The sequence below is a fragment of a genome, unplaced genomic scaffold, assembly GCF_019419815.1.
Source record: "Pyrus x bretschneideri cultivar Hongxiangsu unplaced genomic scaffold, Pyrus_bretschneideri_v1 Contig22, whole genome shotgun sequence".
Taxonomy (NCBI): domain Eukaryota; kingdom Viridiplantae; phylum Streptophyta; class Magnoliopsida; order Rosales; family Rosaceae; genus Pyrus; species Pyrus x bretschneideri.
The window spans coordinates 5,713,336-5,776,613 of record NW_025999524.1 but is presented as its reverse complement, the minus strand read 5'-3'; the positions used below and the strand labels follow the sequence as shown (position 1 = coordinate 5,776,613).

Below are 63,278 nucleotides of genomic sequence, written 5' to 3'. Positions count from 1 at the left end.
ATCTTAGCAAAGTACGCCCGTGAGGCCAAGATCACCACCATAAATGTCGCTATACTTGTTACCCCGATGAAATATGCGAGCTTCTCAACCCATAAACTAGGACTTTGAGCTATGAATGTAACCCAGCCATTGAACCTGCACTGTACAATGGTCGTATCACTATTCATTTCTTTCCCTGACCACGATGAGCCTCAAGACCTTCACGTCCTTCTTATTTCAAAGCCTTATATTGTTTTTCAACCTCAAATGAGATTTGGGGGTGATATAATGCAGAAAGCATCTCAAGGAGTTTTTCCCCTAGATTTTCCGGCAAATGATGCAGCCACTTTCAAGCCTTTTTGGGGCCAACGCCGACCACGACTGGGGTATAGTTTTGTTCCCTACATTCCTAGCTTTTATTTGGTTCTTAAATCACTGATTTGGCTGAGAAATGAGCTCAAACGGAGCTTTGAAATTTGGATGCAAATCTGCAAAATTGCAGGAACTCACGAGGAAGGCCAGTACAGTAGTACTTGCAAGCGCGTCGGCGCTCGTGGACGCATATGGGTGGTCGGCTCGTGGAAAAACCCGAGGTCCCTCCTTAGGTTTCTTAACGTGCCAAACCCAAATCCACTGTCTGTTTTTCAAAATTCGACTTTTTAAAAATATTTTCTTTATTAGCTGTACTTTGTACGAATACGCGAATTTATGTTAGTATGTTATATATTTACGTAAATGGTTTCTTTTATAGGTGAACTGCATCGCAATAATCTTCGTAGCCCGCGAGGCGGGTTCGACCCAACGACATGATTTGCGAGTGGAGCTTTGCTTTTAAAATATTATATATTTATTTAGTTTCCATTTATATATTTGATAAAGAATTTTCCACATTACGTTTAGATTAAAATAACGTTTATAAGAATTAGCATATTAACATAATTTATGGAATTATGTTACGTTATATGGGATGCACATGTATGCGTATTATTATTGATGCCTTAATTGGATTTACGGTCATGAATAGTATTGCATTGACTAGAATTTTCGAATTATCGATTTACCATTATATGATTATAATTATGTTATCTGCTCATCGTGTGTTACACTGGTGTTTGTACTTGTCTGGGCGAGGGCCAGGCTTCACGTGTATGTTCACATCACATCGTACCCTCACTTTGGATCCATTGTAGGTGCCAGTCATCTCTTAGACTGCTATGGGCAATTAAGACTCGTATGTGACACGCATAACGCTAGTCTTCACATGATTGTAGTACTAAATTGTAAATCATTATTACACCCAGTCTTATTCATGCCAGAGTACCTCTACATGAACTCGTGTGTCAACTGTATATGTCAATGAACACTCGATATTATATGTTCATTCATTCAAGTTATGGTGATTATGCGTTTTATATGCTGAATATCGTGAATTGTTGCATTATGGTGATATCCATGTTTATGATAAACGTTTTCATAGTATATGTAGTATATATATTTGGAAACTATATTTGTTTTATGGTAAGGGGTTATTACATTTTCAAAAAGGTTTTACAAGCTTTATTTTTATGCCCACTTACCTTTATTTTTCGCCCCTCCAGGTTCTGGTGGCTGAGCTTTCGTGTCGACGAGGATTCTTGACAGATCTTGGTTTAGGAGTTTACCTTTGATGGTAGAATTCTCATTCTAGTTTACTATACTTTACTTATGTTATGACATCACGTGTGAAATGGGTTCATTCCCGCTCATATGCGCACTCTTGCATTTAGGCACTTTTAGGTTTAAATTTATTTATATTTTCCATATCACAACATTATATGACTTCGTCACCTTTCTGGTGTTAGCTAGCACAATTCAATTCAGAGCCCAGGTGGACATTCCAGGTTAGGGTGTGTCACCTAAAACATTGTTAAAATTGGGTTCCACCCTCAAGAATATCAATGGAATGTCTAACCTTAATTTTCCAAACTTCACGATGAGGTGAAGGTGAAAATGAATAGATTGGACGACGATTTATGTATGAATTTGCAAAACAGACTAAAAACGTGAATGCGAACCCACATTTTCTGTCAAAAATGCAAATTTTTTATTTTCGCAAAACATTTTCCATGAGCATAATGAAAAACTTTGTAAGGTATGTGGAAATGAATTTACTATGTATTGAGCAACAAATGTATATTTAGTAGAATAGTTAAGCTGAAAACTAAAAAAATAAGTGAAAAATATAGTAGTGAGATCCAAAAATCGGGTTCTACCCTCAAGAATCTTAACGGAAAGTATTACCTTAATCTTCAAAACTTCACGGTGAGGCAAAGGTGAAAATAAATAGATTGAACGATGATTTAAATACGACTGGGCGAGGATCGGTAGCGTGGTACCGATCTTTCCCAATTCCATTTTTTTAATTTATTTTCTGCTTTTTTGTTTATTCCTTTGAGTTTTTTTCTTCGTACATTACTTTATCTGAATAACTACTATCAAATTCAAATATCTTTAAATTTAGGTTTTAAATCGTTGATTACAATTGTTTAAATATGTACAATAATAGATTTTGCATGAAAAAAATATATTTTGAAGAATATGAGTTTGATAGTTTGTTGTTATGGTAAGAAAACTAAAACAAACATACGCAAAAAACAAAAACTAAAAAACTAAGAAGAAAAATTGAAAAGATGGGTTCGGTACGAAGCTAGCGATTTTTCTCTAGAAATGTTGCTAACACGCTAGCGACATTTCCTTTTGAAAATCGGTAGAAAAGTACTGATCGTATCCTTTTCTATTTCATTTATTTATTTGGAAGTAAGTTTACAATTTATTGAGCAACAAATGTACATTTAGTAGACTATTTAAGTCAAAAACTAAAAAAATAAGTGAAAAATATAATAGGGAGGCCCAAAACATTGTTAAAATGGCGTTCCACCCTCAAGAATATAACAAAAAGTATTACTATAATCTTCAAACTTCATGGTGAGGTGAAGGTGAAAAATTAACAACGATGTATGTACGAAGTTGTAGAAATTGACTAAAAACCGTTTTTTGTCAAAATTGCAATATTTTTATTTTCATGAAATATTTTCAATGACCATTAAGGAAAATTTTATAAGGCATTTGGAAGCGGATTTACGATTTATTGAACAACATATATATATTTAGTAGAGTATTTATGTCGAAAACTAAAAAAATAAGTGAAAATTATAGTAGTGATGCCGAAAACATTGTTAAAATACGGTTCCACCCTCAAGAATATTAACGGAAAGTATTAATTTAATTTTCAAATTTCACGGTAAGGTGATGGTGAAAATAAATAGTTTGAACGACGATTTATATACGAATTTGTAAAAACCGACTTAAAAACTGTCAGTGTTAACCCTCGTTTTTTGTCAAAAATGCAAATTTTTTATTTTAGCAAAATGTTTTTTGCGAGCATTAAGCAAAATTTATAAGGCATTTGTGTGACAGCCTGTCCCAAATTATTTGTACCGTAGGTGTGAAAAGACGATTTTGCCCCTAGACGTTAATTGACGTTGTAAAGTGTTGTTTGTTTTGTTTTGGTTGGTGGGCTGCCATTTGGACCACACACTCACACACACCCATCTCCTTCTTTCCCGTGACTCTCTCTCTCTCGGATTTCTTCCTTTCATTTGCAAATGTACGGACAAACTTCGAAGCCAACTTTCCACGCACGGATCGAAGGTTTGAAGGTTGGTTTTGGACTCATAGCAAGCCCAAGAACTCATCCATAAGGTTGCATCGAGTTTTGAGGTCGTATGGAGCTTTAAAACTTTATCACGAAGCTCGGGGAACAAGTTTGAAGGATTTTGGATGTCGGGATAACGAGTTCTAAGGTTGGCCGGATTTTGTGGAATTTCTCCGGCAAGTTTCCGTTGGTTTTAGGTCCCCAAAGTGTTTCCGGCGACACAGACGGCGGTTGGCGGCGGCTCCGGCAAGGATCACCGGAGAAGACAAAGAATATTCTGTTAACTCTGATGGAATATTCCTAACGGCAGTTAACGGTGTCAGGTTAATTTTAACGGTATATTCCATTCTTGGACGGAATATTACCTAACGCCGTTAGGGTCTCCGTCAGTGTGCCTGGCACGTGCCCGCGCATGGCCGGCGCGTGGGAGGTCGAAAAATTATTTTAAAAGTATGAGGATGTTCATGAGGTTGAGTAGATCATTTTGGTATATTCAAACACCCTAATTGAGCAATGTATGAGAAGTTATTACCTAAGGTTGGTTATGAACGTTAAATTGATGGTTTTATAGTTGTTTCGCATATAGGTGAGGACTATCCGGAGGACAAGCGCAACCACGCGAGGCTCGGGGCTTACGACCCTTCTACGTATCATTTTTGGATAGCAAGGATGTGGGTGGCAAACGAGGCATCGAGGCAGTTCTGACAGGGCACCCTCCATGTAGGATTTTCTAGTTATCACTTGTGTAGTGTTTGTTTATTCTGGACTGCACCTAGGATACTTGAACTTCTACTTTGCCTTTTTCCTTCCATGTTTGTCATTATCACTCACTGATCTTTTTATTGTAATTATTTTGTTGACTTTATTTCCTCGTATTTTCACTCTTTTACTTCCGCATTACACACTTGGCTATGTCACCCTCACGCGACGGCCAGCACGCCCCAAATTTTTGGAACGGGGTGTGTCAATTTGGAAGTAGATTTACGATTTATTGAGCAACAAATGTATATTTGGTAGATTATTTAAATCGAAAAAAAAAATATAGTAGTGAGGCCCAAAACATTGTTAAAATTGCGTTCCATCCACAAGAACATAACGTAAAGTATTACTATAATTTTCAAACTTCACGGTGAGGTGAAGGTAAAAATAAATAGTTTGTACGACTATTTATGTACGAATTTGTAAAAACTGACTAATACCAATCAGTGTTTACCCACGTTTTTTGTTAAAAATGCAAATTTTTTATTTTCTCTAAATATTTTCTATGAGCATTAAGGAAATTTTTATAAGGTATTTGGAAGCAGATTTACAATTTATTGAGCAACAAATGTATATTTAGTAGAGTATTTAAGTCAAAAACTTAAAAAATAAGTGAAAAATATAGTTGTGAGGCTCAAAATATTGTTAAAATAAAATTCTACCTTCAAGAATGTTAACGGAAAGTATTACTTTAATTTTCCTTTTAATGTAACTACTGCAGCATTTACAATTTGCTGCCATGCCAAGTTTTTTATTTATTGTCAACGCGTTTGTCCATGCATTTAGGACTTTCGGAATAAGCATAAACCGCCACGGCAACATTGTGTGTTCATAATTATTGTCACGTATTAATTTATCTGTACATAAAATTATATAATTACCATAAAACAGCACATAGACATCTAACCACTGTGAAAGTTGCCATTGTGCGAACCCATCATTAGTGTTAATTGACATAGAAACAGTGGTGGAGCTGATATGGGGTATTGCTGCCCACGGCAACAAGTATACTCTTACTCTATAACTATTAGATTATGTTTTACTATTAGACTAGCATTAGCTAGTATTTTTTCTCCCTGCGGTTTGATTTCTTCCTTTTTTTTTTCTGTTTGTTTTTAGTTGTAGTCTCTCTCTAGTTTTGTCAAGAAGACCGTTCAGTTTTCAGTTGTAGTCGCTCTCTTGCTCTGTGAAAAAAAACCTTCAATTTGTGGTTGTGGTAACTCTCTCAATTTGTCAAGGAGAGCTTTCGTGGTTTTGGCCATGGTATTGGCTTTTCAAATCTTGAAATCTAAACCAGCGCTTATTTGTCAACGTCGCAAAATTATAAGAGATTGGTGCGGTCTTTTTCTCGTGGGCCTCTACCATAGTTCTCGGACTTGCAATTCTATAGTCCTCATAACTAGAGTTTAGGATTAAGGGTCCTCCACGATTAAAGAATCATATTGTATTTTTGATGTGTTTGTAATTTTAGGGCTTTGATATTCTTTTAACATGTCTAATCTTTTAAGTTGTTCTAAAAAACACCTTTAACATGTTTATCGTATATACATTTTTGACCATTTATAATGCTCGCTAAAAAAATTTATGTTTTACTCTTAGAGAACAAATACAGACAAATGTATTGAGTGAAGAATGACTGAAGAAAATATGGTTGCCCACCATCTTGACTTTTCACTCTATATATAAAGTAAAGGTATGGAATTGCTAAAGTATAAAGTTTAAATGATAGCGTTCTCAGACTTAATCATTTTGTATTTTTCTTAAAATATCATTATACCGGGAAAATGATTATACACTATGTTACGATATTAGATCCTTCAACATTTTATGTCAACAGAGAATTTTAGACAAGTGCAATCATGGTTGTTCTGAACTAACACTCAAAGAAATATTTTGGACAATATATCGAAACGTGTTATATATAAATATAGTTTTAAACCAATTTTGGGTGTGAACGAAATATATCGAAAGAAACCATGGTCTAACTTGTTTTACGTTTACCTATGTTTTCTTTCTTTCTTTCTTTCCAAACGCTAAGTTCGTGCTTGTTAAGCATGGAAGTCAAAGATAGCCGCAATCAAAAGTCATACATATATACCGACCATGAAATACGATAAAGAATAGACTACCGGCCGGTATCCATGGCATGGAAGGGAATGGAACTGAAAGTTCAAGTAAGTTGAAATCATCTGATTAAATTTGTATACTAATAATATTTAATCATAAAATATCTGGGCGTGTCATTCTTCTGGGGAATATGTGATGATGAGATAAATTAGTTGGACCCACATCGGTGACCATAACAAAGGCAAAGTCGTGGAGATCATGGGTTGCAATTCCTTCCTTCTGGTCATCCATGCAAGCTAGGTTTCAGCTGGTGGCAACTACGGAGGTCAATGTATTAGGTTATAACTTTGACAATTTCTTACCCCGAAAAAGCAGAAGAGTATTTTCCTTTGATTGGGGGGATAATTTGCTAACTTTAAGATCACTAAAGTTGCTTCAATCTCACTGTCAAATGTATTGACTATTAATCAACACCAAACCATGTAATTTTTCTAAAAGAAAAAGATGGCTAACTATATAATAGTTCAACATTAATACATATATCTATATATGTTAACCTACATATAAACTACAAATAATTTCAAACCTCTCGAAAGAGACATTAGAATCAAGGCATGTACATCATCTCTGAGCATCTTTCTAGCCTTTATCTGTTCCACCTACTTCTGGTCCAGGGTATTCTTTGATTGATTAAGCATGTCTTATATGAAATTAGTCCAAATCAAAATGGCTAATTGTTTACCAAACACTAGGAACTTTTAAATTAATTGTTATATTTTTTTTATCAAGCGTTTGTCATTTTGCACAGTGTGATTACTAGTACAATTTCAGGCCAACATTTGTGAGAGAGATATCTGGATATATATACAGTAGCTGATTGGCTCATTCAGGATTTGAACTTTGGCAGGTTCCAGTGTTAAAACACAAAACAGAGCACGAATCGGACAAAAAATTTTCAATTTATTCACTAAGGTATTTTATCGAATTCTTGGTGGGCTTGTTGTTATTAATCAAACCATGTTACTCACACGTAAACATATATTGATATATACCGAAGCAATCTGATGAGTGATATCGAGAAATTTGTGGAGTACGGTTGACAACCTGGTACCCAGCAGGTATTACACCAAAGTATCAAACACTTGATAGACACAAAAAAAACCCATAACAAACATTTAGAGAGTTCTAGTACGACATTCACATATATATTTATCGTGGTCCTAGGACCACCTTGGTCACAATATGCATTAGCCCCTGTTTATATATATATATATATATGTTCTCTACTACGTTCTAGCTATCAAATCAAATGATGATGCACGGACAGCAAATAAGAGACAAAACAAAGTTTGAAAACAATTTCCAAATCTCATAAACTTTGATAAATTAATGTGAGGTGCATTTTTAGCGTAATTTATGTAAGGTATATTTTTACACTAAAAATGCATGCACAAGTAAAATATAAAAGGGGTTTTTTGAAATAGGTTCAAAGTAACTAAAAATTGGACCTATTTCAAAAGTTAAAAGTCACTAAAAATTAGACTTATTTCAAAAGGTAGTCTATAAAATTAGACCTATTTCAAATTTTCCCAATATTTATAAAAAGCCTGCCGTCATTATCCTATTTCACTTTATCATCTTCGTGTGAAGAATTAAGGGAATGAACGAGGAATGAAAATATTATCTTTCTTTGGGTCAATGATTAATATTATTACTATTGTGTTGTAGATATTGATTATTAATTTTTTATTCTTCCGATCTGGACTGGAAAATGAAGAATGATTGAAGAGAAGGGGTTCCCATCCGATCCCCACCATATTTTGACTTTGCAAGCTCAACTGCTCAAGGCATCGAATTAGGTGAAAAGTTTGAATTATTGTGCTGTTTTAATTTTGATTGATAAACTTTTACTTTGTGTGTGTACCCTTTTGGCTATATGGCTAGTGGTCCAGTCGACCAGATCTCCAGACGTTACGAATGATTTCTGAATATCAAAAGACAGTAGAACCAAAGCTTCTAGATTATTTGTTTTGTGTTACGGTTTTTGGCCTCATATATTTCACGAACAGAGTCGCATTGTAATAAAACGCAACGTAAAGATGGAACCTCACAAGGTCTCAATTTTTATTACCGAAACCAATTCGTGTAACTATAAAAAATGATGAAAATTTTATCATGTGTCAAGCAATCGGTATTTCATTAGTTCATAAAAGTGCAAAACATCAAAAGATGTTGAGAAAAAGAAAACATGTTGATACAAATTTTGATGAAGTCATTACAAAACATCAAAAGATGTCTGGAAATAGAGAGAAACAAAATTATGATTTGTTTGTTCCTAAAAATATTTCATCGCCTAGACGTCTAGAGAATGATGAATTTTAATTTGTTTAAATTCTACGAATAGACATAAAAATTTTTTGTTTTGAGTTTTGACATAAGATATTTTTGAAAAGTTATAGATGGAGAGATTTTTTAATGTGTTCGAAATATGGAACGGTATGTCATATGTTATTATACAAGTATAAAAAAGTTTTTTATCCAAGTATCTCTCCACTTGTACAATGAAATATGACGTATATGTCTGTGTTCCGGACACACTGATACATCTTTCTTCCTTGTGGACTTTTGAATTGGTTGACATTTGCATGGCTGCATGCCCGAGACTATTATTATTCCCTTCGATGTTACTTACTACATTATATTTTCTTTGTTAAAAGGGGAGTTTGAAATTTGTGGTACATTTGTGGGTGTCTCAGTTCTCTGTACATACCTTCTTTGTGGATTTTTGTAGGTTACCTCTTCAAATTGAGTACCTGCAATAACATAGTCGTATATGTATTCGTAAGTTGGCACCGGCCCATCTGTACGTTGTGAACATAAGGAAGACAGAGAAACCCTTGATTTAATTAGGTTCACCCGTTCAGAGAAATGAGATTGGAGCAATGTGAGGTTATTTGCTGCTATCATTTTTCATTCTACGTCATATAATAAGTGAAAAAATCGAACGACAACCTTGATCCTAGATGAAACAAAATACAAAAATTACAAAATAAATGAATAGATAGAGCCTACGGCACAACATGCAGAACAGTCTACAAGCAAATTAGCTTCCGAGGTCGAGCAATCGCAATTTCACTATAGGAATTTGAAAATGAATGGTGGACTAGGCCACTTGATCATTTAGGTTGTTTGTTCAGCATTGATGAGATCTATAGCATCGATATGTTAAGTTGTGTAAAACTCTTTCTAGAACGGGAGAAGAACGACACGAACCAAACAAGCAAACCATCTTAAGTAAGAAAAGGGGCCGAATCTCTTATGCCGTATGGACCATGAACTCAAATTAGACACCTAAACTGAAACTTACAATGACACACTTATCAAATTGTTCTTTGATCCATTCCAACATCTACTCTACATCATAGATCCATATGTGAGTCAAAATTCAAATATAGCAGCTACACATATCGTAGTATATGAATGCATGTGCGTACAAACAGCTAGATCGATGAGAAGACTAAACTGTCTTGCCAACAACTTTTGGAATAAGATCTCCATTCCTTTATATCATAATTTTGCTTTGTTGGTTGGATTTACCTTTGATCCTTCTCTCTCTCTCTCTCTCTCTCTCTCTCTCTCTCTCTCTCTCTATATGTATATATATTTATATTTATATATTATATGTGCATGGTCAAAGTCTAGGGAATATGTGATGAATAAAGAAGTCGGGCCCACGGGATATTGGAATTAGGTGGTTGAATTTTGAATGTTACAAATGAAACCGCAAATTGATCGCAATTTGCTTTTACTAAACATGCGATTGGCTGTTTCCAAGACCTAGAGCTATCCTCTCATGCACGTAAGCTGCCATGCAAGGGACATCATCGCTCATCAATAGCTGACACGTTCAAAATGCTTCACTTCCACGCCATCTGTGAATGTCGTCATGGATTTTATACACACTTTGCAATCAATTTCGAATTTGGATCATTATTATTTATTCTCTCAATTCTACCAAAGTCCAAATAAACCTGCGATATCTAAGGGCCGTTTCCTAACTTAAAAAAAAATTAATAATGTTAAAGAGACTCTATCATAAAAATAATACTAGAAAGATTAAATTTTTAAATCAAATGATATGATCATACTTATGCGTTGATTAATGTGTTTAATTTTTATTGATGATATATCATTTAGTTTACAAATTTGATTTGAAATTTTGATCTCCCTCACATGACCCCTCTCAAAATAAGACTCTTTAGGGACTCTATATCACCTCACAGTTTAACATGAATCATCATACCAACATGCCAAAAACATGAAATGGCAGTGAGTCTAGGAAAGTCCCAGTTTTGAGAGTCTATTTAGCATTTCTCTTAAAACGAAAAACTACCATTTTCAGTTTCAAAGTTTTGCCTTTCAATTAAAAAAAAAACACAAAAAAACAAAAACTAAAAACAAAATATTTATCAAGTAGAGTGGAAAAGAAGTTTTGAACTCAAGATGCAAGGAGTTGTAAGGCCGAAACCTATCTCCTCTATGGTGGAGGGCTTTGCAAAGGTTCAATGAGGCCAGCCCAATTGAATCCCAGTTAAGCACAGGCTTCCCAGACTTCCTCAGTATCCAGTATAACCGAATTTGATCCAAAGTTGAAGCGAATGTGCGCCCAAAAAGCTAAAAAAAAAAAGTTGAAACGTAGAGTTTTACCATCTATTTTCTAGCCGATCCAAATACAGTAAAAGAGCAAGAAGATGCAATTACCGTTTCGGAAAATCTGAATACAAATGTCAAGCAATGCGGGACTAAATTTATTTGAATACTATGAAACTGGTTGCACAACTGAGAAAGCGAAAGGACCGAGTCTATAACATTTGTCTCAGTACAAAAGAGTCCCGAGAAATTTCTCATCAGTTGCGGTAAAAAGCATCAAAATATCCACACCTCACAAATTTATGCTTCCTGCAAAAAATTTATCCAGAGTAAGTAGGTAGAACCAGTAAATTGAACTAACGAAAGTAAGACTGAAAAATAAGGCTTCCGGCCATGTGATCATCGGTTACTGAAAGCAGCAACAGAAACTGGGGGTAAGTGTATTGTTTGAAGGTCTTTTACTCTCGACTTTCAATTGTGATCGGGTTACGAGTGTGTGCATAATTGCATATTTGAGTGCACAAATGTATGTACTTAGAAATGATAATACATTCATAAACTACTTTATCAGAAACTTTTCCATGCGAACTTTCTGTTTCTTTTATACAAAAAAGGAAAGATTGAAATGTATCAAGGCGACACGTTTTTATTTGGCTGAATGAATCGAAATGATGAGATTTTGAAATTTTTGGTTTCCCAGTTTGGGTGCATAAATATTAGTCAAGATACTTGTTCTACTTCGCTGGAAAAACAGAGAGAAGAGGGAATGTATGATGCAGGATATACATGAATGTGGGCTGCCAGATATATATATGCCAGAAAAATCTCTATTCCATGTACAAATATGAGAACGAGCTAGATAGTTGACACGCCCTGACGTTGCTCATCTTCTCGCTTGCATTTGATCAGTAGTTTGAGTTGTGCTCCCCTTTAAAAATCCCACCTAAATGGGCTTTAGAATGACAAAGAAGCTTCTTGGAGTGCTAGTTAACTTGAAATGCCCCCACATTGTAGAACTATCAGAAATGACCTCACCCTATATTACCTCCAGCCCCAATCCTTAAACAGCCTGGCTATCAGCCCTTTCCTCTGAGGTAAACGAAGGAAGGTGGCAAGGACAAAAAAGGGGGAGAAAACGAAAGGCGTTTTCTGGTTCCCCCTGAGACGCAGGGTGTGTGTGAAGGCTCTGTTGTCTTGGGGTACAGAAGTTGTACATTCAAAAGTACAGGTTGTATCTTGGCGATTATAACTCAGTTGTTAGAGCATTGGGCTTTTAACCTAATGGTCACACATTCAAGACCCGCTATATGTGACCAACCCAATGAACTTTCTAATAAATTAGTAAGTAATTCAAATTCCTAAGTCACTTGGGGATAGGATATGCTGATATGCTAATAAAACCAATTCTAGAGTCAAAATAATTGTAATATTATCCTTCTATTGAAATCTGCAAATATTGACTGACAAGCAGCCACACACTAACATGACACGAAGAAACCTGGGATTCTTGAATTTTCCATAACATGGCATTAAATTCACTAACCAACTAGAAGAATTTCACTGCTGAATGCTCCATTGTATAAATTACATTACCAGACAATAAGAAAATCAAAAGGACATCTCACACACAAATAAATCCCGCCGACCAGTTTATACGTATCCTCCCACACTTGTCTTCAATTGGCTTCTCTAAAAAGAAAATACAATTGTACATGTTCATGTGAAAACACAGCTTCTTCATGTTCAGGTCATATGTAAGCTTGCTATACGTTAGTACCAAGCAAGTGCACTATATACAGCCATCAAAAACCCGAACACCAACATAATTCACACTACACTACTAAGACTCCATATAAGGATCTAAAAGGAAAATCCACTAACTAGATAAAGATGCCGATTTCAAAGCTGATAATGTTTTTTTCATTCATTAGAGGGTGACCCAAATCCCAAATCATTGATTTTCATTAGACTGAGCTGATATTATCCCAAAAATTAATAGTTTTCAAAAGGACCACAATCCCATTTGAACATTGGTTAAATTCCCAAGCTGATACCAGCTGATGTTTAATCCCAAATTTCTACCCCTCCACCCAAATCTTTCTTCAAGCTTGAACCCATGAGTGAAGAAATCCTAAATACAAGACCCCATATTTCTCTTAGAAACTGCATTGAGCCCAATTCAACACAAACCCTAGGTTCCATAATCGCCCCGAAAAATTCCACAATAGCATCCCAAAAACACACAATACTGAGCAATTAACAGCAAACCCATTAATAAAAGAACCAAAAGTTGAAATTAAAATGCCAAAAACAAGAAATTGAAGAAGCAAAACAATGAAATAGTGAATTACCCAATAACGGATGGTGGGTTCTAAGCGTTGGCGGTGTTGGGAATGAGAGGAATCGGCTGCCCCTTCTTATTTCCCTGCTTCAACTTGGCCTCCTCCTCGCGGATCTTCTGCATCGCGAGCATCCTCTCCATGACGAGCTCGTACTCGCACTTCTCGTAGGTGTGGCGTTCGTTCTCGCACTTCCACGGGAGGTAGAATTCCGCCTGCCTGCACTTGTTCAGAGGGATCAGCAAGTGGGCGCACTGGTCTCTGTACGGAATCGGCACCCGATTCTCCACCATCTCCGCCTGCGTCGCTATCATCTTCTTCGACGTTCCCTCAGCTGCCATTGCTTTGAAATATTCAGCCCCTTTTGGTTCCGGGTGCGCTGTGATGGTGGTGGCTTCCGCGGTCCACGCCGGCTTTCGGTGTCGGAGTGTTCAAGGTCGTTCCAGAGTGCGGATTCGTATTTTAGTTACCATAATCCACCGTAACAAATACCTCTCGTTCTTGCTGGTTTCAGTTTTGTTTTTTTGTTTTATTTTTTTTTCAGTCAATGAAGAAAAATCGGGAAGTTTTCTGGTACATTGGGCTGTGCGGCCCAGATGAAGCCCAATGGACAAAAATACCCCTAATCGGATGGATTACTCGACAGAAGTACCGATGGGAGGAGCATCGGCCTTCCTTGAAGTTTGGGGAGGCTCATAACCAAAGTGAAAATTCAAACGGAAAAGTGAAACGGTTGTCCCAAAACGAAGAAAGAAAAATAAAAAAAAGTAGGCCACCGGATTCTTATGGGTTGGAAGTAGTTGTAAGGAATGGAAAGTGTGCATGGATTGAATAATCAAAACTTGTAAAGAGCAATGCTCAACTTGCTTAGCTTCTACACCAATCTGAAGTTGCATTATATACCGTCAAAAACTCAATCGAATTGACTGAAAATATGGAGCCATCTATTCCGATGCACGATGAAGATGAGGCGCAGAGGCCGCCTTCAAAGAGGTTGGTTGTAAACTTTCGCCGAAACTCCTGGTGATTCTATGTTTATTTGTATATACGCGGTTTTTATGTGCTCTGGTTTGGTTAGGTTGGCGAACAAAGTTGCAGTCGTAACTGGGGGTGCACGAGGGATTGGAGCTGCCACAGCCAAGCTATTCGCTCAACACGGAGCGCACGTCGTTGTTGCTGATATACTCGACGAGTTGGGAGCTACACTGGCTGATTCTATTGGCGGCCGCTACATACACTGTGATGTGTCAAAGGAAGCTGATGTTGAATCAGCTGTCGAGCTTGCACTCAAATGGAAAGGCCGACTTGACATCATGATCAACAATGCCGGTGTTCCCGGTCCCCCGGGGAGCATAACCAGCCTCGACATGAAGCAGGTGATGCACCTCCTCTCAGTCAACGTTCTCGGGGCTGTGCATGGAATAAAGTACGCTGCAGCGGCCATGATCAACGGTGGAAGAGGAGGGAGCATCATTTGCACATCGAGCTCGGCTGGTATCATGGGAGGCCTCGGAGGACATGCCTACACATTGTCAAAGGCGGCCATCAACGGATTGGCAAGAAGTGCCGCGTGCGAGCTGGGAGTGCATGGCATTCGCGTGAACAACATTTCCCCTCACGGGGTTCCTTCGGAGATGCTCGTCGATTCCTACAGATGGCATCTCGGGAAAATGGACATGACGGCAGAAGATGTAGGCAGAATTGTGGGAGAGAGGGGGAGCTTGTTGCGTGGTAGATGGGCGACCGTGGAGGATGTTGCAGAAGCTGCATTGTTCATGGCCAGCAAAGACGCCGGGTTTATAACCGGACATAATCTCGTTCTTGATGGGGGATATACTTCTGCTGTAAGTACCATGAGCTTCATCTACCAGAATAGTGATAAGGATACCGTGTAATTCAATGACGGATCATAAAATTACAAGTCAAATTCTAAATAAAAAGTTATTGGGACAACCAGAAGGATAGATGTGATTATATCATCTATAAATCTTCTACAAAACTGTTTTCCTTCCAACGACAAGCAGCAAACACAGAACATGGTTTGTTGAATCACAATTTCAAAACTACGAAAGTAAATGCTCAACACGGCTCGTTTGGGAAGGGAGAAGTAGCCTTTCCCGAACCTCCAAGGCGAGAGTTAATATCAAGCTGCAGATCTAAATCTTGATGTTAAAGTAATCAGAATCAAAGTGATGTAGACGTACGTAACCATCCTCACCTCCGCTCGAGAAACTGTTAAAGAGAATAAACAAAAACCCAAAATATTAAGATAACCTCAAAATCGCAAACATCAAATTCTTTTTCTTTGCAGGAAAATTATGTCAATTCATACAGGCTGATGATAAGTTAAAACACATCCATCATCAATTGATAACAAGGATACCATTATTACCAATTTACGTAAATAAGATGTGTAATGTTTATGCACGATTTCATCTCGATTTAAAACTAAATTAGATCTTCTAGCTAAACAAATAGTTCATGTAAAACTATATCGCAAAGGGCATGAAAAATGGATCAATCAACATTAGCAAAATCAATATTGCACAGACAAAGGTAATAAGGAATTCCTAAACTATGTAGCAAAAACTATCTAATGGTAATCAAATCCAACTCTAGTTAAGAAGAGTTTGATCGTTATGTATTCACAAATCATGAAACCAACAAAAGTAGTTAAAGAGTACGAACTAACTATACCTTTTTCCATCGGGATTAAACGCCAAAGCATTTATAGGTCCAAAATGTCCTTTAACACCTCCAATCTCTTCTTGAAGAATCTATGTATATGAAATTTTAAATAAAAAAATCACTTACTGAAGAGACAGCAACCAAGAACCTTCATGCTAAAGACATTAAAAATAAAAAAAAGTAATATCGTTTACCTTGTCATAGAATTTGGCTTCAAATTTCCCAGAACGATGATCAGTTGTGGTGACCATTGATGCATCTTGACCACCACCAAGTACCACCTGGATAGCCAACAAGGAATTTTGTTTTCATAAAAATAATTCTTTTATAATGAACCAGGAAAATAGTGCATATCTATGAGATACAAAGGAATACGCGTCTTTAGTACATATCATCATTCACCAAAGTTAAAACTAGCAATTAACTCACAAAGTTACAAACTATTCAGTACGTGTATGTGAATGATAGAAAGCATTTAATCGTATTTGTACTAACTCCACTTTTATCTTAGTATGTCAGCAAATTATTGAATCAAAACAAGTTGGGATGCAAATGAGAGTTTTAGTAAATGAAATACCGAAAAGACAACATTTTGGAAACATGCAAGATAATGCAAACAAAATTGAGATTACAGTTACATACATGATCACAAAGAGGAGACATTGCAACGGCATTGACTGGACGCTCTGTCACGTAGGTCTTGATAAGAGTCAACGTTCTAGTATCCCACAGCTAAAACATATGCAACACAAAACACAAAACACAAAACTCAGTAAAAATACGAAACCTATATACAACTCTGTTAACAAAGTAGGAAGATTATCAGATGCATTACCTTGGCAGATTTATCAAGCGAACCGGTGAGGAAATGGGTACCATCTACAGATTTTGCAAGTGAAGTTATGGTCTTTTTGTGACCCACTTCCGGATCATTCTCCTTAAGTAGCTTACCAGTCTGCAAGTTAATCCAAAACACTTAGAGCCAATCAAATTAAAGAAAAAGCTTTCAGATTTCCAATGCAAGTATTGAATAACGTCACGGCAAGCCAATGTACAATGTACACTCACCTCAGAATCCCAAATGCGAATAACCGCGTCTTCTCCAGCGCTTATGATGGTTCTGTTCAGAGGGCCCCAAACAGCTCTGTTTATTCTTCCCTGAGGTCCCTTGAGTATCAGAGCCGATTCCCCAACCTCTGAAAGTTCGAATCCGCCGATTATTCCACATCCAATTTTAGATAAACCCAAAAGCAATACAAAAGGAGTGGGAAAATCAAAGAAGCTTACGATCTTCGGGGTCACTGGCGATGCGCTTGACGTGAATCGCCGACGTAACGTCCATGAAGGGGTCGGTGGTGATGACGGCGAGTTTATCGCCGACGGAGAAGTCGACAGCCCTCGCAGGCGAGTCAAAATTGAAGGTGAAGAGCTGCTGACCGGTCTGAACGTTCCAGAGCTTGGCAGTCTGATCGGCGCTGCCGGTAATGAGGCGGGCGGAGTCTCTAGACACATCGCAGCACCAGACGGCGCCGTTGTGTCCACGGTAGGTACCGAGGCGCTCGCCGTTGTCGGCGAACCAGACGGTGGGGTTGTGGTCCTTGGCGCAGGAGAAGAGGAGGTCGCCGTCCCTGTTGTATTTGAGGAAAGTCAAGGGCCTCTCGTGCCCCTTCATCAGGATCGGCCTCATCGTCGGAGTCGGAGAAGGAAGGAATCGGTGGAGAATTAGGGTTTCGAAGGAGTAGGGATGGCGAAGGCAGATAGGCGGATTCAGAGGAGAATTTTGGAAGGAGGTGGAAGAATGGTTTAGGTTTAAGCCAATTCGGGTTGAGTTAGTTAGACGGAGCGTGGGTCCGTCGGATTTTGGGAATCAGAAATTTAGGCCCAAGCTTGGCGTTACGAAATATATTTACATCAAATTGTATACAGATACCATCCTTACAAGAAATTAGACAAATTTAAAAATTTTAAGACGTTCATTTGTAATAAAGAGGACGAGCCTTAATACAACGAAAATGTTACTCATGTGTGACCAAAGATCACGGGTTTGAGTCTTAGAAACAGCCATTTTACAAAACAAGTATAAGATTGCGTACGATAGACCCGACCCTTGCAAACTGGAAAGTCTTGTAGACTTGGAGTCGCCCTACGATTCTACAAACAAACCCTGAACTTTTAATCCAAATGGTCATGTAGTTTCAAATTTTTGTGATTTTTGGCAATACATGATTTTTGAGGTAAGACCTCAAATATAAACAGTTCGAATTGATAAAATACATTACGAACTGATCTCCACATAAACGTGTGAAAAAATTGTGAAAAAAAAATGAAGTATTACGGATCCATTCCCATATAATTGTGGAAATAACAGCATCTTGGAAACATGTTTCACATCAGAATTCAATCTATGTATACCAATTGGAAAACAATGCCTTGTCGAAGAAGAATATCTTAGGCAGCAGCAAAAGCCTTCTTCTCTATGTACTTTCGGGAAAACACCATGTACACCACCAAATTTAAGAAGCTGAGTCCAGCTAGAAGCCAGTAGAAGTAATCGAGATGGCCCTCGTTCAAGTTATCCGGAATCCATCCAGCCTTCCCGCCCTCGGTCGTGATGGCTGTTACGATCGTCAGAATCAATGAGCTGAGGTAATTTCCCAATGAATTCGTCAGCAGCGACAAGGCGCTGCACAAACTCCTCATCGCGTCTGGTGCTTGCTCGTAGTAGAACTCGTGTTGTCCAATGAACGTGAAGACCTCTGCGGCGCCTAACAAAAAGTACTGGGGAATTTGCCAAAGTATACTCAGTGGAACAGCAACCTTTTGGTGGACCAAACCGAGCTCCCTGGCAAGCTGCAGTCGCTTAATCTCTAACAATGCAGCGGCTGCCATGCATAGAATGGACACGAACAGCCCAATTCCCATCCGTTGCAGCTGTGAAAAGCCCCTCTCCTTGTGTATATACCTTTTAGCGATTGGGGTGATTATGCTATCGTAGATGGGGACCCAGATAATGACACTTACGAAATCAAAAAATGAGAGAGAGGCCGCAGGAATGGTGACAGAACCCACGGTTCTATCCATTAGCTTCCCTTGTACCACAAATAGTGTTGACATTTGGGCAAACACAGCAGAGAACACAATTCCTGTGGCCCAGATAGGAAACATGCGGACCAAAATCTTCAGTTCCTCTACCTGTGTAACGGTACAGAGCCTCCACGGATTGGAGAAGTTGCCATATGCAATCTCGGTGTCTGTGATTAAAGTAGCTTTATCAAGGCACCTGCAGCAAAGACATGGTAGATTAAAAGTACTCTGTACTCCAGAAGCAATGTTTCGTGAAATATGCAACCGAATCCTGGAAAATTAAAGAGAAGAGGACTACCTCAGTTCATTGCTGTGCTCCAGTTTACGGCTCCCTTCAATGGCAGAACATTTATCTTGTGCTTCATAGAGAACACTGTCCTCGAGCACCTTCACATTCTTTTTACGGAACGCTGCAACCAAAACCTGGAATATTCTTGTTAGAGGGCTTCCGCCTGGTTTCTGAAATCGGTATAGAGGTGTGCCAATCAATAAACTTGCAATACAAACGCCCATAAGCGCTGTAGGAATTCCAAATCCAATACCCCACCCAACATTTTCCTGAATCCACACCAGTAAACTGCTTGCTATAATAGCACCAATGTTTTGAGAAAAGTAAAACCAGTTGAAATACGACCCCTTCTTCACTCTTTCCTTGGGATCGGTATCATCAAACTGGTCTGCCCCAAATGGCCATATACAAGGTTTGATCCCACCTGTCCCTAACGCAATCAGATATAGTCCAGCAATCAGTACTGCATACTGTGCAGTCGTAGCCGTAGGGCATACGGAACCAACACATTCAGCAGGTTTAAGTGCTGGAACTGATGCTGAGAGAGTCAGAGTACACATTCCCTGCACGAAATCACAATCATTCAACAAGTGAGGAGAATCGATGCATGAACTTTTATTTTAAACAAAAAACGAAATCATTTCTAATATTTACAATTAAGTAGACTATAGTGAAACCGGCAATTGTCCAATATCTTCCCCAATAGGTATCGGCTAAGATTGCCCCGATGAGGGGTGTAATGTAGCAAGTTCCTTTCCAATTCGTGATACTCGTTGAAGCAACGACAGTTTCTTCGTGCAGTTTGTCAGTGAAATAGTTGACAAGATTGGTAGAAATCCCATAGAAGGCCAACCGTTCACAAAAGAACGTACCTGCATTTTATATATACACACACACTACAACAATTACGAAAAGAACAGATTATCGGACACATGAGAGCAAATGTCAAGGACAGCATGTCACCAAGAATGAAGGAACACGCTTTCCACTGTCCGGTATTATTTTTGAGAGCAGGGTTCCCCTTGGAGTCAACTGAACCATCTCCGGTGTAGAGGCCACCGCCTTCATTCTGGAGACAGAACATAAAACATCGTACAGATCATATAGAACAAAACATGATCTTAAACCAAAGGAAAAACAAAAGCGAGACAGACAGAATGTACGTGATGTAAACTGAGTATGTGTTAGTACAATCCACGCACAAACTTGCAGCGATAGGTATCATATAGAACAAAACATGATCCTAATCCAAAGTGAGTTTTTCTTTTTTTTTTGTGAATGATTTGTTATTATTACGGGGACTATTATAATAATTCAGGAGGAGTTTCGAATCCGAAATGTATGAATCAAATTCAGCGCCCGATCCACTAAGATATTAGACAACATAAGATATTAGACAACATACTAAAGTGAGTTAAAGGTGATGTATTCAATTGAGAATTTGAGAGATTTTTAAGGTCTCTCGAAATCTCAGGGGAAGAGATGAGATTTGTGGATACTTAAGATACACTATAAAATTTCTCCAATTCTCTCTAATTCCTCAACTTTTCCAAATTCTTTACATTCAAATTCTAATTGAATATACCTGAAATGTTATAAACTTTGTTAAAATTCTAATTGAATACACCAGATTTCTAAAGATTTTAATTAACTATCTTAAAATCCTAATTGAATACACATTGAATTTCAAAGAATCACTTAAAATCATGATTGAATATCCTTGATTCATTAAAATAATTAAAATTATTCAAAATCTCAATTGAATGCACTCCTAAATTTGAAGCAAGTCGAAGCTGACCCCTGGAGACTGCCTGGAAGACTTGGTACAATCACTCAGAAAGCAAAAGTCAACTTATTTGCTTCCAAATTTTTTATTTTTAGAAAAACCCAGATTAGTTATACAAATCTATGATTCAACAGCAATTATGGCACGAAAATGAAATCAGACCACTTCAAGATGCAGAAGAATGTACGGAAAGATTGGGGAAATAAAAAAGAAGTAAAAAACAACTCATTCTGATTATTTTGCGGTGCTAAGATTTAAGGAGCAGATGGAAGAGGTAGAAGATTTGAACCTGCAGAACATCTTCTAAGAGTGCTGTCTCTTCAGTCTCAGAAGCCATCTCTCTCTCTCTCTTATATTTATATATATATATCTTTTATTTTTTAAGTGTTATTGATATTTTAAAAATTATATTTTTTCTTTTTTCTTTCTTTTTTAATATAAAAAATTTAAAATATAAAATATAATTTTTGAAATGCTAATAACAATTATATATATATATATATATATCAGATTTCTGTTGTTTCAGAGAATCCAAAAGACGATTAGATAAAAAGAATCAACCTTTTATTGGTTCGTCGCGTGAGCAATAATTGATGAAAAGGTGACGTAATTGAAGGTCCCATAGCCCCCGAGTCCATAGACTTCACTGTCATTCGTTTAATTTGCCGATGACACGCAACAATGGTTGGCCACTCACACACCCCATTACCATCAAGATTCGACTTGAACATAGAGCGTCGGTTGTTGAACGCTTATTTTATCTTTTTTTATGCGGGTTATGATCGATAACGTAAGATTACACAGGCGAAAAGAAGATCGACATATGTTTATGTTAGAAAATACAATTATAAGACAGAGATTTAATGCAAAATGTTAAGGAAAACCTAAGGAAAACTTGAAAAGAGACTTTGGAAAGTTTGGTGTAAAACCAAGCGCATGTTTTTATTTATTTATTTTTTTTTTATCAAAAGATAAATTTGTTAAATTAGATTTTAGATTAATGAGCCGACAGGATTCGAACCCACGCCACGAGATGCAAGAACAACACTTCTCTTCACCATTACTGTAGTAGAGGGGGCCTTTTGTCAAGCGCAACCTTCTAAGATATATACAGTCAACCCACTTAGTAAGATAAGGTTTTGTTGTTATATTAGTTTATGACGAATGAGGCAAAAATGTTGTGCATCCAACTCCCACCAGAAAACTTCAACAGGGCTGCCCGCCCACATCATCTCTTGTGTAGGGTCTTGTACCAATCAAACAACCAAGGAGAAGAAACTCAGAAAGCACGAATGGTTTAAAAATTGCACAACTTAAGGAGAGAATCATTGCGAATAACACACATTTCTTTATAATCCCAAATGACTTTGTTTGAAGGAAAATGCAGAGCTTGTAGCTTCTGTTTACAAATTACCAGTAACAGGGTGATTTATACATAGGGGTTCATCGTCATCAAATCAGAAAAGCATTACTAACACTTCTTCAGTTTCTTCTGTTTGCAGTTTTGAGGGTGTGCCGAAGGCGACACCTCGAGAAAGCCTTAAGAAGCCTTCTTCTTTTTGTACCTCTTGGCACAGACAACGTACACCAACATATTCAAGAGGCTGAGTCCGGCCAAGAGCCAGAAGAAATAATCCAGATGACCTCCGTTTAAGTTATCCGGTATCCATCCAGCCTTCCCATCCTTTGTTGAGAAGTACGTTACAATTGTTAGAATCAAGGAGCTCAGATAGTTCCCCAACGAAGTCGTCAGAAGCGACAATGCACTGCATAGACTCCGCATAGCATCTGGAGATTGGTCGTAGAAGAACTCAAGCTGCCCAATGAATGTGAATATCTCCGCAGCACCCAACAAGAAATACTGTGGTATTTGCCAAAGGATAGTCATCGGTACAGCTACCTCTTTGTCAACCAAATCAAGCTCCTTTGCAAGATTCAACCGGTTAATCTCTACCACAGCAGCAGCCGACATGCATAGCACTGAAAGAAAGAGACCAATACCCATCCGTTGCAGCTCTGAGAAGCCCCTTTCTTTACCAGTAAATCTCCTAGCAATTGGGACAATAAACCTGTCATACACGGGGACCCAGAAAATAACACTAATGACGTCAAATGTTGAGAGGGAGGCTGGGGGAATGGTGAAAGCACCAATAGATGTGTCCATCATCGTCCCTTGCTCCACAAACATAGTTGACATTTGAGCATAAACGGCAGAAAAGACAATTCCAGTAGCCCAGATTGGAAACATGCGGATTAAAATTTTCAACTCCTCCACCTGTGTTACAGTACAAACCCTCCATGGATTGGAGAAGTCCCCAGTTTTGGTCTCAGTTTCTGATATCACAGCAGCTTTATCAAGACATCTGCAGCAAAAACAATGCTCAGAGTTTTAGGAACAATTGACATACTAAACTCTTACAATGCTTTGGACCTCAATAAACTGCCATCAAACTTTTACGTGTAATACAACATGATGAAAAGCAAAGGAACAGATTGTACTAACATAGCACGAAAACAAAATTCCATTTTCTTTTGAATAGCAATTTGAAAATTCGTCATTTAAGTTTTCTGCGAAAATGTGTGATTATGTAAAATCCAAATAATTATTCCCAAGGAAATAACACAGTAAGAAGAAATTTACGTCAGTTCATCACTGTGCTCCAGCTTACGACTTCCTTTAATGGCAGAGACTTTATCTTGTGTTTCATAAAGGAGACTACTGTCTTTAGGGACGTCCAAATTCCACTTACGAAATGTTGCAACCAACACCTGGCACATTCTTGTAACAGGGCTTCCCCCTGGTTTCTGAAATCTATATAGGGGTGTGCCTGAAAAGAAACTAAAAATAGCAATGCCCATAAACAATGTAGGTATACCAAATCCTAAACCCCACCCAGCATTGTCTTGAACCCAGACTATTAGAGAACTCGATATTAGAGCACCAATGTTGATAGAAAAGTAAAACCAGTTGAAGAAGGATCCCTTCTTTACTCTTTCCATTTTATCTGTATCATCAAACTGGTCCGCCCCGAAGGACGAAACACATGGCTTGATGCCACCAGTCCCCAGAGCAATCAGATAGAGTCCAAGGAAGAACACTCCATACTGTGCTGGAGAAGCGGAAGGACAAACCGAATCCACACATTGTGGAGGCTTCAATGCAGGAACTGCTGCAGAGAGCGTCAAAGTACCCATCCCCTACACCAAATAATAATTAGTGAACATATCAGCAAATTTATATCTCTAACCCCAAATATGTATACATATACATATATGTGTGCATGTATACGAGATGAAATTCTATAAGCACCCAAAAAATGGGAAGAAAAAACAAAATTGAAGTTGTATTTACAATGAAGTAAATGATGGAGAAAACAGCAATTGTCCAATATCTCCCCCAATAAGCATCTGCTAAGACAGCCCCGATCAGAGGTGTAAGATAGCAAGTGCCTGACCAGGTAGTTACATTCCTTGCCGCAGAAACGTTTCCTTCGTGCAATTTGTGTGTAAGATAAGTAACCAGGTTAGTGGCAATCCCATAGTAGGCCAAACGTTCGCAACATTCGGTACCTGTAACATAACATATGTATTACAATCACGTAAACATCTTTGATGCACAAGAGCTATGTATAGTGAAGAACAAAACATCACCTAGAATGAAGGGGCAAGCTCTCCAATTCCCAGTATTTTGTTTCAGAACAGGATTCCCCTTAATGTCAACTGAGCCATCTCCAGTGTACCGCCCGTCACCTTCTTTCTGCAGATGCAACAGAAACAAATCATGTGAATAGTGTCACGCTGTTCGAAACCTCGTTTACGATTGCTTCCATAGGAAACACTTCTGTTCATAAGTGTGCTTTTATTAAAAACACACTGCCATCTTTATTAATTCAAGAGATTCTGTACGCGTTTCACAGGTAAAGTCGTAAGTGCTTCTGGTGGGTCACCTACTATAAATGCTTCTTAAAAAGCACTTGGAGACGAACAAAAACAATCCCAAACCCACTAATGGCAACAGATGATCAGTATTCAAACGTGAACAGAAATCGCGGGATACCCATCTAACTTCAAATCATTAATTTTAATCATACACCAAAGTAAAATAGCTTCCCCAAAACACCAATTGACTAAAAGTCAATCCCAACTTCCCAATCGAATTTCAGTTTAATATTAAAAATTCAAAATCCCTAACGGCAGCTAAGCAAAGAATCGATTTGTGCCCAAATTAACCCTACATTACTCACATCAAAGATCAAATTTTTGAGATCCAAACATCGAAATCAAACAAAAGATCACAACTTTCAGATAAAAAATTCAAGAGAGAGAGAGAGAGAGAGAGAGGAACCTGAATAAGTCCATCTTCCAAAAGCGATCGCTCCTCCTCCTGAAGAGAACCCATCTCTCTCTCTCTCTCTCTGCACGATCTCTGATTCCGCCGCTCTGCTTCTTCTGCGAGTGCAATACAAATGGAAAATCTGTGTCCTGAAGGACAAAGAGGATCAGAGATATTATTATTTTCCGTCTTGGAAGTCGGAAGCGTGGATGGATAACACAAGTATAAGGTCAAATTATCGAGTTAAGTGTCGTAACGGAAGACAACCTTGGGGGAGTTGGGACTTGCAGACGTCAAATGGCCAGGTTGTTTTAACCGACAAGGGTAAAGATTAAAGATTTTTTTCCTTGAACAACAATCTACTTGGCCAGGTTGTTTTAACCGACAAGGGGTAAAGATTAAAGATTTTTTTTCCTTGAACAACAATCTACTTACCCCCCCCACCCCCCTGGGGGTTTCCGGGCAAACCAAGTGATGTCGTTTTCTTTACTCGACTTGGGCGTAAAATGCTTTTATCTTCGTCTCAACTGCTTGTGTGGTAAGTATTTCTTCGAAAGCGCATTTGTGATCTTTTACAATTCATTTAATATATAGTTTGAAATTAAGAAAGTTACGTGAGAAGTAAAAATATGTGTGTAGATAGTACTATTTTTTCATTATAAATAATAGCAGAAATCACACATGCATGGAATGAAATCCGCTATAGATTTTTGTGTCCAGTGCTCTCGGATTGAGAAATCTGGAGTGTTCGAGAGAGAGAAAGGGATCTTGACCATTCAAGTTTTAAAAATTTTTGTGAAGTAAGCCAGTGAAATGGATTAATAAAGGCAGTAGAATTGAAATTGAGAGATCCGGATTCCTGATCCGCATACTCCGAACGCAAAAATCTAGAGTGAATCTCAATCCTAGCACGTGTGCGAGCAAAGAGGAGACAGAGCAGTGGAACAAAATGTCGGATAGAGAGGGAGGTGGGAGGTAAAGCGGGATCATCTCTGTGAGGAAGAGGAAAAAAATAGCAAACTTTGTGTTGTGTGTGATTTACTATATTGCTCATAACTTTTAATTTGAGTTTGTTATTATTATTATTTTTGTTTGGTTATACAGTTAGAATGGCCTTTTCGTCTATTTTTTTAGTTGACAAAGAGGCTTCTATTAAATAGTAGAAAAGAAGATATTGAAATTTTTATAAATACTAGTTCAATAGCTCGTTTAGAAGTGTTTTTAAAATAATTAAAGTCGCTTTTGGTAAAAATGTTTTTAGAAACTTTACCTAAGAAAATCTTTTTGGAACTAATCTTTACTAAAAATGTAAGTGAACACTTAAAGTACTTTTGGAACCAAAAACATTTTCTCTAAAATCGTTTTTATGTCATTTTAAAAGTGCTCTTACAAATGAATGATTTATCAAGAATCGCCTAGTGAGTTGTTTAACAACTTAAAAACGTTTTTAAGTTTTCCATCAAATATAGTCGTAAAGCACTTTCGCGAATGGACCGTTTCGAGGTATTTCATTACATATTGATGGCAAATTAATTCTCTTTCCTATACAATTTCAGTACCATATGATATCGTTTTTTTTTTATTCACTTGTATTTAATTTTCTTCCAACTAATAATTTTCTCAAATCATATATATTGTTTGACATCATAAGACCTTTGTCTAATTTTCATGAAATATAAATCGCGTGTTTGTATAAGGCCTTCATCAATAATAATGTGGTATGAACTCGCAATACACATAATTCAAATGTTAGAGTTTTAACTAAAAAACAGAAAAGAAAATTTTTTTATCACTATATCGTATTATTAAGAAGTAAAATGAGTAGTGCACTGTAAAAAAAAATTCACACTGGTAAAACCCATAGTAGTGTCATGTGTGGGGGAAGGAGGAGTTTGGGTCCATGCCTTCCTGAACACTGGGTTGGACATTCTGGGCCCAAATTGTATAATTATTTTTGGGTCACGAGAAGTAAATTTGAGCCCGTATAAATACAGCGGCCTCTATAGTATTTTCATCCCATGACACGTGTCAAATATATATTGGTCAATTAGCATAACCGGTTTGCCGCGTCCCAAAATGTGAAACTGTAGGAGGTGGTCCGATTGACTGGATGACCGGGTCGCCGGTTTCTGTTCTCCACTTCAAACCGTGAGCTTGAAATCTCTTGCTTTCTATGGAGTCTATGATCTCATGCCCTACGTACTTAAACACCCTTTATTCAGGGAAGAATTTCTCCAACGAAACCATTCGATCTTTATTCTTAACCCATTCAGTCCAACCAAAAGATAAATCTCATTTTTCGAAACTTTTTTTTTTTTAAAACAAAAGTACGAACTTTCATTTATTAAAAAAGGAGCATTACAAATACATATAATGGATAATTTGATCCCCAAAAGGTCCTTGCAAACTAGGTCTAAAAACATTACAATAAAGCATTACTAATAGCAAAGCAATGAGTAGACTTCAAGCATTCGTCCGAACTCATCGGGAACCGTAAGATTACACGTGTTAATAAAATCGTTAAATCTTGTGTTACACGTAGATCGTGTGAGAATAAAATCTCAAATCATATATTGAGACAGAGAGTACGAAACCATAGGTTGATTGCATGACCTAATCACCTCCATAATCATAAAACACCAAGTGAAGTAGATCCAGCAAATCAAAAGGTTTCATACTTCACACATAGATCCAAAAAAGGTAGCAAACTAAAACAAAAATTAAAATCAAACAACTTTCATATAGAGAGCAATCAAGCTAGCAAACGCTCTTAAAAAAAGAAATCAAAACCAAACCCCAAGATAATTCATACAAATTATTAGACAAAAAAAAAAAAAAAAAAAAAAAGGAGTAAAATCATATCGCTGCTTCACACGAGTCGTCAATAACGTAGACAAAAAAAGCAAATAGACAATTCAACGAAGTGGAAAAAAAATCACAGAAAGTTAATGGCAATATTAGGCTATTAGTTTAGGAAACTATATTATACTCAGATATCATATGTCGTATAATTAAGGACAGACTATTGTAACCGAATTGCCCCCTCCCCAAGAAAAAAAAAGCCATGCCTTGTTTTATTTTCCCTTGCTAACCACTCCAAAGGAGACGATTGTAATTAGCCAACTAATTACCTTGGTCATTTGCTTGCTTCAGTTTATGTCACCATTCGTTCAAACTTCAACGTCAAATGCGTATTCAAGGTGGACAACTTTGAGTTTCACCATTTGTTCAAACTTCAACCTCAAATGCATATTTAAGGTGGACAACTTTGAGTACCATTGGTGAATGGTTTTCAATAAATTTGCTCGCTCCATTCAAACAATATTTTTCACATTGATCATTAGTTAGATGTGCATGATAATATTGTTTCCTTATGTTAAGTCACATATTCGACTCCCTCTCATGGTCCAACAACATTGTGGTCATTCATCATTCGATCTTAATCCAACGATAGATAGTTTAAGAGAACATGACTTTGACTATATATATGCTTATGCTCCTACCTAATGTGCTAGTATGAACTGGTAAGCACATACCTGATACATGTGCGCGTAATTTTCCATGGAATTAGTTCGTTTGCAAGTCTAAAAGTTGTTTTGAAATAAAAGGAATATATGTATGTGTTAATGCAAAATGCCCGTTGTTCGTTTGCGTTCATACGTACCAACCATACTGCTCGATATTGACCAGTATTAATTGGAAAATAAACTTTAACTTCAAATCTAATAATTCAAATTAATATATTAAAGATGGAAATTGTTATGGAGACCACCTTTTCATATCATATTTTATGAATTACATGATGTGCCGGTTGATAATTGGATTGTTTTTATAATAATATAAAGAAAGAATTCAATCATCAACCTTCACATTATGTGACTTACAAAATATGATCAAACTTTTTGGCATCACTTATTAGAGAGATTTTTCAATATACTTGAAATATGGGGAGGTGCTCTATATATTATTATACAAGTAGAAGAAATTTTTTATTCCAAATATTCTTCCACTTATATAACAACATATGATATATGTGTCATATTTCAAGCACACTAAAAAAATCTCTCTACCCATTAGAGATTTGATTTGGTCAGTTCCCATAGTTTTATCTTAGAGGGCCATTCTTGTTTCCCCTTAGCTTTTGCTTTGAACGATTAAAGTTCAACGGTTTCTGATGACTTCTAGTCTTGTTGACCACTGCACACAGTACGCACACAGGAACTTAATTATGCTGCATCCAGAATTTTTGCCTAAAATCGTCGTCGTGGTCAATAAAGTTCTGTATTTTTAATTGTTCTCTTTCCATGAAACGATTTGCCACAAAAAATTACATGATTACACAATATATCATCAATAAAAATGAGTATATTTATCAACGTTAAATCATAATCTAATCATCAATTTGTATATCATTTAGTTTACAAAATCATATCTACAAATTTAATCTTCATTTTATTAATTTATTACCAAAGGTTTAAATATTTTTTTTTCTTCAAAAAGTTTAAATGTTCCCAAATGTGTAATGCTTTATTGAAGTGGAATGAAATCATCGTTATTGAAAAAAAAAAAAACAAAAAAAAAAAGGTAACTTATTATAATATTATTTCTGTTTGAATACAATCAAATACAATAGGATTTTTTTTTTCTTCTTGTTTATAATTAATCACTCAATTTTTTTCTTTCAGCTATTTCTAGAAATATTAAAGGCAGGCAGGACAATAAACAAGCCCCGAATTTCCTTGAATGGTGCTGATCATGAGAATCTGGTAAGATTTATCACAGACAGAAGAAACGAGTAAGATATCCCTATAAATACCATATATGGTCTTCAACCCTCTTCTCCAAGCAACCCCAATCTCACTTCTGCAATTCGTATATATACCCCTCTCCCTGCAATCAATTTTTTCTTACCAATTAGCTAGCCAGTTTAATTGTGTGATATCTGCTCTGCCCTAATTACTTGTCCTTCCTCTCTCTCTGCTGGTTTGAACTACCATGGGGCTCTCGAAAACATTCTCAGTGTCCGATGTCTCGCTCCACTCCACCACTAGCTATATCCTAACGTCACCGGCTAAGTATGTATCTCGTTGTTTTGCGTGAATTAATCATGCATGATGCTGCTCCATGACACCTAAGTTTGAATCACCTTTTCCGTAGTATTGTCAGCAATTATGCATGGTTTGCGGTGGCTATATATGTATATAATATATTGATATTAATTAGGGTTTTGGTGGTGCAGGTACAAGATGCCTGAGAATTCAATGCCAGAGGACATGGCGTTCCAAATGATAGACGATGAGCTGAGGTTGGATGCGGACCCAAGGCTGAACTTGGCTTCGTTTGTGACAACATCGATGGAGGAGAAGGCTAAAAGGCTTATCATGGAGTCCCTCGACAAGAACTATGTTGACATGGATGAGTACCCTGCTACCACTGATCTTCAGGTCTCGTGTCTAGACCACCCAAAAAAAAAAAAAAAAAAAAAAGGAAAGATCTATTACAAAATTTGAAGGGAAGTGTTATTGGCACTCCAAAAATTTGAAGGGAATTGTTATTGGCACTCCAAAAATCTCTTTCCAAATATAGAAAGTTTGGAATGTAGAATGAGATTTTTGGAACACCAATAATAATTCCCAATTTTAAAATATATATCCTTTTTTATTATGTCCAAGTTGGAAGGAAAGATAAAAAATTTGATTTCAGAATCAACGCTTAAATTTGACAAAAATTAAGGAAAGCGTCAAGTACTTAATATATGTCCAACTACTTGTGTCAAAATCCTTTAGGTAGTGGTTTTTTATTTTTTATTTTTACCTATTTTGGTCAAGAACTTGTTCTCTATATACACACGACACCTTATGAGTTCGATTTTTGGCACTCTCACATTATGGTGGCTGGAGGAGGCTAAGATGTCTTTATAAGTTTTTTTGACTCTCAGAATGGTAGATTGTCGTGGCAAATGGCGAAAAGCCATTGGCTGGTCCTTTTTCTTAAGGAAAAAAAAAAAACTTTTTGTATCTTTCTTACTTTATTTTAGCCCTTTATTGATTTTTTTAGGCAAATCAATTCTAGCCAGTAACTAAACTCTTTCCTGATTCTGTGTTACTCTAGCATGAGTTTTTTAGAATAAAAAAAATTAGTTAAAAATTTGGTCAAAGCGGAATCGATATTAATATAATTTTGTATTCCCTCTCAAGAGTGATCATGACTGATCATGATGTGTTAATTACATGTGTTCAGAATCGGTGCGTCAATATGATAGCCAATCTTTTTAATGCACCACTCAAAGACGGCGAGACTGCGACCGGAACGGGAACAGTAGGATCATCGGAGGCCATAATGCTGGCGGGCCTTGCATTCAAGAGGAAGTGGCAGAACAAGATGAAGGCTATCGGCAAACCCTATGACAAGCCCAACATAGTTACTGGTGCCAATGTTCAGGTACATACGTAATATTATTCTCTTCATGTCACAATCTCTTCTTATTTTGGGGTTTTTTCTTCTAAATACCCTAGTTGCTTTTTCGTCACTCATAACCCACACCCTAAGTATTTGTAGGTTTGCTGGGAGAAATTTGCAAGGTACTTTGAAGTAGAACTGAAGGAAGTGAAAGTGAGGGAAGACTATTATGTAATGGACCCCGTAAAGGCCGTGGAGATGGTGGATGAAAACACCATCTGCGTTGCTGCCATCTTGGGATCCACTTACAATGGCGAATTCGAAGATGTCAAGCTCTTGAACGATCTTTTGATGGAAAAGAACAAGCAAACTGGATGGGACACTCCGATTCATGTTGATGCGGCGAGCGGTGGGTTCATCGCACCTTTCTTGTACCCTGATCTTGAATGGGACTTCCGTCTTCCACTGGTGAAGAGCATCAATGTGAGCGGTCATAAGTATGGCCTTGTTTACGCTGGAATTGGGTGGATTGTTTGGAGGAGCAAACAGGACTTGCCTGAAGACCTAATCTTCCACATCAATTACCTTGGAGCTGACCAGCCCACCTTCACCCTCAATTTCTCCAAAGGGTCTAGTCAGGTTCTTGCTCAATATTATCAGCTCATCCGACTTGGTTTTGAGGTGAGACTCTAATTGATTAAGAAGTGTAATTTGTTTGACGTTACAAAATAATTTCAATATTAGGATTGTGCCAATTAACACTTTGTGCTTTTAACGAGGTCAATATGAACAAGTAGTATTGACCTTTGATTGGAAAGAACTTATTTTTATTGACCTTAAGTGTGCCACACTTGAGAGAGAGAGAGAGAGAGAGATATATATATATATATATTTATATTTATATGATCTCTTTTTTTGGTTCAAATATACTAATGATCTCATGCATATATAATTAATGTATATTTCTGCGGATTTGGGCAGGGATATCGTGATATTATGGAAAACTGTCACTACCTTGCGATGGTGGTGAAAGAAGGAGTGGAAAAAACCGGGCAGTTTAAGATACTGTCAAAGGACATTGGGGTTCCGGTGGTGGCCTTTTCACTAAAGGACAGAAGCCGTTACGATGAGTTTAAGGTGTCGGAGGGTTTGCGTCGGCACCAATTTATTGTGCCTGCATATCACATGCCAGCGGATGCTAAGCATGTGGCCTTGCTCCGTGTTGTCATAAGGGGAGACTTCTCTCGCACTAGGGCTGAGTACCTTCTGGCCAGCATCAACGCTGTGCTGAAAGAGCTCGATGAGCTGCATCCTGTTGCTGCCATTCAAGAAAATGGTCATCATAAACTGTCTCTAATTGGAGTTGCAAATGGAAACGGCGAGTTGCCACCAGCTGCTGCCGTTGAAAATTGTCATCACAAAGTGTGCGCAATTGGAGCTGCATATGGAAACGGTGGGACAGAGAACGGCCAGATGACGGACGGTGCAAAATGCTACTAGTCGGAGTGACAAACATAACATACACAATTTAAGTAATCCATACTAAGTTTAACTCTTTGTTGCTGGAGATCGAGTTTATTAGATCGGTGGTAGGAGTTTTTGTTTCTTTTGTTTTGGTGTTTTTATTTCTTGGCATTTGATAAAATACTTTCAGCTAGTACTAACTGAGAGTGATGTTAATTTTGAGGGTTAAATATAACCAAGGCAGTTCTAAAATATATACCAAGCTTTTGTGGGCTTTTAGATACATTCCAAGATTTTCTGTTGCATCCACACAATTGCTAGAAAGTGTTTGGATTCTAATGTGGAAAATACACTTGGAATTTGGATAAAAATCGGAATTTATAAATTGACATGACCAATTTCCTTGTTTAGATTCATAAACATAGAAATTTAGAATTTACGCGTGAAAAAAAACTTAGACTTTAGTACCTCCAATTCCCAAGTTTAAATTTCATGTAAATATGTGTCATTTCCCAATTTCCATGATTGAGAGTTTAAAAATAACAATTTCGTATTCAATTCTATTGTTCTTTTAGGTTTAACTAAACAAGAAAATTCACAAATTGTAGAAAATAAAATCCTATCATTTCAATTTCCGTCGTTTTAAAATTTCTTCATCCAAACATAGAGTAAAGGTAATTGCCAATGCCATGACATATATACTTGGGGTTTCGAATATTCCAAGCACTTGTGTTTCAGCAAATTAAGTTCTCAAGCATTTATGTACTTGATTTAAACACAATTCAAAGTTAATAAACATACGGCTTCACAAAGCGAGGTCATTAGCTTGTTCCCAGTACACGGCATGACACACCAAGTATGATAATATAACCACTTGTATTATAATATTTGGTGTGTCGGAGTGTGTTCTTGGTACATAAAAAAATCTCTCAGCTTGTGTGTATGTACTTGTTTGGACCCAAAATTACACCATCGGCCTGAGCAATCGAGACCGTTGAATAGGCGAATTTTAGACCGTTGGATGATGAAGTGGTTGAAATAATTTTTAGTTATTATTGAGAAGTAATATTTTGATTTTTATCGTAATATTATATCTTAATAATAACTAGGATAGTTAAAACCTAATTTTTGATATATCCAGGTGGTTGTTTCGGAACAAAGTGACTTGGAATTCATGGATGAGATTGGTGCACGTGGTCTTATCTAGGAATTGGTGAAGGAGTCATGCATGCATGTGGTCTTTGGCAGAAGGTTATGATAATGAGGGATAAAGGTTATTAGTCAAAGCAGGATTGCATCAGGTTGCAAGATGACAACAAAATTTTGATAAGATGAGAACAAATAAGGACTCAGAGTCACAATGTAATTAGGATTGGTTTGCACGGCTTGGGTATTCAAGACTCTATAAATACAGTGCAACGGGCATCATTCAAAGGACCTCCAATTCAACACACAACTGCCCTGCGCAAAACCTCTCAAACATCTTGAGATTTTTATTTTCTTTTTTCCGCCGACACATCTTCAGTTTGGATAAACAGCACTGTGAAGGCAACCGGAAAACATCTTCAGTTTGGATAAACAGCACTGTTGCCGTAGAATCAGTCGTTCCCGAAGCACCTTCAGTTTGGATAAACAGCACTGCGTCGAGGCCGACTGGTTATCTATCCAAGTCTCGGTCGAGAAGGATTTTTAAATCCTTATTGGCAGAGGTCATCTCATTAGCCTTCTCGGCGAAGTGAGGTGTTACCAGGTTACTACATTCGGCACCTTGAGAGCCGAATTTGATATTGAACTTCGTAGAACTAGCAGCCTTGTCTTCAGGCTCGAGAATCCAAAGGCCGAGATTTGTTCCCTCCTCGGCCGCAGTCGCAAGATAAAGAAGTCAACAACGCGCTCAACGCAACATCAACAAATTTTACTCCTCGGCCGAGCTCGGCCGACGAGTTGGCACGCCCCGCATTCAACCGAAGGACGTAGTTAGCTCATTAGTTACTCGGCCTGCGCGCCACGTAGGCTTTGTAATTTTTGTAGTCAACATTTTGGCACGCCCAGTGGGACCCAGTGCTAAAACTACGAAGTTCATATGATATATCAAGATTCCAATCTGGCTCAACGTAGCCGATTGTACGAGCATCTAGAGGAATTGAAAAAACGCAATGAGGAACAAAAAAGATCTTTGGAAGTGGAAAAAATTCTTCGTGGCCATACAGAGATGCAAAAGTCATTCGCTTACATGTTGAGAATAAAAGCTCCTGTTACCCTGCAAGAGCAATGGGTAAATGAAGACAGGGCTCGGTTTAATACCTGGCTAGATGGAAAATATTTTCCTTACGTTTTCGACTACAAATCGATTCCATTTGAGGAATGGTTGGTTGAAAAAACCAGGGGGCAATTTTCCGCTCCGGCCGTAATCAAATATCGGCCTAAGAAAATTGTTACTTTGGCCGAAGATCAAAGGCCACATATTTTTTCGATCGCCGCTGAAAGTGTGGTAGGCCTAGAAGAAAATGTTCAAGTTTCTGAGCCAAAAATTGACTCAGAAAATAATTCGTCAGAAAAGTGTTCTAATGACGAACAAGACCAATTCATGGTTTCAGCTGAACAAACTGCGTCAATCGATATGATTATTGGTAATAAAGCCGACATGGAGCAATCCAATTCGGCCAAGTTGCTCGAGTTAAAAGCCGAAGTTAACGAAATAATTATGTCTGGGGGACATAATAATTGTTTAACACATTCGACGGCCGAAAATGAAAAATATATCACCAAATCAAAAATATTTGGAGAAAGTTCTTCATTCGGCCTAGAGCGAAATCAATTTGAGAATTTTGATATTAAAAGATCTCGGCTTGGAATAAAGCATTGTTGGCCTCCTCCTATTTATAGTTCGACCACTTTTATTTTCATTTGCTAAATTACTTTCTTAACCATTCGGCCTCTTGGCCGATACTTAAGAAAATATGGGGGGACAACGAGCATTGAGCCCTCGAAAAAAAAAAAAAAAAAAACAAATAAGACAACTCTCGGCTGTCTAAGCCGAGGCCAAGAAAATCAAGAAGATGCTAACCATTCGGCCTTTCGGCCAATACTTTAAGAAATGGGGATCGGTCGAAGAACTTCCAAATGACTTCGGCCTGCTTCCACCAAGCCTTGGTCGAGAAATATATATATATATATATATATATATATAAAAGGTGTCTCAACCCCATGCTTTGGATGGAGTTGACTGTTCAAAGGTTGGCTTTTCAAAGAATTGGTTTTGGTGAACGGTGGAATAATGCATGGTTAATGCAAATATTTCAATTAGGAGACACTGGCATATTCATGATTGGTGGGCAGGCCGAACTGCCAAGAAAGGTTTTTCTCGGCCGAATGTTTCTTGAGCTCGTCCTAATTTTTATCAGCCTACCTTTTCTCGACCTCGGCTTAGTTTGCTAGTTTTTGAAATGTTTATTTGCTGCGTTGCTGACATTGGGTTATATGTATGCAAGCCGAGCTGCTAAGAAAAATTCTGCTCGACCCTGTGTTTCTGCTTGCCTTCGTTCCGAGCTTCTCGACCTCGGCTCACCATATATATATATATATATATATATATATATATATATGCAAGCCGAGCTGCTAAGAAAAATTCTGCTCGACCCTGTGTTTCTGCTTGCCTTCGTTCCGAGCTTCTCGACCTCGGCTCACCATATATATATATATATATATATATATATATGCAAGCCGAGCTGCTAAGAAAAATTCTGCTCGACCCTGGCTTAGATTTTCTCGGCCTCAAAAAAAAAAAAAAAAAAAAAAAAAAAAAAAAGGCCATGACCATGTCTCTTCGGCGAATTACTAACAATCAAAATTCACCACGGCAAAGTTATTGTTATATGCTGCTTAGCATGGCCGAGGAGATTTGGTCGAATAAAATTTTAAAGCTTCGGAGTTCGTGCCGTGTCCAAGTTTGAAATGAAGGTGACTCAATATCATGCTTCCTGTCATTCGGTTGATTTATGCATGGCCATTATGTGAGTCAAAGTTGGCTTTTCAAGGATGCCATTGTAGCAGGGATTTTGGTTATAAAAAAACTAAAGTGGAAAAGAGGGTTTTTAGCAGCAAAAAGGAGGAGAGATATATTCGGCGGTATGAGGGTTCTTCGACTGTGCTAATTTCCTTAACCATTCGGCTTACGAGCCGAAGCTCAAGGAAACTGGGGGGCAATGTTTGGACCCAAAATTACACCATCGGCCTGAGCAATCGAGACCGTTGAATAGGCGAATTTTAGACCGTTGGATGATGAAGTGGTTGAAATAATTTTTAGTTATTATTGAGAAGTAATATTTTGATTTTTATCGTAATATTATATCTTAATAATAACTAGGATAGTTAAAACCTAATTTTTGATATATCCAGGTGGTTGTTTCGGAACAAAGTGACTTGGAATTCATGGATGAGATTGGTGCACGTGGTCTTATCTAGGAATTGGTGAAGGAGTCATGCATGCATGTGGTCTTTGGCAGAAGGTTATGATAATGAGGGATAAAGGTTATTAGTCAAAGCAGGATTGCATCAGGTTGCAAGATGACAACAAAATTTTGATAAGATGAGAACAAATAAGGACTCAGAGTCACAATGTAATTAGGATTGGTTTGCACGGCTTGGGTATTCAAGACTCTATAAATACAGTGCAACGGGCATCATTCAAAGGACCTCCAATTCAACACACAACTGCCCTGCGCAAAACCTCTCAAACATCTTGAGATTTTTATTTTCTTTTTTCCGCCGACACATCTTCAGTTTGGATAAACAGCACTGTGAAGGCAACCGGCAAACATCTTCAGTTTGGATAAACAGCACTGTTGTCGTAGAATTAGTCGTTCCCGAAGCACCTTCAGTTTGGATAAACAGCACTGCGTCGAGGCCGACTGGTTATCTATCCAAGTCTCGGTCGAGAAGGATTTTTAAATCCTTATTGGCAGAGGTCATCTCATTAGCCTTCTCGGCGAAGTGAGGTGTTACCAGGTTACTACATTCGGCACCTTGAGAGCCGAATTTGATATTGAACTTCGTAGAACTAGCAGCCTTGTCTTCAGGCTCGAGAATCCAAAGGCCGAGATTTGTTCCCTCCTCGGCCGCAGTCGCAAGATAAAGAAGTCAACAACGCGCTCAACGCAACATCAACAAATTTTACTCCTCGGCCGAGCTCGGCCGACGAGTTGGCACGCCCCGCATTCAACCGAAGGACGTAGTTAGCTCATTAGTTACTCGGCCTGCGCGCCACGTAGGCTTTGTAATTTTTGTAGTCAACAGTACTAGTCATTTAAATTGTTTTAGGAGACCTTCTTAAGTGCCTTGCTATAGTTGTTAAGTGCCTTGTCATTGACCATATCACTAATTGTTAATTTGGACCACACATAGAAACATTATTGAGGAAGCTTTGAAAAGGATCGAAGGCCGTACCACTAATCCCCCAAATCATAGAAGCTTGTCCACTCTAGGGTCACTCTCATATTTTCCCACTTCTGTATTATGCCAAAAGGCTCTCAAACCCATCCATCTCCATTCCAATAGTCCAATGTGAACAGTAACATCCTTATACGCAGTGAAATACATGTTACATTTACCAATATGGATGTACGTAGTCTAATTATAAGCAAACCACTGAGACCTCATGTTCAATTCTCCGTTGGCGACAAAGGAGGAGAAGATATATAGGAAAAGGGTCTCTCCTCCGATGTTGACTCGGCTACCTATGTTTCATACCTCATGTTATTACGTGTTATTGTGATTTTACCTTTTTAATAACGTCTCTCAAAAGTTAGGATGTAGTATTGTTCACTTATAAGTGAGAAGTTTTAGGTTCGATTATTGCCAAAGGCGAATTTGAATGACATTATCATTAGCCCATTATGAGATTTAGTTCATTCTCTCATATAATAGATAATATTATTTGTTAAAAAAAATTAAAAAATAACGTCTCCCAAAAAATGTCAAACACCTTGTTTTGATAACATCACTTTACACAAGCTTGAAATCCCAACAAAAACATGATCAGTTGTAATTAATGATTCTTTACATTGATGATTGATGCTCAAAATTCCAAAGCTTGCCTGATGTTTTTGTTTATTTAATTATTTCTTCTATTTCAGTAAATCACTTTCCATATATTAGACCAACATTAACGAACTGAACAGAATGGAAAATTAAGAACTCATCGCATTCTCTCCTAGAGGCTATAGCTATGCCCTATATAGAGGGAATACTATATAAAAAATAATTAGGTGATAATAATTTATTTGGATCATATTCCCAAGTTCAACTGAGCTTGGACCTCCAAAATGGTGTTAGCAGAGTCCCTCAGCCTCTGTGCCTCCTCGTCAGTGAGATGTATATTGGCCACGCCCAACACCCCGCCCCTCCCAAGCTGCGCAGGCAGGCTCAAGAACACGTCCCCACCTTCCACTCCGTAGAAGCCCTTGGCGAGTACCGACACAGGGTGGATCTTCCTCTGGTCCCTCAGTATGCTCCGAGCCAGGTTGGCGGCGGAGTAGCCAATTGCCCATGAAGTATACCCTTTCAGACTTATCACTTCGTAAGCACTCTCGACAACTGCCTTGTGAATGTTTTCTAGTGTCTCTTTCTCATAGGCTATTTGCTGTTTTTCTAGGAAGTTCAACACCGGCACTCCCCCTACGCTTATGCTCGACCACAGCGCCACGGAGCTGTCACCGTGCTCCCCAACTATGTAAGCCTACACATATATACCATATTTCAACAGTAAATTAGTGCAAGCACAAAACTATATAACTTTTATATAAATTAAAAAACAAAAAAAAAAAGAAGGTAACTTTCTTGGCAAAATGAAAGAAAATTTGAACAGTTTTGATTAAAACTAAAAAATAAACAGTTTTCAATTCTGCATATTCACAAAAATGATCTTTAAAATAAATAATTCTGATTATGATATTTGTAAAGTAAAATACTTATCAGAGCTGGCGACAACTATCATAGGCTTATATCCTAACTAATTCTAGGATTATGTTTTTCGGAAGTATTAAATTTGAAATATCATAGGCTTGCAAGTGAAAAAAAAAAATTTACGTGTCATCTCTTTAAACCCTGAAATTGACTCAACATACATATTTAATAGTACGAAATAGTACATGCAGTACACTCTTTATTTACCTGTACATCTTGGGCGTTAACGTCAAGATGATCGGCGATGAGGAAGCGGAACCTGGAGGAATCGAGATTGGTACCCGACCCGAGAACCCGGTTGCTGGGAAACCCTGATAGCTTCCAGGCGACGTACGTCAAGACATCAACAGGGTTGGACACGATTAGCAAGATGGTGTCCGGTGAGTACTTGACAAGCGGCGGTACGATATTTCGAAACAGAGAAACGTTCCTCTGGAGGAGGTTCAGCCTGGACTCTCCGGGGTTCTGGCGGGCGCCGGCGGTGACAATACACAGGTCGGAGCCGACGGTAACGGCGTAGTCAACGGAGGCCATGATTTTGGTGCGGGGAAGGAAGGCGGCGGCGTGCTGGAGGTCGAGCATCTCACCGCGGAGCTTGTCCGGGTCGACGTCGACAATGACGAGCTCATCGGCGACGTCTTGGGTTAAGATGGTTTGGGCGATGGCCATGCCGACGTTGCCGGCGCCGACGACGGAGATTTTGGTATGGCGCTTGGTGGGGGAAGGTGGGTCGGCGCTGGAGATGGGCTTGAAGAAGGCTTGGGTTAAGTCCAGGCCTCCCGGACCCAGTGATGATCCTGAACTGCTCTTGTGCACGGGTGACATGTTTTTTGTGGGTCTGTAATTTAGGTTGTGTATTTTGTGGTGTTTGATGATGCTAGAGAAAGAGAGACATAAGGGGAGTTATATAGTGTCGGAGAGAGGGAGGGGATGCCGGTCGGATTCGGACGATTTCCTTCCATTTCAACATTCAATGCTGTCATTAAAGACTTGGACATTCCTTTGGGAAATTGGGGGATTCATGGAGAATTTGGACCGGAGAGGTAAGTTTTTCTCTTTCCTTGTCTTGCGATTTACTTCAGAACGTTCAATCCATTAATGGGCCTTCTAGAATAAAAAAACTCAATTGATATATAGAAGCCCGCATCTTCAATCTGCATAGAAATCCATTAGAATTAATGGGCCTTTTACAAGAAATACGGCCCTTTCATTTTCAAAGCTTGCATTTTGGGAGGAAATTTTAGAGTCGATTTGGAAATGCTATTCTTATACCATGTTCATAAGCGTTGTTGTTGATGGAAAGTGTTGAAATTTCATTAGAAATTTCTTTTTTTTTTTTTTTTTTTTATTTTAGAAAAACACTTGAAAGTACTTTCAGAAATAGTACTTTATAAAATAAAATAAAAAGCGCTTTCAAATGCTTTACAATCTATACACACTTGATTACATACGAGTGGAAGGATGACTATCAGGGTTTGTGGCTTAGATTATTCAAATATGTAATCACTTTTTATGTCAAATACGTTAGAAATGCTTTTGATTACATACGAGTGGATTTAGATTTTTCCTAAAAATATCTTCCATATATGATTTGGATTGCTACTCTATTAAGTTGTGCTACCAGTACATGAACATTCAACGTGTCATAGTGGCAATGGAAACAAAAATATCACAAGACGGTATGATGACTTCATATATAGGAAATGTAATGCTAGGGAAATCAAATGGCAATGTAAGACATATGACGGTGTGATGACGTCAAATGGCAATGTAAGATATATGATGAGGTTAGTGATGATTAGATTATTACTTAAATTTTGATTAACGTGTTTATTTCCTATTAGTGACATATCATATGACTTGCAATTTTGATGTACAAAATTGGTCTAACTACCAATACGCATATAGAAAATAACTTGTCGGGCAGTTCGACTCTGAATTCAATCAGATGTGGCCAGGTGTTGTGGGTTTTCACAGATTCCCAAAAAAACGAATGAAAGAGATCTAAAGCACTCTGCAGATACAAGGGAAGCAAAAATCTAACTACGTGCCACCTTGCGAAAGTATCACTCAGTGTGAACACTCTACGCAGTTCGTCCCAAATGATTACATCTTTGAATAAACTAAGCCACAAGTCCTGATAGTCATCCTTCCACAATCCCACAACCACCCCACTACTGCAAAACGCACCATTCTCCTTATGCTATATATACCCGTTCATTAAGCTAGTTCATCAGGTCCGTGCAAAGAGATATATATAATCAAGCAAACTTGATTAGTAATCTTGCAAATATATACGTTGAGCTTCAACATGAAAGCCTTCATTGTTTCTGTGTTTTTGTTTCTGCTGGCTACGAACGTTTTCGTCGAGGAAGTTGTTGCAGCTGGAGAATGTGGAAAGACTCCGATTAGTTCAGCAGCAACAAGTCTGAGCCCTTGCTTGAGTGCGGCCAGAAACGTGAGGGCCAAGGTTCCCCCACTTTGCTGCACCAAAGTTGGTGCCTTGATCAAGACTACCCCAAAATGCCTTTGCGCTGTTCTGTTGTCACCTTTGGCAAAGCAAGCCGGTATTAATCCCGCCATTGCCATTACCATTGCAAAGCGATGCAACATCAGGAAACGACCTGTCGGAAAGAAGTGCGGAAGTAAGTAATTACGTGGGTAGTGTTATTTATAAATACAAAACTAAGGGTAACTGGTGTTGTAAAATTAATTGTTTGATTTGCAGGGTACGTGGTGCCATAAGCCAAAGTCAGAAGAGTCCAGCCATAGCAATACATATATAAAGGGGGACCAGAAACATCCAATGTCTTTCAATGTTGAATTAGGGAATAACATGCAACGAAGGGTCATTTGATTTGCTGTCTGCTGTGATCGTTGACTCTTCTACGCACACTAGTATTTTACTTTACTTTTACGTACTATTTAAATGTGGTGTTCTTGTCGTAATATTTCTTAATAGATTATGGTTCCTATCCTTACCAGCTAACTCTCTTATTTCTCTGACTACAACAGAAAAAGATAGTATATAAATAAGTAAAAAAACAAAACTATCCTAAAACAAGGGAAATAGCGAATAAAAACTTGGCCCCCAAAAAAGGGGAAAAAGTATTTGTACATGAATATAGAATGTGAGACAGCAGAGACTTAATAATTTCAAATTTAAAACCAATTCAAATGAATGAAATGACGTTGGATTTCTACCTATGCATCACGGATTTGAAACTTTCTCCTATTTAAATTATTGTAATAGTTTCGAACTCTTTCTTTAATAATAATGAAATTTTAAAGGAAAAAATAAATAAAAAAAATGACAGTGTTTTTTACGTTAGATTAATTGCACTGAATGAATTATTCACTGCCATTACCAAAACAATGCGCAATGATTTCTTATCAGAAACTTTGAGGGTTTGGATATTTTTATCAAGCCGTGTCTTATGTGCATGTGCAGTGTAGAACCCCTGAAGCTTTATATTATTACTTTGAAAACAGCTATAATTTGGGGTCCCATTTTTTATTGAATTTCAAATTGTTTCTCACACAGATAACGGATTGAAGGATTAGTGCTAAAACTTTCACTAAACTGTGTTTATAGTGCTGATTACCAGCAGTAAATCGATATGAGTCCAGCTGTCGATGGGGCTAACTCTCAATTATATATGATTAAAAGCACTAATACGAAGGATCGGCCAATTCTGATCCCCACCGTTCGACTCGGAGATCAGTGTGTTTTGGCACAAAGCACCACACAATAAGTCTGTACGACACATGAAACAAACATGCTCTGCCGTCGGATTGTACATCAGTCAACGTCCACACGAAATACGATGCAGGTGACTTACATCAGACAAAGTTCTGCCATTCAAACTCCATGATCAAAAGGACACTGGTCCCACGCACCCACCTCTTGTAAAATAAAATTTCCTCGAGTGTGTTTTATCAACACGATTGTTACATCACCATGAATGTAAGACAGAAGTATCATTTTCATTATTTGACGGTTTCGCTATAGCAATTAATTTACTCTTGTAAAGGTTAGGAAGCCTCGTATAGGTATTTAAATTTTTCCTAGCTATTATCATGTTATTTATAAGTTCTAGAAATCGAACACAAGATATAATGTGTAAAATACGAGCTTAAAATTCGTCTCTTACCAATAAATCCACTCCATAATGGTTTGTACTAATGTAGTTTACTGTTTATATCATAATGTAACGATCCAGTATATAGATCATTCTGATTTATGTCTTTCACCAATTCTAAGTAAGTAAATATGAGCTAAATTAATCTCATCATCTACCTAAATTATAATATTTGATAACAACGTAATAGTATGACGGGCACATAAAAACATTTCTCATGATTCGCTCCGTTCGAGTTATCAACCACAAGCATGCCAATAGGTGGACCCAATGCATGCGAACGAGCAAAGAAAATTTACAGGTGGAAAATAAGTGATATAACCCCACAATGGAGAGAAGGGTGTGGAAAAAGTCTCAAAAAGAAGAACGGTTGGGAAGCATAACATTGAAGGGGAAAACAGAAAAGGAAAAGCTGAAATTTGAATTGTGTCTAACAGTACTAGGGCATATCTATCCATCTTTGCCTTGCAATATTTGCTTTTGCATGCAACATCATCACATGAGTATGCTTGCAATTATTTAGTCCCCCACATATCTATCTATATTATCTATTCTGTATTATTAAGAGAACTCTTCTTGTCAACTTTTTCTCCCTATTTTTTCTATTTTGGGCCCACTTTTGATACACACTATTGACAAAAAGGAGGGCAAAATAGTAATTTTGTACCTTTTGACAAAATGATAAGCATATCCCTATTTTATTTATTTATTTTTTTATAGAAAATGACAATTATATACTTATTTTTTTCAATTCCACTCTCACTTTTAATACACAATATTTACATAAGGAGGACAAAATAGGAAAAAAAAGGGGGAAAAAAGTTGACAAGGAGGCTTCTCTTAATAATAGTATAGAAAAAAAATATGCACTTATTAAGAAAAAGGAGAAAAAAGTTGACAATGAGGTTTCTCTTAATAATAATATAGAAATATCCACTTATTAAGAGAAATTGGTCACACATATAAAATGTGTCATCTCATCCAGTTTCTTATTAACCAAAGAAAATTAAAGTAAGACTACATTTCGCGAATCCCAAGAGACTTTTTTTTCTTTTTTAAAATTTTGTTATCTAACATCTTTGCCGTTGACTGAGTTTTACTGCTTTTTTAGGTAGATCAAAATTTTGAATTAAATTTCGTCAATAAAATAAAATAGTGAGTTGTTGATAATTAGATTATTATTTATTGTGAATTAATGTACTTATTTTTTATTTGTGACACATCATTTGATTTGCACATTTAATTTGAAAATTTGGTCTATCTAACATTATCCAAATTCGAGAGATTTTTAATGTGATCAAAACACGGGATGGTACACCACGTGTTATTATACAAATGATAGGATATGTGTGTTAAAAAGTTAATAACTTAAAAAATATAACTTTCCACCACTTATATAAAAACTTATGTGGTGTTACTCCCGTGTTCTGATCACAATAAAAAAATTCTCCCCAAATTCATATAATCTCTTTTCACTTTTTCCACTCTCTCTATATATGTCATGGCTTTGCCCATAAAAAGAAATGTATGGGTCTGAGTGAGTGAGTCATCAAACATTAAGACTTTTAGAGAGAGAGAGAGAGAGATGGGCGAGCTTCATCACTCCATGTCCATGGCTTACACAAACAGTAGCCTTCACAGCTCTTCCCTAGGTTGGGATTGTCACAGCCACCTTGGAGTCCTCAACACAGACAGAATGTCTTTAGGTCTCTCCACTTTTTATTCCTTTGCTTCTCTCCTTTCACTGTTTTTGTCTACATTTATATTTACTTGTCGTTGAATATAACACAATGATATATTTCTAGCTTGCTAGTGTTAATTATAAGTTTTGAATAATATGTGCAGCTATGGAAGAGTACATGATGATGAATGCACCATTTTACTCATCGCCTCATGTAGATCAGTCGGATTTCTCGACGGGGTACTTAGAAGACGCTTTGGTTGAATTTAGCGAGCGATCCAAAAGAAGACGCTTGCTCGCGTATACCGATGGTGATAACGAGCTCAAAGACTCCTCCACTGCTCTTCTTGCGAAGGTATTGGGTTAGCTTATTCGAGAGATCTCTCGTTTTGCATGCCTTGTTTTTATATCGTAAGAGCTTTTTCATTAATGTTGGGCCAATTTCTGACTTAATTTTTATAAACAGAGGTACTGGAATTCAGACTGGGAAGTGTCTGAGAATTTTGATTGCATGAGCCAGCTAACTACTTCCAGTTCTGGGCTATCAGGTAATTACGTAATAATTAATTACTTTATTTTAGCTTATCTATAGTAGGTTTAGTTCTTTCTTAATTGTTGTTTATAGTTAGTTAATGTTAAAATGGTTTAAATTTCAGTTCTTCTAGGTGATCCTGTAAGTATAACCACACCAATGAGCAGACTCGAGTCCGAAGAGATCACAAACGACATAGTCGGCACAAAGATAAACACACCAGAAGAGCCAAATATGTCAGCTCCCGAAGCTTTTGATTCCTTCTCTTCTTCTTCTAGCAAAGACCCGGCAAACACCAACTCTGATTATTTACCTGCTCCCAAAGAAACTTTTTTAACCAATATTGCTGCTCCAGCTGGAGGTATGTAAGCATATCATGAATCCAGTAATATACGTATTCAATAATGTTATATAAACACATAAAATACACACCCTCTAATTGAAGTGGGTCCTACCTGGCATACAGGATTTACTAGTATTAGAGAGTGTGATAGCTTGTGTGCCTAAATAGCATTACCAAACAAAATTGACGGCATTGTTGACACGTTCTCTAATGCAGGTGGTGGTGATGATGAAAAGAGAAAAAAGAAGAAGAGGGTGATAACAAAGGTGGTCTATCCATTTGCGTTGGTGAAGCCGGGCGGAGTAGAAGGCGACGTGACCTTGAACGACATCAACGAGAGAATCCTAATGCCACCAACACGGCCAGTACGACACCCAGTTGGGGACTTTGCGTGTCGACCATGCGTGTCTGCCGATGGCCCTGGCCTTTCTGGCAAAGCTGTGGTGGCCCTTACCAGGATTCAAACCCAGGGCAGAGGCACAATCACTATTATCAGAACCAAAGGTTAAATTAATCGTTGTCATTTAATTAGTGAATGGCCTCGGTGCTAGCTACTTAGCATGCATGAGTTCGATCCATCCTTGATTAATTAGTTAATTAGTTTAAATTAATATGTTCGATCTCTGTGAATTGTATAGAAAACCTATATATGTTTCCACAGTCCATGTGTAACATTCATGTGTTATGGGTTTACTTTTACGTACACATAATTAAGAATGTTATTTACTAATTACGTCTCTGTTAATACTCAAGTTTTTGTGTAGATTACTGAGTAACTGAGGTATTAAATGTGCAACAAGAACTTCATTTCTGAGGTCATAATAATTAACATGGTGGAATTAATGGAAAATAAGAAAGTAGGAAAAGAAAATGCCCGAAAAGAAAGAAAGAAAGAGAAGAGAAGAGAATAGAAACGAAAATGCTTCTTCAAAGATTAAAGCGTCCATTATATCGTCTGGCACAGACCTGCCTATAAGGCAATATATGTTCTCTCTGCTATGCCCCAGTTTTCGCAAGGTGTAAAGACTAAAGTAAAAGTAGATCAGTTTGGTCATTTGATTTGTTGAAGTGGGGACAATTGGATGGGTGCATAATATATCCATCAGATCTCATTAGTTATGATTATCAAACAATAAAAATACTTGCAAAACTAGACAATAACAATTAACATTAGTTGCATAAAATAAAACGAGTAAAAGGCGTATCTATAACAATAAAAATACTGTACAGATGCTTTTACACATCTCATTAGACATTTGTTAGCCTCATTACCTGCAACTAACGTTAATATTTCTTCTATTGACAATGAGATGTAATATAACCTAACCCATTAATAATTTTTGAACATAAGATGGATGGATTTAATCACTATCACTGCACACTTCAAAACCTTACGTACATTTAATGTTTGAAACAATGACAGCTTTATCATCTTCCATTTCCCATCGTTTACCTTTAGCTTTACCTTTTTCATAGCTACCTGCTGCAGACCTTCTTCTCCAAGACCCCAACTACTACCACTAAAAAGTAAAAACCAAATCATTTTCCAATATGAACATATGTATGTATGTATGTATGTATGTATGTATACATCGGATCAACCAAGACTTCTAAGGCATGGGGATCATGAGGCACGCAGTAGGTTAATTATGTAATTAACTCTAAGCATTGCGCCAATCATAGAGTATACTGTTCTCTGATTGTTTAGTGTTTACTAATGCATACATTCTTCATGTTCTGCGGTGCATGTCTTCTTCAATACATAGGTCAGTAATTATGTCAATGCCCACAATTCAAAAACATCGCATGGATTATCGGACAATATCTATCATGTGGGACAATATATACGAAAACATGCACCCAAGTGAGAGTTTTATATATACTTTGTTTTAATTAATTGCTCTTTATATGTGCTGCACTGATGATCGTTCACTACCCTCGAATAACCTTTGACTTTTTGTGACACAAAATTCTAATATAGTACGACTTGAGCTCGGCAAGAGAAACTTCGATAATGCTATTCGATTAAAGTAATTATAACATTCATGCAGTTCGATAAGACAAATTCTAATATATGACTTGAGCTAGACTTAGCTAAATGAAAGAAACTTTGATAGTGTTGTTTAATTAAAGTAATTATAACATTCATGTAGTTTGATAGGACAAAAATATTGGAGCCTCATGTTTTACAAAAAATACTTTACAAATAATGTAATCAGACACTCTTTAGTTGTTAACCTAACTTTTCTCGGTTGAGCAGATCACACGAATGCTCACACACTCACAGTAACCACGTTTCCCGTAGATGTTGCAGAAGTCCTAGCGGCGTGTGTATTGTGTAGTAGCTACATACGACGTCCTTGTACAAATTGCTTTGTGCGAGTGGCAAAGGAGTGACGAGGATTGGTGTTTTGTCTCGTTAGAACCATCATTGTTGTTGGTTTAAGTTGAAGATAGCTTTTTCTACTTTTTTATGCCCAAATTTCTTTGGATTTGCAGAATCTAGGTCAGTTATATATAAAGAAAAGAAAAAGGGTTATACCATTCTCAAAATCAAATATATATTGCAAATATAATATATATATTCCAAAAAGAAAAGTAATTAAAGAAAAAAGAGAAAAATCAAAGAACCATGTAGCAAAAAAGACCTAAAAGGATGAGTAGGATGCTCAAGGAGTGAAAGTAAAAAAATTGTAATAATTTAACGATAATACTTGCATCCTCCTCATATGGGGATGCACATATCCCCTTATTTGCGAATACCGTGTCTTGAGCATATAAACTTCATAATTAGAATCATTGAATTTCTTATCATTATTTGAAGATCACTAGTATAACAAATCGTTTGAATTAGAAATATCCCTTAATCATCCAAACGTATCAAAATGAACATTTTACTTGGTATATACATTGTTGATTTTTTATATACATCTAGTCATGATCTCTCATTTAAATGATATTTTGTACAAGTGATCTTCATATAAATATTAAGAAATTAAATGATTTCGATTATAAAATTTGTAGGACGAATATACATTACTTATATGAGGAGAATGATGAGTTCATTCCGGAGAATACAAGCATTATCCTTCGTTTAATATTTTGATATTTAACCTTTCAAATTAAAAAAAAAATGAAAATGGTCAAAAGGTAATATAATAATCTCCACACACTATTTGATGTTCCAAAAAGAAGATAACTTCTCTGTTAAGAACTCGGTTAAAACCATAGGAAAGAGATCATTTATGGATCTATTCCTCCAAAGCTCAGGGAACAAGTGATTCGGACCTTTGAAATTTGATCCAACAGCCAAAAATTATTATAGCTTTTAAAAGTTTTTACTAACTTTTATGTTTTTAGCCGTTGGATCAAATTTCAAAGGTCCGGATCACTTGATCCTTGGGATTTGAAGGGAGAGATCCGGATAGGATGTCTTTCCAAAGCCGTAAACCCCTCACCTCACTAACATCAGGTTTGTGATCATGTGCATGATTTTTCTCTTTCATTGAATGAAAAATCCAACAAAATATAGCAATGATTAGTGTTGTACTCAATTAGCATCGATTTAGGGCGATCCAATATTTTTAGGGAAAATTTGAAATAGGTCCAATTTTATAGACTACCTTTTGAAATAGGTCCAATTTTTAGTAACTTTTGACTTTTGAAATAGGTCCAATTTTTAGTTACTTTGGACCTATTTCAAAAAACCCCATATTTTTATCATGATTGATGTTAAAGAGATTATTTTCTTAAATGATATATTGTAAATCATACAATGTGACACTTTGATTGAATTTCACCTTTAAAATTTTTTAGGAATCCAATATCGACCGCTACATTATGCGATTTACAAATTATTGTCTAAATAGTTTAATAGATGATATCTCATACATTTTTCTTTTAAAATTCTCGTTATTTCTTGAATATCTTATTTAAATTAGAAAAAGAAAATCCCTTGGTATATGTGATCAGAATATCATAGAATTTTTCTTTTCCAAATCCCCAATCTTTCTCATTTAAAGCATGGATTATATTGCTATGGGGATTAAAAGGATAGATTGTAGAATGGTGCTATCTATATACAAATTTTTACTTTCTAAAAATCTCTCTTGATTTATGTCTCTTAATATTTTTTTAATTCATTTAATTCAATGACAAAAAAATTTAAGAGCCGTGGAGAGAGGACTACCCAAATTATATCAATATAGTTCGCCAAGCCCACGAAGGCCCATTATTAAATGATTGCTTCAGAATCGATATTGGGCCAATAATTAGCCGTGAGGAAATTGCAAATAACTATATGTGATTGGCTCCTGCAGCCGTCATGCATGTGATTGGTCAAAGTAAAAGTCAAAAGTCAAAAGTCCATGGCTTGAACTCAGACCAACTGCAAGACATGGTCAATACTTATTGGTCATTAGTCAAACATCACCGATAAGTTTTGGACCCAAAAACAAAAACATCTACAAGTAATTAGAGAAAGGAATTGACTCTCGAAAAGTAAGTAAACCACATTTCACATGCGTTCTCATTTATGGCAACGTAACCTCTTACGTAACGATATTGTAGAAGGACAATTGGAGCACAATGCTTCGAACATGGTAGAAAATGAAAATTTTTCCTTGATTGCAGAATTAAATACTATTAAATATTAAGTTATAAATTTTTTACCGCTAATATGATAACAAATTGTCGTCTGACCATTTCCGAAATCGTTACCTTAATCATAAAGGGATGTACATACGTAGATTTTGTAGTCAGTTCATGAGCTACGAGAATTTATTCATGCCTCAAATTTACCCGAAGAAGGCCAAGGCAGAAAAGAACTACGTACAAAAATCGTAAAATGTACTCATGGGCATCATGGCATATTTAACGGTAGTACAGAATCTCCATGACATGGGCCACGTGGCTTACGTTAGAGCCAATAGATTTCTGGTGTGTACACCGTGTTCACTGTTGAGTCTTGGCCAACACTAGCTAACTAGCGACAAAGCATCCACTTGTAGTTTGGCCCTTGCGATCCGGATCCGACTTAAGGTCCTGGTAGTGGACCATCTCAACCTTGGGTAAAAATGAAAGAACAAAGGGACAATGCTAGTGTACCCCATGGGAGAATACTTGTACTCCATTATGATCAACAATTTTTATAGTTCAAACATTATAATCAAAACCGTTTATTCCCGTTATCGTCATCTAAGTTCATATCTGTAAAATATATATATATATATATATATATATCAATTTGGAGAATTTTTTAACTATTTATATGAATAAAACAAGTGGACGGTTCATTATGAGGATATTACCTGTCACAAAAATCATTGATGAGTTGGACATGTATGGATGACTAAACGATTTCCAAATTGAAATTTTTATTCCTAATATGATAGATGGAGATAAAGAGAATGAAAGGTTCCAATTATGATGTTCGGACTAAAAATTCGTTAATTGTATAAGAGAAAGACAAGTAGGTTCCTAGCTCCATGGAGGGAACACAAGCATTATCCAAAATGCAAATGCGAATTATGGGTCTAGATGCCATGCGGCATATATAAAATATTTTTTTTATTCATATAGTGAGTGAGGATATAATTTTGAATAGCGGTGTCTAATCATGTTATATGTAGGTTACTTTTAAAGAATGTACGAAACCGCTTTATATTTTAGTACCCCTTGATGATTGCATACGATTGTACTTAGTGTGAAAGTTGTTTAAGTCAAACAAATTTACTGAATATTCTGGTCAAATGACAGTCCAAACTCAAACTCCGTCACGCATACAAATGGACGCCATGAAAGTCCTCTGTGTTTCTACATTCATTTATTGCTCAAGGATATATAAGCATAGAAACAAAATGGGGGACGTGTTCTTGCCATCTTTGAATCAAAGAGAAACAAAAACAAAGACAGAGGCCCAAATTTCAATTATTATTATTACTACTTGATCGATCAAAATTCATGAACAAAAAACAATCTAAACGTGTACGCGTAAAAGAAACCCTAGCAACAAAATGCATGACAAATGAAGTTAGACCAAGTCCGTACGTCCTAAAACCCTCACATAAACTGATCAACAAGGAAAAACAGATGAAGGGTTTTTCTTTGGTGTAGTTGCTGTTTGATCAAAGCAGACACACGCAAAGATGGACTTCAGAACCCTCTTCAGAACTTGGCCGCGTTTCGGAATCCAGCGACTACCGCGAGGAACCGCCATTCCCCTCACTGCAGAAGCAGAAGCAGAAGCAGCCATATTCGGATACTGGTCGGTGCTTCCACTCCTAGCTAGCTAGCTAGTAATGAAGTGGGTGACCGTCGGAAGAAGGGGAGGCAGTACTGAAGTGGAGGCGGTTTGTGATAAGCTGCCGACAGCAAGATGGATTAGGTTATAAATTAGGGTGCGTTGAAGCCGCGTAGGGATGTCCTTTCGAGTTTTAACCGAGTGAGCAACGCGTCTGGTGGCGTGCGTCGTGGTGGTGGTGCCGCTCATTTACTATTGTATAATTTTCTGTCTATAAAAAAGCTCTTGCCCAACCACCACCCCACTTTCTCTATTAAGCCCCTAATTCTCCCATACGCGTTCTCTCAATTTTTCTCTTTTTGTCCTCGGCTTTGAACAAGTCAGTATTTTCATACACAAGTACGATACGGTCGCTGGTACTAACTCCTACCTCCTCAATTTTATGCCAACAATAATATTATGTATTATATGCGCATTCTATTTCACAATTAAGCGTGCCCAAATATGAGCACATACGCTACATATCATTATACAAGTTTAGAGATATTTGGAAAAGAAAAAAATACGGTTGTTATTAGCATATTTATTTACTTGAGGCATAGGCAGCATGTCCAAAATAGGAGCACGTACACTATATGTAATTATATAAGTTGAGAGATACTTGGAAACAAAACGCAGTTGCTATTAGCATATTTATTTACTTGAGGTATAGGCGGAACAGAGACTTGACGTGAAAAATACAACAATACCCTTTCTTAACTAAAATAATTCCAATACTATATCTTCTCAATCTACTACAATACCCGACTTGGTCAATCGATTCTCACAATTACATCATCTTCACCACCCGATCCATCACTCGAACCGTCTACCGCATGGCTCTTATTTGGGTTTGTACTTTGCTGCCCTAGTGGATTGTTTGGCCTGTGAATTTTCTCACTTCAAGGTTCTTTCTCACAGCTGTTGCCCCTTCTGATCTGACTGAAACCAGCGGACGGCGGTGATGTGATGGAACACTTGGATATGACATAATGTGAACGGCCTTGATATGATGGCATGCTTGGATATGACACGGTGTGTGATGGATTAATCGGACCACTTCTAGGAAAACTTCGAGCACGCCTCCTCCAATTCACATTCACCTTGTTTGCATAACAACATAAGAAAATTAGTTGGCTTGAACAAAAAGATAAAACCAAAATCATCCCATGTAGTAAAGAACATCAAGAAACTGAGCTTACAATACTGCCGTAAATGCTTAACTGCATCGCCCTCACAGACAAGCTGTTGTTTTGTCGGTCAATCCCTTCGGGGTTCTGCTTTTGCTGCTTTGCTTTGAAAATTTGCTCAGGCCAACTCATAAGACCACTATGCTCTCCAGTAAAAGATCCATGAGGATGGTGATCAAATGCACTTGATACAAATGGGGATGAGCGTCTAATCAGAGCACTGTCAGATTCAAATGCTGCGATGTCGAATATAATCACTCTCGATCTTGTTTCAACAAGATAACTGGATTCTTTATGAGAAAAACTGGCTACCCTGTTGCCTGTGATCAATTAGCAGCAAAACTGATTAGCATTAACAATGCAGAAGTGGTTTATGCAAGAATGAAACTTGTTCCGACAAGTATCTTTCAAAACAGAAGTTTATTATTACCTGATGTTTCCAGATTCTGGAAGCTCTGGTAACCATGTGAGGGGAATAGAGGTGCAGGTGATGTGATCAGTTCTTCTTGGACACCTTGGGTTTTAACGAAACCCTCTAATAGAAATCCAATGGAATGGTACGGAATTTCAAAAGATTCGTCCCTTAGGTATATCGTCATCACTGACCCTTCCGCAACAAGAGTTCTCAAATCTTGCATTGCCATTTTCTCAAACATTTGTGGAAGGAAAAGTTTCAAAAGAGCAACAGAACTTTCCTAAAAACAAAAGTGGAATTAAATAAAATTCGTTACATCATAATAAAATCCATAATCCTTTCAAAATTCATATCATCATATTATCTTTTCACTTGCTACGCATTACAAAGTTGATTAAAACACTATATTGAGAAAGTACTGAAACTTTGACAAACAGTACTCTTCATGTCATTTTGGTAGCAGTAACAAGCTGAAAATTTTAGTAAGAATACCTACCAGAGGAAGTCTTCTACTGACGGATCAGACCGGAGCATTGAATTTATCTTATGAGTTTCAATATAAAAGCAGAGAACCACAGAATCTGTGGTCATGTCACAAATGTAGGGCTTTCCGGTTAGCGCTTCATACAGGCCCAAAGTACTCCCGTGAGTGAAAGTTGGATGCAGCGAGTGCTTGTTTTTTACGCTCTTACTTGTCCACTGCAACAAATAATTCTCATCCATGATATTATCCGTGACGAAATAGAGAAAATGTAGAAGCTTTAAACCATCACATTACCTTGACTACACCAGTGGAAAGAAGCCGAATACCAGTAGGCTTGGATCCCTCCTCATAAAGCGTCATACCACACAATTTCATGGTTTCCTTGGTAGAAGCTTCAACTGGTTCACGAACTGAAGGCGGAAGAGCCCCCGTTAGAGGATGGAGACTAATCAAATCATTTATCTTTGGGATCTTTACTGATGGAGGATTCCGTAGAAGCTTTTTCATATCAGTCTGTGTGAAAACAAAATAATAACAAAATCAATTATCGTAAAAGAGTGAGGCACACACTAAATAATTATACGACACAAAAGATCACCAACACACACCTGGACTGCGTCATGAAGATGAAGCGTCTCTTTTTCTTCCAACGTGCCAACCTTCTCTAGGTTTTGGAGATATTCAGTTAAATGGTTTAGAGCTGAGAATGCTACTTGTCTTGTTTTTACGACACGCAAAACCTGAAAATTGCAAACATACAAATTCATACAAGACAATCTCATGCTAAAATATTCTTCCTAAGCAAGAACACAGAGGAAAGTTTTAACTATAGACGGTAGATTAATGTACTTCGGCTAAAAACCCTCCAATTTGAATCCAGCCCGATCAGCATATCCATGAAGAAACTTAACTAACAAACCTCAGGAAATGTGACACGAACATCTTCCAGAAACTTTTTTGCTTCTTCTCCTTCTGCCTCACTTTCATTGATGATGATTGAAGCAACTTCACTATCACCTGAATAAATAAGCACTTGAAGAACAATTACATATTTTTCAAAATACAGTGCTACTGGATAATACCCAAAACAACTTCCACTCTTACGTTACAACAACAATCACAAAAGGTATTAACTGGAAAGAAAGAATATAACCTATAAAATCATGAAGTTGCTGCCTTGCAATTCTATGGGCACGGAGAAAGGAAGCACAAATGTAACATGCAGATTCCAGCCTTTCCACAGTCAAATAGGTTACCAATTTCTGGGGGAAAATGCTAGTTTGAAGGAACTTATAGTAATTCGGGAAACGAACATGAGCTTTTAAACCTTTCCAGTCGCATAAAGGCTCACGTGAAACCAAGTCAATTGATTCGTCTACTGATTGCATCAAAATATTTGCAGTAGATTGTGTAATCCTTCCCTCATCAAGCATGCTCCAGTAAGCAGCTTGGACTCCTGATTTAAAATGGTTTTTTTTTTTTGTATTAGCAAATGAGGCCACAGTTACATATAGCAACCTTTAACTTTCACACCAGTAACTTTAAGAATTTTAGTTTACGTTTCAGAAATATGTAACATAAGAAATGCCCAAGCTTAAAAATTACTGGAACTGAAATATAAACACTGCTAAATTTACCATTCAAAAGACGTTCACGTATATCCTTCAAATTTGTAACATGCGGATTATTACTATTATCACTTTCTGAAGCATCGTGAAGGTGTACAGTTTCGGTATCAACATCAATTGCAATATATCTTTTCACAGAGGGCCAGTCAGCAGGTCCCAACTCCTCGTCATCTCCAAGATCACCAAAAGCCTCTAATGCTTTGTTCAACATTTCATATTTTGTGTACTCCAACAATTGCAATATATTTTGTTCAAGTGGATTTATAGCGGCATGAAATGTTGAGGAATTAAAAATGATAATCCCGAAACAAAGGGAAACATCAAGCAGTACCACAGGTCTACAAGGACAACGCACTTGTATATTTTGAAGGACAGTTAAACATCACCTTAGCTGCTGATAGCTTGTCCAGATCTAGAAGGCGTAAAATGAAATGTGTGGTGGAACCATTCACAACTAGTGTCAAGAAGACAATTCCACCAGTGAAGAAAACAAACTGCAAAGGTTTAACAAATTGCTTAAATAAGAATCTCAAGTGGTGTCCAAGAATAAATTAATACGTTATGTTTGAAAATTGAGCATATTATACAATATAACAGAAAAAAGTGTGTGCTCACGCTCCAGATACGTACCAGGACTCCTGTGTCGGAACTGATAAGTGAAGAGCTGTCACTAGTTTGCTACAAGAATAAAGCTTTCAAAGGTGAGGGGGGAAAATATCTTGTCAAATATAAGATGCTTATGCACTAAAAACTAATGGAATTGCATGTAGACTACAATTACAATAATCACTTTTGACACGGCAAACAGTTAGATGTGTGAATGAAACATTTCCTCCACAAACTCAAAAATGGAGGTTTAGCAGCTGGCTTATTGAGAACGAAATGGTTTATGATGCACCATCCAACTTGAAAAGGCAAAAGTTACGAAATTAACAAACAGTAGAGATTGATTTGTACCCACAGGTATAAAAGTTATATTTTGCTTTGCATAAACAACAGTTTGTAATTAACAACTTGCCTTCACTGACAGTGAAAGTGACAATGCTACAGCCCCTCGCAGACCTGACCATATAAGGATTATAGCCTCTTTCCAGTCCAAACCATAGCCAAAATACCGGAGGAGGGGAAATGAAACTGCAACCACTATGAACCGGGCCATTTGTACATAAACATAGAGAAGAATGATGTACAACCAAGATTTTCCTGAAACAAAAACAATTATAGTTAAATAGAGTTAAATAGAACCAGTCATTAAAGAACTAAGAGATAATCCACTAAAACGTTAACCGCTGAAAAGATAGCTCTCGTTTGCTTCCTTCATCCTTCGCTCTTAATGTACTTTATATTGAACAATAAGAATTTAGCAACTGGGAAACAAGTTGAAAAAAAGAAATTATTATTAGGGGAGGGGGAAGTGTCCACACCTGATCGGCCTGTGTATGTGCGTCCTTGTGCGCAGTTAACGCCAAGCAAGTGACATATATTTATGAATGCAAAAATGAGTACATGCATATCTCTATGTTTGAAAAGTAAGGATTACCATGATCGAAAATATTTTCACTGCTAAGAACACCTTCAGCTATAACAACTCCACTGAAAAGAAAAACAGAAAATATGTGTTTGTTTTCCCTTTTATTATTGTCACAAAACAAAATGCAACTAAAGATTGTCAGATTATGCACTTACCTCAAGATGAAAACTAAGGTGTTAGCAATATAAGCAACCATTTCCCTGCGCAAGATGCATAGAGTACGAGCAATTAAAATTTCATGAAGGGTAGATTCAAGCGACTTATTTTTTATCAAACTATTCACATATTTGCTGTATCTTTCTGTTTTAGAGATTATTAACTATACAATGAATTTACTAATGAATTGGACCTTTGTTTAACCAAATAGACTGCCTTAGTTTAACATGATAACCACAACCACAAGATATACCAGAAATGGTTTAAACTTTGTTGGCTTTCACTCTTAAAAGCTGTCCTTGCAACCGCAGCATAAAACCTGTCCACGGATTATAACATTATGATAAATCTATTCTCCTGTGTGCAATGAGATCATGTTGGGAAATTCAGCTTACATTCCTAAAGTCATCACTGTCAAGACACCAGAAACGCCCACACTCTCTTGAGCCTGTGGCACCCGAATAGTATATCACAGTTTTCTAATACATAAAACAGGCAACTAATGACCAAACATTTTTGAAAGAACAGACATCAGAAGAATATTTTACATAAATTTGGAAAGGAACATACATGCAAAGCCAACTTCCCAGTCACACGTAAAAGTAATTGAACTATCAATAGCACTTCTATGACAGGTTTCAATCGTAAGAATTTTGCACCAATTCATACATATCTATTTACATTACAACAAGCAATTTGGAATAATAGTCATATGAACTTAACAATGAATCATCCAATTTTGAAAAGGAACATACAATGAAGTAAGCAACGTAGCTGACAGCAAGTGTTAGTGTGATCTCTATCACGGTGTCATTGAAAATGAACCTGAGCCAAAGTACAGATACTATGCCAAATGCAAGACCAATGCCTATACTGGAACAATAAAAGAGTTATTTATGTGAGACAAATCTGCCATCTCTACTCAAAGAAATATGTGAGACATACGATCCAAATGCGACTTGAGAGAGAAATTTAATTATGGCAGCCTAGTCATAGCTCTTTCCAAGGACCATTTGATAAAATAGCTGATACACCACAACTGCTATCCTGGACAAAATTAAACACATTCAGATAAGTGAAAATACGAAAGGCATAATTTACACAAAGGCTGTAAAAAAAAACAGCGACAACAATCTCATACATATAAACCACGCATGGTTCACCTACACAAAATATTGAATAGTAGAGCATAGAGATTATCTGGCTTGAGATAGTGTTAGATCACTAAAAATCTATACCCATCATTCATCATGGATTCTCCTTCAATTATCGTACTCAATTTTTTGCTAGCACCAAGCTCTTTTAACAGAGCAATAACAGCCACAGGATCAGTGGCGCTAAGAAGCCCCCCAAGGAGCAGTGATGTTTTCCAACTCCAGTCATAAGGGAAAGTGAGCTGCAGTTGTATATGACAATATAATTATATAACTCAAACCTATAGTCTAATTAGCAAAGTTTAGGATACCTTCAAAGCAGATCCAAGGACAAAGGTTGATATTAGAACACCCGGACCAGCTAGTATCATCATTTGTACCATACACCTCTGCACGAAAAATGGAAATTTTTTCCGGTTCATTTCATATCTGAGACAATTTCAAGTCAACCAGTGACTTTGCAGAAAGCTACAGGTTAGAATTGCACCAAAATAAAGTTTGTTGGTCTTATTGCGCTATAAATGTTTCAGAGCTTTCATGATTGTGAATAAGCAGAACAACAGCATGGTAAAAGAAGAACAAAATTAAAAACAATACAAACTCAAATTTTGAAAAATGCACAATGACAATATGTGAGGAAGAAAAGTGACCTTTATTTGGTGCACCTCCATAGAAAACGAACTCTCGAAAAGAAGGGCAGGCAGAAAAACAGCCAATAGAAGGTCAGGATCATATTTGCCCCTGCACCACAGTACAAAGCCCTCCAAGTCAAAAACAACAAGAGGATGCAAAGCCTATAATCGGCGTTGCAATTGCTATTTCAACAAAGATGTAAAGCTTGAACATACAAATTCGAATTCCGTCTCCAATCCTCCCCAGTCGATGATGTGTGCCATATTCTGCATGTTTATCATCCTTTAATTAGCAAATATTAATTAAAACAAACAATTAGCTCCTAATAAAGAAACAAAGCAGAGGCCAGAGAGTATCATCCCACCATCTGAAATGGGATGACCAAGAATCAAGCAGTTCTCCGTCTCATTACAATTTCATGGTTTGCTTAATTATTCCTCCTTATATTCCATTCCTACTTCTCTTCTTAGAAATCTCACTGTTGAGATGCTGCTGCTAATTTTCTTAATCCTTGCCCCCCCAGAAATCAACCAAAAGCCACTGAATTTTGATATATACATATACATATATGTTATATAATCCAAAATTGTAAACAACAAGCTCCTAACTTTCTTTTTTGTTCATTTTAAGAACCAAATCACTGAAACCAGCAAAATTACAAAGTTTGAGAATTTGCTGCAATTAACATAGATTAAACCCAATAATTAAATTATAATAATAAGTAGTAGTAGAAGAAGGAGAAATGGAGGAGAGAGGAAGAGAGAGAAACCTATGGAGCCGAGGCCAATGCCAAGGATGAGCAGAGCGACAGTGTAGGGAACTCTGGTACCATGCAACAGATGCCTGCAGGCGATTCCTATCAGTAAACACATCCCCACGAACGCCACTGCGTTCGTCGGGTCTGACGAACTATCTTCTTCTTCCTCCGCCGCTGTCAATATTCCGTACGGTAACTGCCATGCCGTCACTGTCGCCATTTCTCCAATCTCAAAAACTCTACTTAATTTCCGCCACAATTTGTATTCCGGTTTCTGTCTTAGCTTAAAAAGCTTTCAGCTTTTGACTTCTGCTTAAGCAATAAGCAGCAGAGATTAATGGTGGAGACTCGCGGGCGGCTTTTGCGGTTGAAATTCGCCCTGGGCAGACTTGGCCATCACGAACAGTCTCCAATATTTTCGTCAAAACATGTCACTTCATCAGCTTCCCCATCAAAGTGACGTTTTCTATGAGCAGTTACACGCACATGCATTTTAGAGTTCGACACTCAGACAGCCGAACATCATGTTCATCATGACACTCATATCGTTCGAGGATCTTTAGCCATATACTGATTCAGCGCAGTTAGGGTTAGATTGAGATTGTGGTGTTTTAAAAAAACAGCATATTAAAAAATCTGGAACATTAATGTATTTGGTAAAACAAAAAAAAAAAACACTTTTCTACTGTCATTAACAATAGTTAACACTTTTTTTTTAAACTGCTGTCAAAAGCATAGAAACGCAGAAGCAGAGTTTACCATATTTCTAAAAAAGCGTTTGTTTTCTCAAAGCATTGTAATTAGTGTTCATTTAATGAAAATTTCAAATCATAAATATATTCCCACATATTTTACAAAATTACAATCTCATCCCATCAGTATTGCTAGCTTATTGTGAGGTTTAGCTCACTCTTCTGCACCCCACCCTTTTGATAATATTATTTGTTAAAAAAAAATATTGAGTTTGGAAGACAAGGTCTCTCGATCTTCCACAGAAGTATGATATGATGGATCAATTGGTTGGCATTCCTTTTTTGAAGTTTAAATCCTTTTAACTTCGTATTTATTATTGATTATATATGGTATTGAAATCCACATATAAATATTGACGGGTTAGATGGAGAACTTTTCACACGTAATCAGTTGGCTTAGCGATGTTTAACTTTTACTTAACTTGAGAAGGTATTAAGCTCTTTTTTAGATTCCCATATCTTTCAATCACTTGTCATTTCCTATTTTGTCTCAACCAGTTGCCTTACTTCAATAGCATGTGTCTGAGAGGAGAACAATGACATGTGTGCTCAATGTTTGTAATTAGAATCACTTACACAACACATACAAAACTACGTTACGTGTTTCCTATTTTATCAGCACAAGACAACCGTGACAAATGTACCTAGCGGTCTTATACAAATCCTTGTCGTGTATTAGATGTTTAGTCCTTCGATTGAACCCAACGTAAATGCAAAAACAAACATGCATGCAAAAGGACTGAACGGGCCGAATGATGAGTGGGCCCCACCCATTTAGAGGTCCAGCAGATCACGTGTTGCAAATTGGAAGTCACAGGGACGTTGGCAAACTTAAGACTTTGGGGTACAGTAACTTGGATTTGAGAAGATTTTACTAGATTTTAGTAAGTAATCGATTTCATAAGATTATATAGATTTCTACATAATTTATATAAATTTTGGAAGATTTAGTAGCGTTGAATCTTAACCGTTAAATAAATCAAATAATGATAAATGCATCTAGGTCATAAATCTAATCAAATGAAGTTATTCATGATTTGGAACTGCATTCCTTGAAGCTGAAAAAATGTCAAGATGATCACATTAACCCAACTCCTCAAAGACCA

The 63,278-nt window shown here is 37.2% G+C and overlaps 9 protein-coding genes and 1 pseudogene across 9 annotated transcripts; 4 read left to right on the top strand and 6 right to left on the bottom strand.

Annotated features, from left to right (window-relative positions):
• Positions 1–11,230: 11,230 nt before the first annotated feature.
• Positions 11,231–13,923, bottom strand: LOC103943138 (NADH dehydrogenase [ubiquinone] 1 beta subcomplex subunit 7). Its single transcript, XM_009353345.3, has 2 exons — positions 13,501–13,923; positions 11,231–11,458 (listed from the first exon to the last, which is right to left on the bottom strand). Exon 1 carries the CDS (start codon positions 13,827–13,829, stop codon positions 13,521–13,523), a length of 309 nt encoding a protein of 102 aa, XP_009351620.1. The 5' UTR covers positions 13,830–13,923; the 3' UTR covers positions 11,231–11,458; positions 13,501–13,520.
• Positions 13,924–14,087: 164 nt separating this feature from the next.
• On the top strand, positions 14,088–15,445 carry LOC103943140 (short-chain dehydrogenase reductase ATA1). The gene is made up of 2 exons (XM_018646446.2): positions 14,088–14,481; positions 14,567–15,445. The coding sequence occupies exons 1-2, from the start codon at positions 14,423–14,425 to the stop codon at positions 15,381–15,383; spliced, it is 876 nt and encodes a 291-aa protein (XP_018501962.2). The 5' UTR covers positions 14,088–14,422; the 3' UTR covers positions 15,384–15,445.
• LOC103943141 (eukaryotic translation initiation factor 3 subunit I) lies at positions 15,433–17,900 on the bottom strand. Its single transcript, XM_009353347.3, has 7 exons — positions 17,464–17,900; positions 17,245–17,372; positions 17,012–17,131; positions 16,819–16,908; positions 16,371–16,457; positions 16,186–16,265; positions 15,433–15,720 (listed from the first exon to the last, which is right to left on the bottom strand). The coding sequence occupies exons 1-7, from the start codon at positions 17,861–17,863 to the stop codon at positions 15,645–15,647; spliced, it is 981 nt and encodes a 326-aa protein (XP_009351622.1). The 5' UTR covers positions 17,864–17,900; the 3' UTR covers positions 15,433–15,644.
• Positions 17,901–18,503: 603 nt separating this feature from the next.
• LOC103943137 (protein NRT1/ PTR FAMILY 8.3) lies at positions 18,504–21,775 on the bottom strand. The gene is made up of 5 exons (XM_018646445.2): positions 21,625–21,775; positions 20,513–20,618; positions 20,204–20,421; positions 19,559–20,112; positions 18,504–19,456 (listed from the first exon to the last, which is right to left on the bottom strand). The coding sequence occupies exons 1-5, from the start codon at positions 21,670–21,672 to the stop codon at positions 18,625–18,627; spliced, it is 1,758 nt and encodes a 585-aa protein (XP_018501961.2). The 5' UTR covers positions 21,673–21,775; the 3' UTR covers positions 18,504–18,624.
• Positions 21,776–22,663: 888 nt separating this feature from the next.
• On the bottom strand, positions 22,664–26,079 carry LOC103943136 (protein NRT1/ PTR FAMILY 8.3). The gene is made up of 6 exons (XM_009353344.3): positions 25,936–26,079; positions 25,681–25,817; positions 24,987–25,092; positions 24,688–24,905; positions 23,977–24,533; positions 22,664–23,698 (listed from the first exon to the last, which is right to left on the bottom strand). The coding sequence occupies exons 2-6, from the start codon at positions 25,732–25,734 to the stop codon at positions 22,876–22,878; spliced, it is 1,758 nt and encodes a 585-aa protein (XP_009351619.1). The 5' UTR covers positions 25,735–25,817; positions 25,936–26,079; the 3' UTR covers positions 22,664–22,875.
• Positions 26,080–30,402: 4,323 nt separating this feature from the next.
• LOC103943135 (glutamate decarboxylase 4) lies at positions 30,403–33,814 on the top strand. Its single transcript, XM_009353343.3, has 5 exons — positions 30,403–30,743; positions 30,908–31,112; positions 31,909–32,109; positions 32,227–32,748; positions 33,049–33,814. Exons 1-5 carry the CDS (start codon positions 30,664–30,666, stop codon positions 33,565–33,567), a joined length of 1,527 nt encoding a protein of 508 aa, XP_009351618.2. The 5' UTR covers positions 30,403–30,663; the 3' UTR covers positions 33,568–33,814.
• Positions 33,815–39,571: 5,757 nt separating this feature from the next.
• On the bottom strand, positions 39,572–42,771 carry LOC103943134 (L-lactate dehydrogenase B-like). Its single transcript, XM_009353342.3, has 2 exons — positions 40,702–42,771; positions 39,572–40,267 (listed from the first exon to the last, which is right to left on the bottom strand). The coding sequence occupies exons 1-2, from the start codon at positions 41,317–41,319 to the stop codon at positions 39,818–39,820; spliced, it is 1,068 nt and encodes a 355-aa protein (XP_009351617.2). The 5' UTR covers positions 41,320–42,771; the 3' UTR covers positions 39,572–39,817.
• On the top strand, positions 42,770–43,483 carry LOC103943133 (non-specific lipid transfer protein GPI-anchored 15; the record flags this gene model as incomplete). The annotated part of the gene is made up of 2 exons (XM_009353341.3): positions 42,770–43,139; positions 43,223–43,483. Coding segments are annotated over 2 exons (387 nt in total), but the record flags the coding sequence as incomplete, so codon positions are not given.
• Positions 43,484–46,156: 2,673 nt separating this feature from the next.
• On the top strand, positions 46,157–47,922 carry LOC103943132 (protein XRI1). The gene is made up of 5 exons (XM_009353340.3): positions 46,157–46,342; positions 46,482–46,672; positions 46,784–46,865; positions 46,974–47,210; positions 47,409–47,922. The coding sequence occupies exons 1-5, from the start codon at positions 46,222–46,224 to the stop codon at positions 47,699–47,701; spliced, it is 924 nt and encodes a 307-aa protein (XP_009351615.2). The 5' UTR covers positions 46,157–46,221; the 3' UTR covers positions 47,702–47,922.
• A 6,169-nt stretch (positions 47,923–54,091) lies between these two features.
• Positions 54,092–61,970, bottom strand: LOC103943131 (annotated as a pseudogene).
• Positions 61,971–63,278: the final 1,308 nt, after the last annotated feature.

Bases quoted from the DNA above. Each gene is read 5' to 3' on its own strand.
- LOC103943134 (XM_009353342.3), bottom strand. From the start codon at position 41,319: ATGTCACCCGTGCACAAGAGCAGTTCAGGATCATCACTGGGTCCGGGA. The intron at 40,268-40,701 runs GTAAATAAAGAG...ATATATGTGTAG, and splicing joins TTAACGCCCAAGATGTACAG to GCTTACATAGTTGGGGAGCA.
- LOC103943141 (XM_009353347.3), bottom strand. From the start codon at position 17,863: ATGAGGCCGATCCTGATGAAGGGGCACGAGAGGCCCTTGACTTTCCTC. The intron at 17,373-17,463 runs GTAAGCTTCTTT...TCGAACTTTCAG, and splicing joins CGCCAGTGACCCCGAAGATC to AGGTTGGGGAATCGGCTCTG. The intron at 16,266-16,370 runs GTAAACGATATT...TCATATACATAG, and splicing joins AAGCCAAATTCTATGACAAG to ATTCTTCAAGAAGAGATTGG.
- LOC103943135 (XM_009353343.3), top strand. From the start codon at position 30,664: ATGGGGCTCTCGAAAACATTCTCAGTGTCCGATGTCTCGCTCCACTCC. The intron at 30,744-30,907 runs GTATGTATCTCG...TTGGTGGTGCAG, and splicing joins ATCCTAACGTCACCGGCTAA to GTACAAGATGCCTGAGAATT. The intron at 32,749-33,048 runs GTGAGACTCTAA...GGATTTGGGCAG, and splicing joins TCATCCGACTTGGTTTTGAG to GGATATCGTGATATTATGGA.
- LOC103943136 (XM_009353344.3), bottom strand. From the start codon at position 25,734: ATGGGTTCTCTTCAGGAGGAGGAGCGATCGCTTTTGGAAGATGGACTT. The intron at 25,093-25,680 runs GTTCCTCTCTCT...TTGCATCTGCAG, and splicing joins TGGAAGATGGACTTATTCAG to AAAGAAGGTGACGGGCGGTA. The intron at 24,534-24,687 runs GTAAATACAACT...TATTTGGTGTAG, and splicing joins TCTCCATCATTTACTTCATT to GGGATGGGTACTTTGACGCT.
- LOC103943140 (XM_018646446.2), top strand. From the start codon at position 14,423: ATGGAGCCATCTATTCCGATGCACGATGAAGATGAGGCGCAGAGGCCG. The intron at 14,482-14,566 runs GTTGGTTGTAAA...TGGTTTGGTTAG, and splicing joins CAGAGGCCGCCTTCAAAGAG to GTTGGCGAACAAAGTTGCAG.
- LOC103943138 (XM_009353345.3), bottom strand. From the start codon at position 13,829: ATGGCAGCTGAGGGAACGTCGAAGAAGATGATAGCGACGCAGGCGGAG.
- LOC103943132 (XM_009353340.3), top strand. From the start codon at position 46,222: ATGGGCGAGCTTCATCACTCCATGTCCATGGCTTACACAAACAGTAGC. The intron at 46,673-46,783 runs GTATTGGGTTAG...TTTTATAAACAG, and splicing joins CCACTGCTCTTCTTGCGAAG to AGGTACTGGAATTCAGACTG. The intron at 47,211-47,408 runs GTATGTAAGCAT...TCTCTAATGCAG, and splicing joins TATTGCTGCTCCAGCTGGAG to GTGGTGGTGATGATGAAAAG.
- LOC103943137 (XM_018646445.2), bottom strand. From the start codon at position 21,672: ATGGCTTCTGAGACTGAAGAGACAGCACTCTTAGAAGATGTTCTGCAG. The intron at 20,619-21,624 runs GTTCAAATCTTC...TTCTGTCTCCAG, and splicing joins TCTTAGAAGATGTTCTGCAG to AATGAAGGCGGTGGCCTCTA. The intron at 19,457-19,558 runs GTAGTCCTCTTC...TCTTTGCTGCAG, and splicing joins GAGCACAGCAATGAACTGAG to GTGCCTTGATAAAGCTACTT.